The following is a 70,043-nucleotide window of genomic DNA, read 5'->3' on the forward strand; positions in this document are numbered from 1 at the left end:
AGATCGCGCAACACACGTAAAGTCACTAAAGAACGTTACGGCGATTACGACGGTTACGAATGGATCTAAAACACGCGATAATATGAAAATTTCGCGCGTAACTGTCCCGACACGCGAACCACGATGCACAACAGGCGGTACGGTCGTTATCTCCGTAAATTCGTTGCGAAACAGTTTTGACTCGAGTTCAGGCGTGAGCAGTAACTGTCGAACGATCCGTGTAAACGCTCGCGAATACGATTCGAGAAAACGAGTGCGAGTACAATGGCAGCCACTCGACAAATAATATTCAGTGATTACAGCGAAGGATGTTTCGGCCTCGGGAAATAACGTCAGCAACAGCAAACGTTGCAAAAGTAGATACGACGAGTGCGTACGATTGAAATCGTCTCGCACGATATCCTTCCCTCGCAAAATCTACCTAACGAATTACCCAACTCTACCGATTTCGGTATCACGTCAATACCAAATATTCATCGATGTCACACGCGTTTCGTGTCTCGAACGTTTCCTCCGCGTGGATCGACTCGCTACGCGACTTCGACTAGCTCGTATTCGCGCGTTCGAGCTCGACGCGCACTATCCGCGGCCAACTTCGCTCGCAACCCTTTCGAACGGTGCCATTCCGACTATGACCGAAAAGGGGCAAGAGAGCGGAAGAAAAATTGCCGCGAGAGAAGAAAGGGAAAAGATAGAGAGAAAGGGACGAAAAAAAAAAAAAAAAAAAAAAAAAAAAAAGGAGAGTAACGAATCCGTGGAACGGGTAAAAGGGATACTGTGCGTGCCCGTAAATCTCTTGGCGCCCGTTGTTCTCGCGGTCCAGGACTCGTTGGTTCCTTGTCCGTTCCGATCCGTTCCACCGTTCCGTGAAGCGAGTAAGCCGAAATTCGCCCCACCCCCACCACCTTCTCCGCCGCCGTCGTCGTCGTCGCCGCCGCCGCCGCCACCCCCACCCCCGCCCCCTTCGCGGCCGCCGACACAAAAAAGAAGGAACACCCACAGGAAAGGGAACCGGAGGAAAAAAGGAAGGAAACAGCGAGAATAGAGCGAGAGAGAGAGAGAGAGAGAGAGAGAGAGAGAGAGAGAGAGAGAAAGGGGAATTGATCGTATACTCGCGACGGCGGAATAGAGAGAGCCTCACTACTTCGGGCTACTTTGCATTCCTCTCGTTACGAAACGCGCCGTCAATTTTTGGATTTCGATCGATTTTGGCGTTTATTTCGTAGCCATGTTTACAGAGAGAAAGAGAAAGAGAGAGATTACAACGAATTGGAGCAACAGTGGGGAAAGGTGGAGATCGATTCTCTTCCGATCGTCTAACACAGGATTCCCGTGATCCGACGTGACTCTTAACGATCGCGCGTGTACGCGTCGATTTGTTATCGTCTTGCGTCAACTACAAATTGCACGTTATTACCGGGCTGCGTTCCTTTTTTTCCTTTTTTTTTTTTCTCTCTCTGTATCGTACACATGTCAGGGATAAATTCGATCCTCATGGTGTACTCGAGCCGTTGCCACACACATCCCACTTCCGACGCCACTGCTGGCCGTCGTTGCATGAAGGAAATTTTTGGCACGAGGGATCGAGATATCTCGAGGAACCGCGTGTGCCGCACCACACGGTTGGTTTGTCGCGTAGACGAGCACGATCGCGCGATCTTGAAACAGTCGGAGCACACGTTACGTCCGGCGTTGCATGTAAAAACCAAAATACACGATGCCAGGGAATGACACGGGAAATGCTAGCCGATTCCGGAACCCGGGACGACGTTTGGGGGGGGAGAAAAAAAATCTCAGTTCTAAATCTCTGTTTCTCGTTCTCTTTCTCTCTCTCGAATTTTTGTTCTACACCACAGCGGGCAAGCCGGCTCACCAAACTCCACACACCATCGACGAACAGCACACTCCGTGTGTAGTCGATAATGCTGTTTACCAAAGCGGCGTTTGTTCCCAGCCAGGCTAGGTTAGGTTCACGCGCAATTGAAGTGAAAAACAAAATAAAAGGACCTCTTTCTCTCTCTCTCTCTCTCTCTCTCTCTCACACACACACTCACTCTTTCTTTCGCTACGTGGGTATATATACGTGTACGGTATATAGAGATATGGTTGTGCGCGCGGGTTTTATATACAAGAGAATGAGTGTTTAAGAACCTGTTTCCCATACACTACGCGTGGCATCGACGAACCGTCGGAGCCGAGCCTCGAAAACACCGGGAATCTCGAAGGGATGCACTTTGGCCCGTCACCCGTCTGACGACGACACAACGTGTTTTTGCCTGACGCACCGCGCGAGACTCGTGAAACATTCGCAGCACGATGCGTGCACGCCGTGCTCGAGGACACTACCGTGCATCGCCGCCGGCTAGCAGGAGGCGTTGACGGCAATGGTAGTGGTGGCAGCGGTGGTAGTGGTGTTGCTGGTGGTGGTGGCGGTTGCGACGACGGTGGTGGTGGTGGTGGTGGTGGTGGTGGTGGTGGTGGTGGTGGTGCCGATGATGATGGTGGTAGAAGTAAAGGTGGTGGTGGTGGTGGTGGCGATGGTTGTAGTGGTGGTGGTGGTGGTAGTGATGGTGGTGGTGGTGGTGGTGGTGAGATTGTGGTAGAGGTGGTGCCGATGGTGATGGCGGTGGTGATGATCGGCGGACTTAGCAAAAAGGCCAGGACGACGGAAACGTGTCGCGGGTGTCAACTTCCGCATGGTTGTTCACAGGGAAGAAGGGGATCTGTGCATCGGGACACAGTTTGCTTTCATTGAACCGTGTCGTTGTACGTATATACTTGGCGCGTTCTCTCTCGGTGGCATGCACGTTCGGTCGGAGCATCCTCAATGTCAACAATAACACATAACGTACGCAATGTCACGACAACGACGACACGACGACGCAACGACGCAAGTCGACCAGCAGGAGGGACGAAGAAACTAAACACGATCGGAGCGCGTCGTTTCTATCGAAACGGGTTGGTATCGGGTCGTATCGATAGATCGACGGAAACGTGTAACTCAGCTCGCGTACTTACCCTTCTCCTTCTCCTTCTCCTCGGTTTCTTCGGTTGGACGAGTTGTTTCTCTCTTCGTCGCTCGGCCGGCACGCGCTCCAGCTCTGTCTTCCGCGCGACGCTTCTCTTCCTCCGGCGCTCGCTCGCTCTCTTTCTCGTATTCTCTCTCTCTCTCCGTTCTCCTGCTGGTCGACTGGCAGCAGCAGCAGCAGCCGCTGCGCGAGCAAGGGAGAAAGGAGAGAAGCAGAAAGAGAGGGAGGGAGAGAGGGACAGAGGAGAGAAGGAAAGATAGAGAGGGAGAGCCGAACGAAAGCGAGAGTGATCCTCCGCGCTCTCTCTCTCGCGCTGCACACTCCACCCGTCCGGTCGCCCTGTCGCCGTCGTTGTCGCTGCCGTTGCCGTCGCCGTTGCCGTTGTCGCTGTCGCTGTCACTGTCGCTGTCGTACTAGTCGTAGTCGCGGCGGACCCACTGCTACTGCCACTATCGTTGCCGTTCTTCTGTCCTGGCGACGTTCATTCTAAAATTCTCTTCGATCGGCCGCTGCTACATCCACCTCCAGAAGGCTCCAGAAACCGAAAAAACGGTCTCATCCACCGATCACCGATAATATCGACACGACACGACACCAGACGATGGAACTCTGGTCGCGGGAACCGTTTGACACACACTGTCTCTGCCGTTCTCGTTCTTCCTGCTAACCGTGTCCCTATCCTGGCCCCTTCGACTCGTTTTCACCACGAGCTCTACGTTCTTTCTCTCCACTGTTTCTCCACCGTTTCGTATACATATACCGTACACGCATACGTACGCTCGTCGATCACTTTGTTGTTCCTTTCTTTTATCGACAACACACTAAACGATTTTGGTACGACGAACCACGAGCGGGACATGCACGTGTTCCTACGTACACCCGTTCAAAGAGCAACCGTGTACGCTCGTTTGATAATAACAACAGCAACACCGTTCTTTTTTCATGCTTGTTCCACACCAGTCACACGAATCGTCGCGCGTCGATCGAGAAATCACCTACAGCCGGCGTCGTCTTTTAATATTCCTGCTCCGAACTCACGCACGCTCGCGTACGCGCACACAGCCATGCATGCACACCGCGCGTCTTCCTCCCTTTTCCCACTCTTTCTCTCTCTCTCTCTCTCTCTCTCTCTATTGACTCACTCTAGCTCACTCGCTTGCGCTTTCTTTCGCTTCCCCTCGCTCTCTCTCTCTCTCACTCTTTCTCTCTTTCTCGTTCGTACAACACACGTTCACGTTCGGAGCTTCGTGCACTACGTGCGCACTCCGTGGTATCCTGGACGAATAGCACCGAAGAGAAATACGCAACACATATACTATTTACGAGGCGAAACGTCAGCCGGCTTCTCTCGGACGACGCATCAAAACACTGTACCTTTGGTTCGACGGACTGCCCCGTGGTGAGTGTGCTCGCCGCGCGGTGACTGTATGCTCCAAGAGTATTCTTTGTCCGTACGGAGTCGCAGCTGCCCGCGTTTCGGCCGTCGGTCGCTATTCGGCCCTGTTCGGCAATTCTCGGGTGTCATCCCGTTCGTCATGGCGGGAACTCAGGATATACCCAGGACCAGCGATGGAAAGGGAAAGGGAAAAGGGAAAGGGGGAGCCGAGCGTACGTTCGTGGCACGTCTCTTATTCTCTCCCTCTCGCGTTCTCCGCGCCGCTCGCGCTGCCGTGTACACGAGAAAAAGCGAACGAGACGGCGACGGCGAGAGGAAGAAGAGGACCGACCGACGGAGAGAGAGACGAGAGAGCGAGTTAGTTGACCGAGTACGAGACGAAGTACGAAAGATTTCGATGCGTTCGTGGAGTGGTGGGGTAGGCGATCGTCAGGAGGGGCGGGGAGATTGGAGCGCACGCAGGCGCGATACGCCCGGGCTGCAACCCCTCGTGCGATGCCTAAGCAACAAGGGGATGCTGCGAACCTGCTTCGACCGAAAGCTAAGCTTTCGCCTTCTTCCACTTCCTTCTTTTTCCACCGCGCACTCCTAGTTACATTCTTCGCTACCCTCCGGATTGCTTGCAATTAACCAACGATTTTCTACCATCGTCGGGGAAGATCCAGCGAAAATTTCTCCCCGTTCTTTGCGTGGAAACGTTTCCTTCCAAACTTCCATCCAACGCGAGAGAGAAAGACGAGTTATTTAGATCGACGAGAGCTGATTTTCTCTCAAAATGATTAATTTAAAAAAAAAAAGATCGACCTTAGTCGTAGTAGAAGGTTCAGCTCCGTTTACTCAAACTCGGAGTGTTGTTAACTCGTTCAGAGGGCAACGGCATAGTGTCCGTTGCTTGCGCAGCAGGTCACAGGGAGTATGGTCGCGCGAAGGGTTAATCGTTGGGTTCGGTAACCCAAATTTCGGAACGAACACCCAGCCACAAAGCGGACGAAGAGGACACTGGGCGTTTGCCGCGTGTCGCACGCGCGACACCTTCTTTATTTCTGTGATTTCGAGTCGAATGCCCCGAGGGAAAGGGTTGTAACTTGGCCGTACGACCGAAAAGTCGTTGATACCGAGTCGGAGAGGCTCGTCGAAATAAATCGTTAGCGACTGCCAGGGGAGAAAGAACAGAGGAAGAACGTCGTACACCGCCGCTGGGATTGATCGTAGCAAGTTCCGGGACAGCGAGGCCACGTTTTACGAGCTGCTTTTTACGAGTCTCGGAAAAGAAATTCGGTTACCTCACAAATTGAAGTCTAATTCCGTGAGAAGTGTGTCGATCACGAAGTTTCTCCTCCCGATACAATGGGGGGGGGGGATATATATATATATATATATATATATATTTGCAAATTCGAAACATCTTCTCTTCTTTCTTTTTTAATTCTGTTGGAATTCTTGGACTGGACGAGCGTGTTAAGTGATTCATGAGGGTATTCGCTGTCCGTTATGATGCAGTTAGATGTTTATCCAAGGTGTTGGCACGGTATAGGCTGCATACATACGGGCTGACTTTTTTTTTTTTTTTTTTAACAAATATTCCCGTGACTCGAGTCGGGTGCGGGTACATTGAAGAATTTTTAAACGCGTTAGTTGAGAGAGACCGTCGTTCGATTCGAACGTACAATCCGTGTTGGTTAATCGCGATTCTCTTTACGAACTTTTTGTGACGAAAACGCTATCGAACTTTTCAACGAGATATTTAGGAGTCGGTCGAGCGTTTTTGTCTGTACGTTTCGTTTTAGTTTGCCATACTTCCATGAAAATTCTATTTATACCGTGTGTTTGAACGAGCACACTGTACCGGAAAAGGGTCTACATTGCGTCGGAGGTTGTTTTTTTTTTCCAATATACAAATTCACCCGACGGGGTCCGCTACGACCGAGCTTCCTGATGGATACTGTCACTCTAAACGGAAGGAATCCTCGAACACGCGCGTTTTCATAAAAATCCTATCAATCGATCCTGCAGAGAAATTTCATAAATCTCGTATTTCGTAAATCCTCCACGATATTGAAATCCATTTTTCTTCTCTTCTCTCTCTTTTTTTCTTACTCTCAATCGTCTTTCGTCAGACGCGACCATGTAATTACCTACGATACGTCTAATTACCTGGAGAGATCTTCCAGTTGAGACATCCGTCGAAACTCGAAATGGTTGAATTTTGTCGATCACGTGGACCAGCTTCCCTCGAAGGCCACGAGAGAAGACAAAGACAGTCGTTAGTCCTTTAACGTTGAACATTCCCAATGGAAGGTTATTCCTAACGATTTTCCCATGCGAGAATGTCTTTCGTGGTAAATGATGGCACGCATTTAATCGAGAGCACTTCAGGCACAAGACGCCACAATGTCTGTTCAAAGTGAATGAATGACGCTGGCACGCCGCGCGATTAACATAATAATGCTCGGCGTATGCAGATATAAATTAATGCGTATTCTTCTTGAAAGGGTCGACGACACGATGGCTTGTACGAGCTGACAGGAGATGCATCCTTCTGCCGGGTCCCGCGAGAATCTTCCGTTTTCTCAGGCAGCGCGTCAACGTTAACGCGCCAGCGTTGCGGCGCCTGCAAATGAGAACTTGCGTTATTACAATACGTCGCACGCGTCGAGTTTTTATAATTTTTTCATTGCAAATTTCGGCACGGCGACATTGAACTCTGCGCTCTCGATGAAATTTGAAACAAAATCTCAAAAAGAAAAGAGAGAGAGAGAGAGAGAGAGAGAGAGAGAGAGAGAGAGAAAGGGAGAACGATATTGTTAAAGCTATCTGCTTGATCTCGCGGCGAACGTACGTTTGTTAAATTTTATGACAGGGCGTCGAACTTCTATATATACGCGACACGGCCTCCACAAAGAAAGCATAATTTCTTTCCCAGTTATTTATGCAACCATAGAAAAAACGGTGGTGAATCGAGCCGATCGAGCGGAGATACTCGATCGACGATATCACGGTAAAAGAAACCGAACGGGACCACAAAAAGAAAAAAGAAAAAAGAAAAAAAGAAAAAGGCGAAACAAGACACGGAAGAGGCATGTGACGAACGGCGTATATTTCATCGAAGTGTGCGCGGAGGTTTCGGCAATGGCACCCGGGAATCATGGACTTCGGGCTCGGCTACGAAATTCGCTGGAACAGATGCGACTTCGGGCTCGATACAATGATGTCGAAATAAATCAGTTTATCGAAACCAGGTAGGTGGGAACGTTCGGCTGTATCTACAGTGGTCTACGAGGCATTGTGTGTTGCACCCGATCAGTGACTCTCAATCGTCGCGAGTGAATCGGAATCGAGCGAGGAGGAAATAAACGACAGAAAAGGGGGATGGAACTTTTAACGCACGATAAATGCACGGCTCATCTTAAAAGCGTCCCCTTTCTACGAGAGGAGGGGGGAGGGGAAGGGGAGAGGGGAGAGGAAAAGAAAAGAGCTTCTGTCTCTTCGATAGCGTGCTTTACGATCAAGAAGCTCCGCTCCAAAGAAACGGTATTCGTTTTTGTTTCCTGCGAGTGCTACTTTACGTGGAAAACCTCGGGGGTAAATGTTTCCTCTCCGCTCGGAGCAAGCTGATAATCGGACTCGCGGATTTTTTTCCTTTGAAGCTCAAAGACAGCCCCCTTGCGATATTTGAAGTTATTCGTTCGGTGGCTGTTTTGCCAGGAGGTGACAGGCAAATTGATACGTGTTTCGAACGCGACGTACGCAGAGAGAAACCCTGATGCCGAGACTCACTCTCTCGAACGTCTACCTGACATTTAGCTTCGGCTAGTCGGATATTCGCCGTATGACGAAATCCGACGGTCTGATCTTATCTGTCCCCCGGATTCTTTCCAATATCGATCCGAACGGGTCGTGAAGTAGCAGCTGCCGAGCTCGTCGCAAACTTCATTAAGATCGAGTATCATTTAATAAGTTAGAAAACGGCACAATAACCGGACCACGACGCGCAGTCCGGTTCCGTATCTCGATAACCAATATGATATCAATTTTATCAAAGATATATATAGTACATCTACGAGCAATCCAATACGAAAATTTCGTCTCAAAATCTTCTTCCGCGCTTCTATAACGGTTCGCCAGACTGTCTGCGTCAAAGTTCCTTGCAAGCACGATGTAACAGATGCCTATAAAAACACGTGTGTATTTCGATCGAAAATTATCCACAGAACGTGAATTTTAGACATCTCTTAAATGTTGACGCGTCACGGCAATCAAAGCAATCCGCGTTCAAACTATCTTCTTTAGTGAAACAGAGCTCGATTCTCCGCGAAATATACGATAGCTTTTAGATCGATGTTTGACATTTACGAGCAAATTTTCAAGCTTTTCCTGTGGAAAAAAATCTCGTCGGTTTTTAATTTGCTATAACCGAGACTGCTCGTTTCGGTCATAGACCCGCGTACCATGTGCACGATCGAATATAGTAGCGAAAGCAGCTGCAGGATTGTGACACGCGTCTATTGTCGGTGTTCCGTGGCATCGAGACATGAAAAATCGCCTCCCCACTCTGGGTGTCCTTGCCCTTTTCGGCTGACCCAGTCGAGCTCTCGTAGCGTTGGGGATGTTCACCTGGACCACAACGTAGAGAGACGCTTTTTGGGAAAATCGACGACGATTGCCAGGGGTAAAAGTGGAAACTTTTCTTATATTGTATTTCGTACATCCTGCCTGCGTCATCGTCTCTCGTGTGAACCGGTCTCGAATTCCCTGCCGATTTGTATTTCGTTTACGCAATCGTAGTGGATGCTGGCGTCTATCAATGATATCGCGTGCTTTCACGTTGCTAATGGTATCGTTCGATTTTACGTTTACTACAATATGTGTTACACGATATCTTGCGATTCACAAAGGGGCGCGTTCAGTCGTTCTTTAGTCCAAACCAAAAATTTTTTCCAAAAAAAAAAAAAAAAAAAGGAAACTTCTCTCGATCTCCCGTTATTCGAATCCATCTGTAGAAATAAATTGACCGCATCGCTGCAAGCATAACGGGAAGCAAGGGTATCAATCCGAACGAACAAACTAGTCGGGACTACGGCGGGCTGCTGCAGCTATGAAACAGGAACCGTGAAAGTGTGACAAGAGTTCGGTAACCGCGAGACGGTCCGCGCTCGTTTCACCTAACCCTCGGTTTGATTTTTCACCGCAAAGGGTGGTCAACGGCTCGCTGCTGGAAGAAAAGAGCATTTAACCCCTTTCCGATAGGGCACCGTGGCAATTCAGAGAAAGAGAGAGAGAGAGAGAGAGAGAGAGAGAGAGGCAAGCTACTTGAGTGAAGAGGGCACGCGCTAGCTATCCGGGTGCCGACGGGACCCCCGTTTCGGGCGGTACACCTAAAGCTAACCCCTGCACCCTCGCATTCGACAACGGGCACTCCGTCGACGAATTCACTGACTTTTCACCGGTCACGACACCCTCTTTCTTCACCCCTTGGCGCAAGGTGCCTGCACTCGATGTCGTTCCGACGGATTAACGAAGAATGTTGCAATTGTGCACGCTCGATTAACCTGCGGGTTCGGTTCGCAACGATGGAAGATCGGCCGAGTGAATATTCAAATTAATGAATTCCCCTGCGGGGGTAACCCCAGCATTGGATGTCTGTCCCATGGTGGTTTCGATTTTTTTTCCGAAGTCAAAAATTAGCGGACGGATTTTCTTGCGAAAATTCACGACAAGATGCGAGAAACGATCGTATGGGAAGAAACAACTCCGAGGAGATGTAGTAAACTCACAGTAACGACTGTGACTCTCGACTCCCAACTACCAAAAAAGCTCTTGTTCTTTTCTCACGAATGACGCGCCGTCATTCGTACACACCGGAGATGTACGCACAAAGAACCGCTCGAATCTGGCGTCGTCGCATTTCAGGTTACAATTAATGCCACCGGTCTGTAGTATCAGGATCAATATTTTCTCATACTTAGGCCGGCTCATCGTTCAACTGGGAACATCTGCCGTGCTCGTAGCCTACGGGGGCACATGCAGCACCCCGTCCGGTCGCGAGCTACACGAACAACTTCTCCGCATTGTTCCATCTTCGATTGATCTGTCCGTCTTTGCTTCCACACCTTCGTCTATCGACTTATCGCTCTTTATCCGCCTGAATGTCCAACAATGAAAAGAAAAAGAGAGAAAACGAGAAACGAATCGGAACGAGTTGGAGAGATGTAAACTACGCTCGTGTTGGCCCGGGTTGCTATACTCGATTTGCATGATCCTCTTTTGTACGTACACTGGTGGTAATCAGACCGTTTTATACGAATCTCATTTGTACGAGTGAAATTCTAGTTAGCGTTCAGCTAGATTAAGCGAACAGCTACGAAACGAAAATTCCAGATCGCGTGTCTATAGTTTTTTCGAAAGGCAAACAGCGTACGAGCGATGCCCTCTCATCCCCCTTCTTTCCCACGAACGAACTGCAACCTAGAAAAATTTCCAGCCATAAATTTCAATGAAACCTACATTCACCTGAAAGCGATTTCAAGCGGACGTAAATAATCACGATCAATTTAGAACGTGATTGTTTCACCGTGGCGAGAGAAGAATGGCTCGTCAGTGACAGTTTTGTCCGCGTTTCACACACCGCTGCTGCGGGCAGGTATCCCCTAAAATTAGCCGTCTAGAAGGCCGAGGTCGATCATTCTCTCTTTTCTTTTTTTCTCTTTTCTTTCCTAAAGTCCCCAGTGTGTCAACAGCTGTTCCAAATTTTCCCTCTTCCGTTGCCTTTTTGTCTAACTGTTTGATTTTTCCCGCCCGAAACGTCGCCCCCCACTCACGCGCCGATCGGGCACGCGTCCGATCCTGCAAAAACTGACCGACACAGACGAGATAATCCCCCGAAGGAACCTGGGATCATCGACCTTCCGGGCTTCGTGAGCCTCCTTTTCCTTTTTCCTTCCTCTCTCCTATCCGTTATACGGGGTGGAAACTAAGTTTCCTATTCGAGAAGAGAACGTGACATCTGGAGACTGTGCGTTTGGCCATTGGATCGTTCTGGATCGTTGGATCTGCGTTGGACGCGACGTGTCTTGTTTCGATAGGAGAGAGCGCAGATGCGAGGAGGAAGTTGTCGATGTGTGTTGAATTATTGGCTGGGAGAAAAACGTTGCTATTTGGATATCGGTTTTTCCAACGCGTTTCCTCTGTGTGTTCAGCCAGACGATAATCGCGGTTAATTGCCGATGCGACTGACGTATCGGTCGTCTTTTACGCGCGATGAATCGTCTTTCGATCTCAGGGAATTTCACAACGCGAGTAAAAATAAAAATGGAAATTGTTTGGTGTTTGATGTCGCGTGTGCGTGATTCTTCGGGCTGATTCGATTCCGCGAAATTCACGGGCTGGATGACTGAACGATACACGGTGGCCCAGTAAATCCTGCATGGGGTTGAAATCGACACAAGACTTTCCACCTCTGTTCACTCCCCTATCCCGTTCCCCCGTGAAATATAGATATTAACCTTTTGCGGTTCGATGAGCGTTTCCCTTTCCACGAAATCGGAATAAATTAATCGGCAAAAAACGACCGTACATCCCTCTGCTACACCCCCATGCGGCAAACTCATGCAATACTCACTGAGAACAATCTCTATCATCAACGTACGTACATCTGTCAACACACGAGTATATCTGCCTTTTAACGATACAAATTCCATTTAAGAAACTCGAATAAAATATTCGAAAGAAAAATCCCCGAAAATAATACCCTTATGTTACATAGTATATCGCTACAAAAAAAGACCATCAGAAAAGAGATCTAGTATCGCAATTATTCGAACAATCTTCACCTGCGTCTAAACTTAAAAATTCAACATTTTACTAGCACCGTGTCGAAAAATTCGTATTCGAGTGAAAGTAATTTCGGTAATTTTCTGTAGCAACAAAATATGCTCCATAAAGAAAAAAATCTCGTTAGGCGAAAAACAAGTGTCAGCCAAAAACCTGCGAAAAGAAAACCTACGGAGGAATAAATAGATGGATGGCGAACGAGGAAGAGGCGAAAGTTGGTTTGCACAGTAGCCAGCAGGCTAGGCGAGTCGCGCACATACATCATCCCCGAGCGCGTACCTCTTTCGTCCGTCCGTTCGTACGTGCGTGCGTGAGCGCGGGCGCGCGCGCGCGCACACGCCTGCCTGGCTACCTACGTCCCTTCTTCTCCGTCAGGAGGTTCGTCTCTACGCACTCGACTCGACGCACCGCCGAGCGGGAGTCTGCGATCAATGCGTGGCACTGGCACCGGTCGTCATGGTAACGGTGCGCGCCACGCACAGCGAACGAACGATCCGCCTCGATCGTGCGTAAGTGCGTGCTCGCGTAGCCTCGCTGGCCCCCGTGCGCTCGCGCGCTCGCGCTCAACCACCGTGCCTGCCAACCGCGTCAGGGGTGTACGCGCGCTCTCTCGCCCGTACGCTCGTGTACGTGCGAGTTGGTACGGCGAGAGGCGTACGGAGTCGCGCTCTGCCTACCGTCGTTTCGCTTTGTATGCGTAAGGATCCTGGGCTTTTTTTCGAAAACGCACTCGAGCCTTCTGGGAGCTGGCGGAAGCTTGCGAGAAACTCGCAACCTCGCAACCTGCCTGCGTTTTCGCGGATCGAACGGTTCGTTGCTTCTCCTCCCTTTTGTTTCGCAATCGCTGGAAATCTGAGTGTGCAGGTGTGACGGAAAATGGTCGAGAGTTTGGTAAAGATGTTTGGAGGATTTCTTCAGGGAAAGTAGAAATATAACTCTCCACGTGAGAATTTAACTCTCTTGCGTTGGAATGACGTGCTACACACGTTGAGAATATTTTCTCAGTTTGAAGTATATTTAAGTATAACACAGGCAAAAGAGATAATAAATTTATTACATCTTGATAATTTCTATCTAGTGATATCATACCGACGAGTTTTAAGAAGAAAGCGACAAATTATTATATACGGTTCTGTTGCTCGTTATGGTCCGCAATCAATTGCCAGCGCAAGTAGTTAACCTCTTGTACTGAAATGACGTGCCACGCACGTCGAGAGTTTTCTGTTCCAAAATTGCAATGTTTTCTCAGTTTGAAGTATATTTAGTGTAACACAGGCAAAAGAGATAATAAATTTATTACATCTCAATAATTTCTATCCGGTGATATACCGACGAGTTGAAAAAGAAAGCGACAAGTTATTGTGTATGGTTCGGTCGCTCGTTATGGTCCGCAATCAATTGCCAGCGCAAATGGTTAAGGGTTGTTACACGTACTGAGATGAGAATCTTCTTGCAAGATAATTCACAAATTTTTTGTAAGTTTCGTTTGGTTCATACGTGTTTCTGTCGTGGAATAGTATTTATTATTGATAAATACTTGTGCGAGAGGATACTAAGGATACTTTTATTTAATTTCTAGCATGATTCTTTGAGACTGTTGATATAAAAGAAAGGACTCCAGTAAGGTAATCTTCCACTGAATAAAAGATAAATGAGTATTATACAAAAGAATCGGTATTAAATTTTTCTTTAACAGTAGAAAGCTACTAATTATTACTAATCACGAGTACACTTTAAAGATCATGCGGAATTACAACTTTTTCTCTGCCAAGGAATAAAATGCATGCAGAAGCAGGTTACACGTAAAGATATATGTGTACATGTATTCTTATACTAGACCTTAGCAAACTACGACCACACGTTTGAAAGCAGATTTTGAAAATTTATTTTCACCGAAACAATCCTCCAGGTATATAATAAAATTGAAACCACGTATTTAAAAGAGTCATGTACCAAAATTCTCTATGATTATTACAAAAAGTATGGAAGGTAAGGCTGAAAGGTTAAAGATTATCATAAAAGATAATCATTTGACACAACTTTAACATTGCAACTATCTCTTTGAAAAGTTCTTCTCCTAAATTCACTCCAAAGTTCGAAAGAGATTATTTCTTAGAAACGAGAAAATTAACAAATTTGGTTAACATTGGTTAACAAACATTGGTTAACAAAAAAATAATCAAACCTTCCTCTGGAATTTCTCTTTGCCCCCCTCCCCTCCACGAAACAAGGAAAACCGCCAAATGACATCGCACGCTCGGCGATGCCCGATCCGAACGAAACGACGCGAATTTCCTTGCAAATTCGAAATCAAGAATCTAGGTCTACAGTCGGGACCCTGCCTTGACACGCCAGCTCGGCTAGCGGATTCTATAAATAAAAGAGAAAAAAATCCGCCACCCTTTTTCCTCTGCACGCGTGAAACGGCACAGCGACGCGCAACTCACACGCGCTCACCAGCGCGGAGAGGGTGCGTAAGCGCGGTAGGTGTAGGCGTGCACGTGCGTAAGCGCGGAGCGCAAGCGTACGGGGCACGCACACCACCGCGAGAGGGCTATCCTACGGGCCACGAGGAAAGTCGCATAGGACCGCGTGTACACGACGGGCCGAGGCAACGATCGATGTCCCGCAAACTTCGAGCGGCAACGAGCACGTGGCACTTGTGTACGTACTCTATATATATTGCTAAGCGTACACACCTCCACGCGGCCGAGGAAAAAACCAGGGAGAGAGAGAGAGAGAGAGAGAAAGATAGAGAGCAGGGGTACGGCTTAGCTTCCGGGTGCTGGATACTTCCATTGGGAACTGCGAATTTTTGCGGAAATTTCTTCTTCTTCCTCTTCTTCTTCCAGAGTATCGATATTTTCTATCGTCGACATTAACGTTCGCAAGTTGAAATTCGCGCGTTGGATTTCTAGAATTTTTGAATATTCCATTGCTGCGTTCTCGCGCGATGAATAATTTGAATTTTTTTTAAATTTCTTGCACACGTTTAGGTTTCAAGAAGGGACGAGTGCGGAAACGAGATGACTTGAGAGGAATCGCGCAAGTAGACGGAAAGCGAAAGAGAACATTTCATGGAAAGCTGGTGAAAACACGACAGAAGGATTCAGCAACTAGTTAATGGAAAATATATAATATTGCCTGTGCTGTAGCGAGCTCGCTATTCAAAATCCATCCCCTAGGTACAGGTAAAGGAAAGTTGGAAAATACGGAATATACTGCGTGACTTTTCATGGCTATGCAGGCGCAAACGGTATCGAGAGAGGAGTTGAAAGGGTCCAGGGACAGGTCGTACCGAAACGCTGGGTGCAGACGGCGTTTCACGGGGGTGAGAGCGAAATGGCATGCAACGGAAGGGTCTGTGTCGGAGGGCGAACGTCGCAGGCGAGGAACAAGAGGCGGAGAGGACCCTACCTAAAGCAAAACACAAGACCGCGGGATGTTTCGGCTAAGCGGAAAGGGTTTATGGAGAATTGGGGTATCTCGTAAACTTGACCTATCTGACCACGCGCTTAGGACATTGTGCACCGGCGTCCGACAAGCGGAAGTGGGTCAAATTAAATATTAACCAACCGCTACCATCCTGCTACCTGCGCACGTAAAACGACGAAATTTCTCTCGTCCCCACCCCTCGTGGAATCTGAACGTTCCGCGACGTATTTACGCGACGACAAACGCCGAATTGCGCAAGATAGAAAATTCTGATGAAGCGTAATTGCATGAATTTAGATACTTCCGTTTGTTTCCTCGCTTCATTGATGACTCAAGTATTATATAGAGTGTAACAAGCGTATCTGGAATCGCTAAATCGACGAGATGGTTCTCTAGGTATTTGCGTTTTCATACTCGTCGCAGGATTCTTGGAATATACGAGCATAAATTACGACCAGTGTCACAGGTTGCATGTGATCGCGATGAAAGGCAGTGAACAATCCAACGGATTATTCATCCTTACAGATTTATTGTAGATCTGAATAAATGAGACCGATGAGTGCACGTACAACGAAAATATTTTTTACTTTTACACGTTATGTCAACAAAACGTCTCCGCGTAAACTATAGTCTTTCTTCCACTACGTTCGTAACAATACGTTTGTACGAACAGAGTTTTCGATCGTGGCATCGATCGAAATCGACCTTCTCCCTGAAAGAAGGGGCAGAACAGAGGGAGTACGAATTCCGTTTCCGGAAAAATCCGGTTGAAGGTAATAAAGACCGCGCGTCGACGCGCCGGCAGAAGCGGCAATGGGCGAACGAGAAAGGGTTAGAGCTTCGAGATTAAAAGGAAGTCACCTCCCCCTCTCCGCCACCCATCCCCACCCACCCACCCCACGTCTCTCCATCAATCACAATTATATCCTCTCTCTCCCCCAGCTATCGTTCATAATTACTGCTCGTGACTTTATCCCGGCGCTCGACGTCGCTGGACCGGGGCCGATGCCGTCCGCTCCGTTCCGCTCCGCTCCGCTCCGGCCCGTTTGCTGGGGATAGGTGATAAGAGCGAGCGAAAGAAAGCCTCGGATCAGAAAGGGACGACCCGCCGAGTGTTCAACCGACAACCGCTGAAACCGTGCTTCGCGTTCTTTCGTTCATTTATACTTGTTTGGACGAATTTTTTGGTGAAATATCCGAGGACAGGGAACAATTTGGACAATCTCGATGCTTTTGATTTTTTTCTTTTTTTTTCTTTCTGTTTTCGAGATCGAAAATACCGGCGTGACACGAAAGAAGGATTGTTACTTGAGACGAAAGCGGAGAATTTTACGGGCGCCGAAGTAGCGTTGAAAGTAGCAGCGTTCGGCTGGGCACTTCGATCGAGAAGGTTCAGGATGTAAGGGGTGGTTCCGAGAGCTAAAGTTCTTACGAGTTTGACTAACTGGAAGCTCTTGCGCAGTGCCTCCGGTGTCTTGAACTCTGTTGAACCGAGTTCGAGAGACAGTATTCATTTACGAGTACTTCTCGGAAAGGTAATTTCAATTTTCCGTCAGTGTCCTAATTAAGAACGTCCTAATCATCTCCGACAGGGGGAATGTCGAATTATCCGGACGAAGTAACCGAGTTTACCTTACTGTTTCCGTTTACTAATAAACTTCGCAATGAAAACGACGTAAATCAAAATACAGTTTATAAACCTATCGATATTCTTCCTCCCTTTAACAAATAGATTTTCTAGGGCACTGGGAACAGCGTAGGAGACGATGATTCGCCGTTTTCGAGTCGGTGAAGAGCGTACGGTGGCCGTTCGATAAAAGCCGAACGCAACGAGCTCGCCGGATGTTCGGTTATAAAAATCGCCGGATAGAATTTCCGGCCTGGCACAGAGCTTGATGCAGCGCGGTTTATTCCTTCGCTCGTTTCGCTGAAAACAAGCGTGCGTCTTACTTTCATTGCGACGTAGCGGGTGCAATCGAGCCCGAATGGAAAAAGGATAAAAATCGAGCCGCGCCACGGAGAGTTTCCTCCTCGCTCCCTTTTTCTCCGATTGCGTAGCAACGAGCAAATCGTAGAAGGGAAAAAGAAAGTAGAACGGGGTAATTGAGGATTAACGACGAAGGTAGAAGCGGAGTCGAACAATTAGAAATTTTGTAATTAGTTTTGTACACAGTGTGCTTCTGGGAATTGGAATTAAATGAGAAATTCGGAGAAGGAAGAACGAGGAGGAGACTGAAAATTTCAAACGTAGATAATAATTAAAACAGTAATTAAGCGAATAAAAATATTATGTTGTACAAAAATGTGTAATTTACCGTGAAATTTAATAAAATAGCGTTTGCGCGATTACAAATATTACTTTTGTCTTTAATTTTCCAATTGTTTAATCCGGGAAAACCGAAAGAAACGGTAAACAAAAACGGAGACAGAAAACTGTAATGACCCTCGCAGGGAAAGAACCTGAAGCTACCCTCGAACGATAACCCCAAAAGAAGCGTCGAAACAGGTGTCCAACGCTATTTCTCACCTTTCACCCTTCTCCCACCTATAAAGTTAACAAACTTTATCTCCCAAATACGAACTATCTCGTAGAATCCTGCAGAACGTGTTCACAGATTCGCATTCCAAATACGAATTCCATGTTGCGTAATAAAACCAATACTACAACCTTTAGTTCGTGGTTCTAATCAAAATTCAAAGAATCTCAACGATCTCGACTAGAGATCCAGCTTAACGAGAATCGAAGTTACTTACAAGTTAATTACAAAAGTGAAGTCGATGCAAAATTAATTCGAAGAGGTCGGCAGTTCTCGTTCGTCTGGGACTGCAAGTCCCTTTCACGATCCGAACTGAAACCCGGCGAATCAAAAATCGAAGTTGAAATTAATTCGAGAAGCTTTTGCCGGAGGAACGGAAAGCGACGCAGGATAATTGCGTGCGCCGATACACGCTTGGCCTATTACCACCGTGAAGAGAAGAAAAGGGAAAAAGAGAGAGAGACAGCGAGACAGAGAGAGAGAGAGAGGGTGAATGTAATATATACTTTCCTCCGAGAGGCGACTTCAGCCCCCTTTGGTCTGTCCTGCTCGGTTGTCGGTCGTTTCGCTCGCCCTTCGGGGGCTGCGTGCGCGGACGCGCGCGCCCTTCCAGGCGGGGTGCGTGAGCGCATATAAATGGAAACCCTTCAAGTAGCCTCGGTGCCCGCGTTGCCATCTACCTCGTGTGCGTGTACCCCTCTCTCTACACGCGCTCCTGGATTACCGTGAGCAGTGGGGTGAACGGGGGTGGCGAGGACTGCCTCGGCGACGATAGTGCAACGGATAACTACGCTCATTCCCTTCCCTTTCCCTCTTATTTCCCATCTTTTCCACTATTTTTCGCGCGTCTACTACTTTGAGAGTAGTTTGAGAGGTTTGGAAAAATCGTAAATGTCGTTGCTACAACATCCTCGAGATGTAGACAGACAGTTCTTGTGAAATTTCTTTCAAGTGTGAAATAGGGCGATTCAACGGCACGAATATGTTATTGAGGATGAAGTAGGAAGATTTCAGAGGGAAACGAGGACAATTTCTACAATGTTTTTTTCGATAAAGCAAAATAAAATAAATGCTTCCTTTTACTTGGGGAATCTTTAAAAAAAATTTACGAAAGGGTTTTCGCAATCTTTTTGAAAATTTAGATAAAGTTAAGTACGTGAGAAGAGACTGGCGAGACAATTTCAGCAAAAATACTGGACGCAATGTAGAACGAATCTCTGAGAACCAAGGAGCATGCTAGCGACGAATATTTCTCTAGCATCGAACTCGCGGCTGGTGCATCCGCAGGAGGGATCCGAAGCGTCTTGAGGCCATCGCTAGGCGCAGGCGACGAGGGCGGGAAGCGCGTAGAGCACAAGTGCATGCAGATAGTCGATGTTAGGTGCGTTGCATGAGCGCTTACATGCCTAGAAATTCACCCCTTTTTTCCCTGCTCTCTCTCTCTCTTTCTCTCTCTCACTCTCTCGTCGGTGCAAGTTGGTTGGTTGGGCGAGGGTGGCCAAGGGGAAAGGGTGCTGCAGGCCTCGAGAGTGAATACGGCACACAGGAGCGGCACGCACAAGTACACGGTTTCGCAGAGAGCGGAACGAAATCTATAGCACGCACTTACGCGGTCGTATATGCGTGTACGCGTACGCGTACGCGCCTGCCGCACCCCGAGGACACCGCCACCGAGAGGCAGAGAAGCAAGGGGACAGGGAGAAGCTTTCAATTTTTCCTGCTGCCTTCGCGACCAGCCGGAAGCCGAGATTCTCGCGGAAGAATACGCGCCATCCATGGGCGTAGCCTGGCTTCAGCGCGACACACCACACCGTGTGTCAGAGGATATGTACCAGCCTCCATAGCCTTTTGTAATCGTTTGAAGGAATTTTTAATACAGTGGGGGAAATCGTAGACTTGGCTCGTCCGACGATTTTTATTATTTTCCTCCTTTCGAGCGTGAAAGCGCGCCGCCGAGGAACATCTTGCGCGTTGTCGTTGCTTTTGCTGTTAAGACGAATAAATAAATGTTACACGCGCAGATTGGACGAGCGAATTCTCTTCACTTCAACTTCAGGGTGAATTGAGAAGAGTATTTCTCAATTTCGACTACGACTATGTCCGATTTCTTCGTTCGATCGCTATTATGATTCAGTCATTATACCGAAAGCAGAAAAAGTTGGTCCTTATTTTTCATCAAACAATCGTAAACTTCTTTCAGTTTGAACTGAAAAATTCACTCCAACATCCTCGTTCGAGAACTCCATTTTTTTTTTTTTTTTTTTTTTTTTTTAAAATAAAAATTAANCCCCCTCCCTCGCAAAACGCCCCATCGTCTTTCTCCGTTTAGTCCTTTTTATCGCAGTCGACGCGAGTCGGGATACTTTTATTTCATGGCTGCAAGGTCGCATCCGCGTTTCGCAACGATCCACGCGGCTTAACCCATATCGCCCTCTGTCCTTGATAAACAGTTACGATCGGCCGTGAATCGCTTTTCACGCGATATTCCAACAACGCTCGTCGCTTGTAAATCGGAAATTTGAATGGGATTTCGCTCCGACACCGTCAAACGTGTCGATTGGCCGCGGACCGTGTTATTACCGTTATTACCGTAGAAGAGAGTCTTGGATGAAAATATAGAAATGTTTCTCTTACCATATTTTTCTCTAAATATTTGCCAGGATCTTTTACTATTCGCGAGCGTCGAGAATGTTGGCAGCTTGGAGCAGTCACGCGCGTTGCATTTCAAAAATAGTTTGCACCAGTTCGTCGTAAACGATGATCGATGGTCCACGAGACGACAAATAGGTCTATTTTACTGCACGAGATATGTCGATGACCGTATCAAGTGTGATAGAATGAGAAAAATGAAACAATGACACGCGCGGTTTTGTGCCCACTTCGTCCACTTGGAGCGAGGAAAATATAAATCTCGAGATAAGTGACGGCGTCTGTTGACGGGCAGGTAGTGACATCTATCGACGATTCCATGCACGTGTCTTGTACGAGTAAAATTTTAAAATTTAATTTCTTATTTCTTCCATGATTTTTATACGATTAATTCTCAAGATTTATTCCTGCAAATATTGTGATTATAAATTCACGGATATGTATCGATTAATTTATATGCACACATGTTCATCTACATTACCAACTATAGAAAAAAATCACAAAAAAATAAGTCTCTCGCAGAGATTTATAAATACTCGAACTACTTAGGTGTTGCTAAATTGTTCGTTTTTCTAAGACAAACTATTGAAATAAAATTAAAAAAAAAAATACAAAATATAAAAGTCGTGTAACTACGTTTGGAATTAATATTCCAAGTTCGGTTTTTCTTTCGTGCAAAATGAAGCTTTTTCAATCTCCTTCAAAATCGTTAATATATTCTATAAATTCTTTTCATTTTTTTTTTCTATTCCTTTCGTCGATTAGTTATCACGACGATTTTATGATCTTTCAATTTCAAAATCTATCGCGAAGGCAGCATCTTTCGTCAACAAGCACGAACAATCAGAGTTTGGCCGTAAATGGAATTTTTTTCAGACTATGTGATCCAGTCGGTACATTCTTTCAATAATTTGCGATAATTTCACAGGCACAACCATGAGGGAACCAGAAAACGTCCGTGTATAACTGGTTTCCGCTTCCTTCCAACGCTACCAATCGCTTTTGGACAAACTTTTGCTGACATCTACTGGTGTATCCCGCAGGAACGGAACAGATACCGTTGCATACATTCATCCTAAAAAAAAAATCAAAATATTATAAATGTTATAAAATATTTTTATTTATAAATATATTTATTATAAATATTACAAATATTATAAATATTACAAATACTGTAAACATTATAAATATTATAAACATCATAAATATTACAAATATTATAAATATTATATTACATAATTCTAGTAAATCGCAATAACTTTATTTATATTTGTCAATTATTTCACTTCAAATTCCACAAGCTAGAGTACACCATGTGGAATCACATTCAATTACTTTGTAGAAATTTTATAAATCTACTCACGTGCATTTCTCACTCTTCACTACCTGCGAATACTTCCGATTCTTATCTTGAAGATTCACCACGTACATCCAATTTCCTTGGTTGTTCAAAGCCGCCCTCGGAGTGATGTACTGCGTCTCGGTTGGACATAGTGGGATCGCATCGGGATTTGACTGCCTCTTATTGCGCTCCTTATTCGATTTACTGTATTTCAATAACGGATTTTCGTACAACGTGCGTGGTGGTGCTTTACTGCTTCTAACGTATCTGAATAAACACATAAATACAGATTCTGACTCTCGGTTACCTCTAACTCAATTCCGAACTCTTTATTATCATTCTAAGCTCCGCATTCATCTACTGTAATTACAGAATTGTACTAATATAAAACTGTATTATCATTCTAAGCTCCAGAATTGTACTATCTATTATAAAACTGTATTATCATTCTAAGCTCCGCATTCGTCTACTGTAATCACAGAATTAATTATTAACAGCACTAATTCGATCCAATTGCCTTTTTTTCCTCGTTACCAAAAAAAAAAAAAAAACTCAATATTACAAACGACCACCTGTTCGCCCACCACGTTTGATCCTGTCCAAAAGACATGTAAAAGGGACGATCGGACGTGACTCGTTGTTCCGTAGAATGAAGCTTGACTGGTATCGTTTCGTCGCTCAAAAACGGATCCCTCCGGGTTGGCGTCGTGTACTTGTAGCTACGAACGGATACGATGAAAAGCGGGCAATTCAGTTGACAATTTGGTTGGCTACGGAATTAGCATTAAAATTACCCATTCTGCTGAGTATCGTTCGACGGGGTACCATAAACGAGCGGCGGATGCCCTCGAACGGGATATTGTGTCGGCGGCAAGAATGGTAACGAGTGAAACTGACCCTCCCTCTGCGCCGGGTAATCATAACCCTCCGAGTAATCCGGCATCGACCTTGAACAGAAACACATTGTCCTTGATCCATTTCTACGGGAACGTTTCTCGAAAATTTAGAAGCAATTGATGACGATGATTGGTTTAGTGATTGATTTAGAACGTGAATGAGACTCTAAGTTAATTTTGTGACAATTTGGAGAAAACGATCAGCGTAGAGATTTTGAATGGGCGGCTTTAGTGAAGGCACTGATAACGTAGATTTCAAGATTACTGCGATCGAATGATATTAGAATATTTCAATGAATAAAAATGATTATGGAAAGAATGTTATATAAATACTGGCTCATGAATATTTTATTCGAAAGTTATAACTGGATCGTGGACGATTTAATTTATCGCATCACGAGTATCTTATTAATTTAATGAGCGCATTATGCGATTTTGACACAAATCTTTCGTAAATGATTGATGAATCTACGATATTACTGCATCGTCTTCTTGACAAAAACAAAAAAAAAAAAAAAACAAACAAACAGGACAACCTTATTTTCAAGATTATCTTTGCAAAGCTAGGCTAGTCTATAATTTCTATGTATAAAATAAAATAATTACAAGGCGTACCTGTAATCATTGAAGTCCTTTCTTGACTCGTCTCTTAGTGCGGAAATGAAGTCAAAGTTGCATTTGTCCACGAGAAATTTAATCAACTGTCTGCGACAAAGAGAGAGAGAGAGAAAGAAAATGAACTTACGCAATAACAAACGTGAAAGAAAAAGAAAGTAGAACAGTGTAGATTTTCAATTGCATCTTCCAAATGATCTTCGACCCGTAATCAGTCGATGCAAATGAAAGTTTATCGTAATACCAAATGTCGCATACGATTTCTCGACTCAACTTGAATAGAATCGTTTCATAAGTGAACAAAAAAAATTGGTTGTCTATCCCATGCATTATTCACGAGTTCGCGAAGGCCAGGTTCCACGACCTGTAGAAGTTCTTCATACATATCATAACCACTTCCGAACGGAATTTAAAAATTCAATAATTGAATAACGTGCTTCTACCACATCATCCTCGTTCATCTTGAAGATTTAAAATTTTAATTTCTACCTTCTCTGGAAGAAATTTACAGTCCAGAACTCCACTTATTCGAATCGAATTTCAGTCAATACTCGATCAAACGATCTCAGTCATTTGAACGTCCGAGTGTTCGTGCTTCGAACGAAAGTCATTAGTAGAGGGGAGAATGAGTGGAACTCTTGCAACTCCAGTTATATAAACTATTTGTCTCTCAACAAGTTCGTACATTAACATCTCTCAAGAAGCTACCGTACTCGAGAAGAGAAACAAATGAACACACTGTGCAGTTGAATCATTACGTATATATCGTTGCAACACGAAGCACGATAACGAAATATCGACGAATTGAAAAGTCCAACAATTGGAGTTTTCGGGGAAAAGAATCGAAAAATTCGACGCGTATCCGTGCAAACAGGCGCACGAATTTCATGCGTGATCGAACAACCCGCGAACTTTCTCCGACGGTGAAAGACTTATGACTAGAGGATATGTATATAAGAAGATGTTTAATTCATGGTTCACGCCTAAAAGCTGTTTTCTCGCGGGCTGCATCTCGATCAGTGTCTTCCACGGGCCTGGCCCAACTTTCGAATGAGCGTGATCCGTCAATGGACGACGGAAATCGGTGGAGACCAGAGATTGACCTCGAATCCCAATAGCACGTTTTAACTCACACAATTTCGATACCGTCGCCGTATTTGATCAACGTACTTTCGAACGTTCCTTCCTTGTCGTCCATCCGTCTTCCTCGAACGGCCAATCGACAGGAGAGATCGCTCTGACTTTCTGATTTTTTTATACTCCTAGCTTTTTTTTCTTCTTCTTTTTTTTTTTTTTTTTTTTTTGGTCTCCATACCAACGTTTAGCAAAGGTTTTGGTTCCCGCCTAATGTTCGACAAAAGTAGTAAGTATTTCTGTCTAAAAATGAACGTGTAAAGTATCGAGAGGAAAAAAACTGAACTGGATGGAAATCCGCCCGAGTTGACGAGAAATAGCGGACAATGCGAGGTATTATGCGTTTCCTGTTATGCAGACCGCGTTGCCACGCGTTCCGCTCACAATTGCACCGGCATGCCGTCGCGTCGCGTCGCGTCGCGTCGCCTAGAACTCGTTCATCAACGATAAACGCCAGCAATTATCGTTTCCTTAAGTCTCTCGTATTCTCTGACGAATGCGCGTAAACATCAATTCCCCGTAATTGATCGCGTTCATCTATCCAGATTCATGATTATACGGAATAGAGTATTCTAGTATGTGTTACATCGATACGCTGACATTATCCGGCGACAGTATCAATTAAGGATGATAGATGGTAGACGAGTAAAGAGGAAATTGCAAGAAACTGAGAACTCTTCTTTTCTTTTTTTTTTTTTTTTTTTTATATTCGTAAAACGCAGAAACCGAAATCTGTTTGGTAGACGGGACAAACTTTCTAGCTTGACAATTGCTCAACTTCCATGGGGAGTTCTGCAAATTACACAATGTCGTTTCAATAGAAAGTATTTAAAGTACACGGTTTTATATATTTGTTCAAACATGTCGGAAGTGTATATAGAATTCCTTTCACGTCGCGAGCAAGCATCCTCGATTTATTCGAGCTGATTAACACCTTGCAAAATGAGCCATTTGCATTTCGCGTAACCAACTGACCAACGTAACCAACAATTATTCTCTCTGCCACTTTCTTCATTTCATGACAGCTCTTTGACATTTTCTGTCGTTTCTCGAGAAATATAAAGATATTCCGTAACCTATCACCTTATGTCAATCGATGCTTCTTGTAATATAATGAATAAACGAATCTTCGCGGGAGCTGTTCCATTAAAAGAGATGCAAATAATAGACGTAATAGACATGGTGTATCGTATGAAAATCCATGGCGACCACTCGAAGCGATGAATCGCGTCGATAAATCTGTCACGTTTCCGCGAACAATCTTTACAAGTCACGGTGGAACGTCGAATTCAGTTGAATTCGTGACAGTTCCTATAATTATCTAGTAGAGCATGACCGCGTCAAGGCCACGGTCGCGCTACGCTGATCAAAGAATAAAACGTATCGAAATGACGTCCGTTTTTACGTAATCGTTTGTCGCTTTCGAATCGATCTGGCTCCGGTATAAAAAGAATGAGAGATCGCCAAGCACGATTAGAACGAATGCATTATAGACATACGATGCTTTTCGCTGTTTTAGCTCTAATTATTTCTTTTTTTTTCTTCTTCTTCTTTTTCTTCTTTCGGTGATTCTTGCAATTTCATTTTTCCTTGTTCGTTAATGGTGTTTTTCAAGTGTGAAAGAAACAAGAAATGAAAAATAAAAATAATTGACAAACATTGTACAGACGATCATTGATAAAAGAAACAGAGGATACTCTGATTGATCAGAAAATTTACATTCAACTGTCTCTGATAGATTTTTGATAGTGGAGCAATCATTCTGTGTCACGTATTTTCAGCATCGAATGAACCGTGCTTTTTTTTGGTCAGACACGAACGAAATAAAATAAAAGTCGAATGACGCAAGAACGGCGACGAACTAGCGGGATATTATCAGAGCAGTTTTAAGCAAGTTCACTATCCTGGAAACTTTCCCTTCCTGAAATTCGTCTCGCCACGCACGATCAGCTGATTTGTATGCAGGAACGGCAGCGCTCGTCACGTTGGGAATATTAATAACCAGACGGTGAACCATATTTTTACAAATTCCGCAGATGCGATACTTTTGGAAACTCGGGGAAATAGCTCGAGCCCCTTGTCGAATATCTTTCTTCTGTTACTTGATAACCCGATGTTGCACTACGTGATTTCGAAATCTAAGAATTTCACGGAAGCTCGTAAAAAATGTTAAATATTCAGGCATTTCAACCTGAATGATTTTTACAAAAAGTTGACTTGAGAAATTGCTGTCACTGCTCTGTTTATCATTGTTTATATTACCTTTTCAAACAATCCATTTCCCAAGTATATTATTTTTCAATCTTTAAACTTATTCTTAAACGAAGCAGAATGAGATTTAAAAAGCAAACAAGTTTCTTATCGTGCTTTTTGTCGACCATACATCAAGAAATCCAACCGTTCATTTTATGACTCTTTTGAAATCTCTTGTTAACTCGAGGAATCGGTCGAGCTTCTTAGCGAATCTCGATTTTTTATGCGCGACCAATGATCCAAATCTTTCGATCGTTTTGCGTAATTAATTGACCGAGGACGAACAAAAACCGACCGATACCTTGAAACGGTAGTGTCTGATACTGAGCGCAACAATATTAAGAGCGTAGCATTATCATGCAAATACGATAATAGGCCTGACATCACAGATCTGCCATGCGGTATCCCACGAGCATTGTAGTGTGTACGTAAGTAGCACACTACAACGAGACAACTCTTTTTCACCAGTCTTGCGAAAACTCATTCGACATCCGTGTAATGTCCATTTAACCTTTCATTCTTTTTTCTTTTTTTTTCTTTTTTAGATGTATTCCTCGCGATGGAAACGACGTCTTTACCATCTGCAAGTAGGTTGACAGATGCATAAACTTCAAGGATTATTTACAACGTGGAAAGAAAAAAAAAAAAAAAAAGAGGAATGATCGTATACTTCTTGGTTATTTAACTTAAAAAAAAAAAAAAAAAAAACTTCTTCGAAGACATATCTGTAGATGGTGTAATTTACATTCAGTACGTAGCCTTCGATAAGCGATCTTTTCAAATGCTGATCACTAAGATTTCTCAGCCTTTGGTAATTATTCAAAAACTAATAAAACGAGGACACGAATATTCAACTTCGTTCCTCAAGTCGACTGTAAGTTGAGAATAATAGTGAAAATTGAATCCCTCGGGCAGAAGGAATCCAAAATGAACGTTTCGGAAACGTAATTAAACAATTTAGCAAGTAAATATTAAATTCAAGGTGCGAAAACTTTTTGACCATGCTCGACGACGTTCTCGAGCCACACGATGTATTCAGTTTTCATCAACATTGAATTCTTCTTAGAATAGAAATTACATTTTCCTTTTGTCACTTCTTACCGAGGATAATGATCGAGACTTTCGCAGAACGTTTGTCCTGGCTTTGCGCAATTTGGAGTGTGCCCCGGAGGTGCGGGTACAAAAGGCTCGTACTGTGGTCGTCCTGGACATCCGTACTCGAGGCAAGGTTCGCCATGAGCGTTCACCAAGGATGCCTAGAACCAAATCGAGAATAACGTACCGAGAGCCTTGATGAGACAATTGAAACAGCAATTAAGCATAACATTAAGCGTATGAAACGCTCACTTACTAGAATTACTAACTTAGAAATATTGAATAATATAAATTAGCTACATGGAAAATTCTGATATGTTGACCATCGATCCTGACCACTAATTGTCTGACCAACAAAAATCATTTAGTACGAAGAGAAATGTCTTCGCGAATGCATTGCAAAACAGATAGAATCTGAATTTGATTTGGACGTAGAGGCGAGAACGAAAGCGATTGAAATATTTGCGATATTTAATGAGATCTGTTTAATAGAAACGAGTTCATTTATTAATGAGAATATCCTTTGACGAAACGAGATCGCCGAGATTAACATCACTAGAACGTTTGAGTCGTATAAAATTTCTATAAAGATTATTAGGAGAAATCTTCTGCTTCGTTATTGCGGAACCTTGATGAATCATGCTTCTCTGAAATGATTCCATTGGCTCGTGGCGCTATATAAGGAATATTAAATCTACGCTCGCCTACTTTTCACTAGAAATAAAAAATGAAACAAATATATGAACGGCGTATCTCGTTAGCGGCTGGTAATTGTGCAGGCTTGAAGTCGTTCGTTATGTTTGCGTAAAGAAAAAAACGACAGCGTTCATTCATGAGTTTGCTTTCATTGGCCTAAATCGGAGCCCGGAAACTTTAAAACTGTATTATCTAGTACCTCGATCAGTGAAACGGATTTAAATCTGATGTAACATCCTAGTGCAACGCCATTTAAGAGCTTTCTCAGGCTACTTTCTGTTAACTCATGACGCATGACATGGTCGGCGTTGCTTTTCATCGATCTCGAAATCACACATGATCTGAACGTTCGTATACTGCAAAGTTGAAAAATTTGGTACGATAAAATGGTCCAACCGTGGGTATTAATTAATTTAATTAAAGACTCTTTGTTGCCAGACAAAAAGAGAATTGTAAATGAAACGGCATCTAATGATAGTGGTAGAAAGTGACCCATTTTCATTTCGACCAAGCAAAATGAATCATCCTGTACGCTACGCCGGTATTACGATACAATTTTCAGACAGTTACAGCCGTTTTATGACCGTTTTATTCGTACACTTAATTGTTCCTTTATTTTCACCGAAGTGTGCATCCGGTATTACAGAAAGCTTGAATTCAACGGCAACTGACGCAATCTTACAAAATGTAGAGAGTCTTACGCCAGATATTACGATACGCGTCAGAGTTGAACCGTACATTTCACTAGCAGCTTTCACGGTCTAAGAAACTACTTGTCCCGCTGGATCGTACCTTACTGTCGATGTCTGACACGGTGGTCACGCGTGCGACCATAAAACTGCGGATTCACTTGTAAAATATTCGATTCGCCGTCCACTTTCATCTTCTCGTCGATCGACCAACATCGATTTTTTTAAAATCTTGAGATTCTTGAATCAGAAATTCTTTACGGATTTATTTATTTCTTGTTGTATTACGCTCGTAAATGTTCCACAATAACGAAGGCACGTTTTTAACAACGGAATGACATTTAGAACGACTCTCGATTCATCGGCGAGTGAAAAGGTTATTCCGTTATTCTTGCCGTTTCTAACTACGAATTGAGTTTGAACCACGTTCACGAAAATATTTTTGCCTCGAATCGGTGAGGTTAGAATACGATCGTTCTACATCTTTCAGAGTTGTTGATTCAAACAAGGAATAGCAGGAGCCGTCGCGCAAATCGATTCATTCGTTTCTCACTTCGATTATACGATATGATAACAGAGCGCATAAAATCACTTGTTATCACGACATCTGTAATTTACTACCTAAAGCATAGAAACTTGCTCGACCCTGCTTAATTCCTTCCGATGATAAAAATCATAAAATTACGTATCCACTTACGATCGTTAATAAGGACAAGAAGAATTTCATTTTCGGAGTGCGCCAATGCCAGTCGCCGTAATTGATTCAACTCGAAGACACTTCACAGTTTTCTTCTCCTCTGCCGACCTTAACCATACCGCGACACCTTTCGCGAAGACTGCTGCTCGATCGGAAGTCGAATCACATAATTACTGACATCACGCGAGCTGCGCGGAACGGGGTTACCGTGACACGATAAACGATTATCAGTGAAGCACGTGCCGGTATCTGCGGATGCGATTCGCGAGCTAGACGGATCGCGGAAACGCCGATGTGCAATCATGCGTGGCGCGAGTGTTGACAGGTATCGCTGACCGCGGAAAAAGTATATACCTTGCCGCGCGAGGTGACAATTTTTCGACCACTGTGGACCTCGCTTAGCAACTAAACTGGAGAGTAACTTCAATTGTGAAACGTGACTGAGCCGGCTCGAAGATTTGAAATCCGATTTAAATCCTCCAGTAATTGCGGCGTGCACGAGCGCGATGAGTGACAGACGAAGTTCACACGGGAGATCGATCACGAGCACCCACTATACGACGATACGATACTGGTCGAACCGCGAATGAACGAGTGCGACCGGCGATGCTTTAGTCACCGCCACTGTCACTCGTATATATGTGGTGTTAGGTCCAGATTCCGCAGGGGGTTTGTCCTGTGCGATTTTACGCGCGGCGATTTTACCTAGCAACGTGGGTAACACGGTGTATCGATACCCATTCTCGCGTTCGTATCCCTTCCTCTTGCACGCGTGCACGAGTTCCGATCGAGCAACCGGGTGGGGTGTACAGGCAGGCGCTATATATGTATAGTTACTCTTTGCTAACTCGGCACTCGGCTACATCTTTGTTTCAGATTGTTTCGAAAGTTAGAAAGGCGCTCAATTTTTTTACTTCTTCATCTTCCCTGACACTCGAGTCGACAGACTACGCCACAGACTAAATTGTCGATTCGTAATTTTTCAAAAAAAAAAAAACTTCTCGCCAGCTGAGCCAAATTCGGCTCGGATTTAAGGCCAGTTAGCAAGGCACTACTGTACTTTCACTAGTATCCGTGTTCTGCAGCGTACACCATTTGACCTTACACGTTAACAAATGTCGCTAGAATGCAATCAATAAAACTGCATAAAGATTAAGGTCAACTGCTTGATAATTTTACTTTTATTTCTACATTAACAAGCCTCGCGCATGATTTCTTTACATGACCAAGCTAAGGAATAGCGCTTTAATTCGAATGTATCTTTCAACTGACATACGTACGTACTGGATGATCGCAATTCGATCCCATTGGCACGAAGAGGACGCATTGACTCTTCCTGATCTTTTCGTATGTCCCGTATAAAATGCTTCTTATATTTTCTTCGAATTAATATGAATATTTAAAACATGAATAGATACTTGAACGTTGAAGATAGAACGTTTAATTTTAAAATTAAATATTCTGTCATGCGCACTTTTAAAACGTACGGTGGCGCCGTCTATGTACAAATCCAAGAACTTAATATTAATTTGATACACATTTCCATTAGTCGTGCCAGGTGAGATCTGAGTCATGATGAGATATACGAATAAATCAAGCATCTTTTGGGATTTTGTATCTCATCACAGACGAAGTGTATGAATAGACCTCGCATGCAATGTATTTTTTCGGCCCACGATTGGGGGATCTCAGGATCTCTTTACCATTTTCGTATCACATCCTGTCGTATTCCGATTCGAGCAACTTTGGCGCTTCCATCGACGAGGTTCGTCAATTTTTTTTAATACCTTTCAATAGATGTAAATAATCAAATATATAATATACTTTTCATCTCAATTTTCATCAATGGGCTGTTATAAATCATTATATTTCTTTATTGATGTAGTGAAGTACCCAACCACGTTCAATTCAGTAAGCAGATATGGCAGGTGTCCATATTTTTTGATTTGAATTCTCATCACTAGTAGTGCTGCAGTGCAAAACCTGGCTAAATCGGTACGACAGGATATGACACGAAAATGATAAAAGGGTCCTAGAATTGCAAAATCGTAGGAAAAAAAAAAAATTCATTGGATGTTTCGTTTACTCCTCGTCTGTGTGATGAGCTTCTTTGAATTCTTTCTTCGCGATGCGATTTTTTGATGTCAATATTTCATAATGTGAGACACAAAGTTCCATATAATGCTATATCTAATCTATTCTTTGTCAATGATTAATTCTCCTATTATTGAAGTATATTTTAGTATGATCGAAATTATTTCAATATCCATAAAAAAATTCCATTACAATCACAATTTCATCTATATTATACACTCCATGTATCAGAGTTATAATTTAGCGTTTCGAACGTCACACTATTCATTAATGAATAAACTGAATTTACATGAAACCGACGAATTCTGACAAGTGAATTAGAATTTGAACATGCAACGAAGAAAGTAGTCTTATCAAGATAATAAAAAATAGTTCAAAATATGACCACAAGATGACAGGGAAGTGGTTTGCATAAAATTCATTTTTGCTCATTATCATAAATTAGTATACATTATACATATAGAAGATCGAGGAAAGGTACGAAAGGGGTAAACATAATTCGACATACTTTTCGTATGGTTCAGTTGTTATGTATACATTTTACTGCGCGAGTCTGTTCTGTTTGTGCCGTTGAATTTGATGTGAAAGGAACCCGAACCTCTCGATGCTAAAGACCATACGCTCCTGTTACGGCATAGCGTAATCATAGCCATGGCGACTACTGCTTCGTCGCGGGTAGACGAACTCGTACAAACTGTTACCCTTCACAATCCTCGAAAATTGCTATTCACGGGCTACGTTTTACCCTCTGTGATACTACACGCTGTGTGGATTTATAGTTGGATTTTTGTCTACGGAATTGACGAATATTATGATGCGGGTTTAGTGGGTATCGCAGCTATTGGTGTATTACAAATTTTCATATGTTTATGTTGCCAGTGGTCAGTGCATATACATACTTTTCTTAATTGTAGCTCGGTGAGTTGACAATCGTTTACCGTAAGAACTAATTAAATAAATTGCACGTGTGAGCTATGTTGTTCAATATGTTCCGTTAACGTGGCAGCCATTCAAACCGGCCTTCTGTTCGTTTCACATGGCCGATTGGCGGGAAATTTTAAATTGAAATAGTTGAATGTTGAAACTTTTCCAGGCAAAAAATCCATATAAAGCGAAAATAGCGAAAGTAGTTCCTACTCCCAACAATGGAAGTTCAGAACTTGTTAAACTACATCATTCTGAACAGCAAGAACCGTGGTTCATATTTCAAAAAACTAAGTATCATTGGAATTCGCATAAAAAAAGTTTTGAAGGCCTTCAGTTTCCAATTAATCATTCTGTTAAGCATTATTGCGAATGGAGAGGATATTTAGATGAAAAAGATATTGCAGCAGCAGAGGAGAAATATGACAAGAATAAGTAAGCGTATCTTTTTGTTTGTACTATTAAATGATTGCGTAAACGATTTTTTATATCATTTTTACCACTTTTACACAGGCTGGATATGGTGGTGCCAGAATTTAGAGAACTATTCAAAGAAAGAGCAATTGCACCATTTTTTGTTTTTCAATTATTTTGTGTAGCATTATGGTGTTTTGATAAATATTGGTATTACAGTATCTTCACATTGATTATGCTTATTATGTTTGAGTGTACGCTTGTACAGCAACAACTTCGAAATATGGCTGAAATTAGAAAAATGGGAAATAAGCCATATACCATAATGGTTAGTAAACGTTAGAAATGTATAAAGTATATTTTAAATATTTTCAATGAAACTGCTTTTATTGAAGGTCTATAGGAACAGGCGGTGGCATTCCATGTTTACTGACCAACTAGTTCCTGGTGATATTGTATCTATAACAAGATCTCAAAATGATAATCTAGTGCCATGCGATATGTTGCTTTTAAGAGGACCTTGTGTTGTTGATGAGAGTATGCTAACAGGTAAGTAATTGTGAAGAATGTTAATTTGTTATTAATATATTACGGTTTTATATTGATCAATTATGAATGAATAGGAGAATCAGTTCCACAAATGAAAGAGCCCATAGAAGAAATTGATGGAAATAGACAATTAGACATAGAAACTGATAAGCTTCATATACTTTTTGGAGGCACAAAAGTTGTGCAACATACTCCACCAAGTAAAAGTGTATCTGGCCTTAAAGGTATCTAAATAGTAAATAATTTATCATATATATACATGTTCACATTTATATATGTTAAAAATTCTAGCTACTGACAATGGCTGTGTGGCCTATGTTTTGCGTACTGGATTTTCAACATCACAGGGAAAACTTCTGAGAACAATATTATTTGGAGTCAAACGTGTTACTGCTAACAATTTGGAAACATTTGGTTTTATTTTGTTTTTGCTAATTTTTGCAATTGCTGCAGCATCATATGTATGGATTAAAGGTATATAATACACCAAAAAGAATATTGGAAATTACACCCTTACGCTATTAATAATTTATTAATATATAGGAAGTGAGGATCCTACAAGAAATAGGTATAAATTGTTCTTGGAATGTACACTTATTCTCACATCAGTTGTTCCTCCAGAATTGCCTATTGAGTTATCATTAGCCGTTAATACTTCATTGTTGGCCTTATCAAAATTAGGTATTTGCAAAATATATGAAGATAATTATAACAAACGGTTATATGTTTTTTAGTATAGTAATTTTATAATTTTTATATAGGTGTATTTTGCACTGAGCCTTTCAGAATTCCATTTGCTGGAAAAGTTGAAATATGTTGCTTTGATAAAACTGGTACTTTAACTAGTGATAATTTAGTCGTCGAAGGTATAGCGGGGATTGAGTAAGAATCAAATAATTTTCGAAATACATTCAAACATCGATATTTACATTAAGAAAGTGTTCATCATTTTAGAGGTAAACCGGATGTTATTCAGCTTTCTGATGCACCTATAGAAAGTATTCAAGTACTCGCAACGTGCCATTCTCTTGTGCAATTAGATGATGGTATTGTTGGAGATCCTCTCGAGAAAGCTACGTTAAAAGCTATTAAATGGAATCTCACGAAAAGTACGCTTTTATTTATTGCTATTATACTTCATAGAATTTTTTCAACGATATTCTAACAATTTTAATTTATTTAAGCTGATTCTATGATACCTAAAAAAGGACAATCACCAGTCTTAAAAATCGTACAAAGACATCACTTTTCTTCCGCGTTAAAACGAATGTCAGTCGTAGCAGGATATACGATGCCAGGATCATCAGAAATCAATTACATGACCACCGTAAAAGGTGCTCCTGAAATTATTAAGAATATGGTGTGTAGTAAATTTCGAGTGATTTATTTCGCTCTTACAGTGGATTATAAATGTTTTAATTTTTTTTTCCAGTTATCATCTATTCCAGACAATTATGATTCGACGTATTTGTCACTTTCACGACGAGGAGCTAGAGTATTAGCTTTAGGCTATCGAAAACTTTCTGGACCTTTATCTTCGCAGGATTTAAGAGAACTGACGCGAGAAGACTTAGAAAAGAATCTTAATTTTGCTGGATTTGTAATCATAAGTTGCCCACTTAAACCTGATTCTAAAACTGTTATTAAAGAGATAGTGAATGCTTCACATTCGGTAATTCTGTCAACAATTCAATTTTATCTTTAATTAATCCGTTTATAAATTATACAGCAGCTTTATGTTGTGTTTACAGGTTGTTATGATTACTGGTGATAATCCTTTGACAGCATGTCATGTTAGCCGTGAATTGCATTTTACGAAAAAACCAGTTACGCTTATATTGACTGCAACTGATGGAGAGTGGATGTGGGAAAGTGTGGATAGAAAAATAATCTTTCCTTTGGAAATGAAAAATATTTCTCGAAATAAAGAAATATGGCGAGAATACGCTCTTTGCTTAACGGGAGAAGTAAGTTCCATAAAGATCTTAAATATATGTCAATATTCAGTGCATTTATAACATAATTTTTAGGGTTTAGCATATTTAAAAGATAACGAAAGAGAGCTACTTCGTAAATTGTTACCACATATTGTAATCTTTGCAAGATGCGAACCGAAACAGAAAGAATTTATAATTGTTTCGTTGCAAAATTTAGGATACACAACTCTCATGTGTGGAGATGGTACTAATGATGTTGGTGCTTTAAAACATGCTCAAGTGGGTTAGTATAAAATTATCAAATGTCATAGAAAATAAAAAATTACATAAATGTTACATAAAATAAATATGTTAATTTTTAACTCATTCAGGTGTCGCTATTTTATCGAGTTTACCTGAAAGAACATCTACTGAAAAACAAGGTAATGTGAAAAATGAACACATTTCAAATTCAGCAGTAACAAATGGCCCAAGAAATAATCCAAGAGTTTCTGCTAATACTAGAGCAAGAATACAAAAATTATTGGAAGAGCTTGAAGAACAGTCTGTTATAGTTAAGTTGGGAGATGCTTCAATTGCTGCACCTTTTACTAGTAAAATGTCATCAATTCAATGTAGTAGGTTTTTTTTTTTTATATGATTTATAACAGTTCCAACATAATAATATATTAATATTATATTATTTATTTCATTATAGTATGCCATGTTATTAAACAAGGACGATGCACTTTGGTTACTACCTTGCAGATGTTCAAAATTTTAGCACTTAATGCATTAGGACTTGCATACAGCCAATCTGTCCTTTATTTAGATGGAATAAAGTTCAGTGATGCACAAGCTACATTACAAGGTGTTCTTCTCGCTACTTGTTTCTTGTTCATATCAAGATCAAAACCATTAAAAACATTGTCTAAACAGAGGCCACTTCCAAATATTTTCAACTTGTATACAATTGCTACCGTACTACTTCAATTTGCAGTGCATTTTATCTCTCTTGTATATTTAGTTAAGGAAGCCACTTTACTATCCCCAAAGTAAGTAAAACAATCAAAAAGATTATGCATACATTGATATTTGAATAAGAAATATTAATTTCCTTTCTATTTATTCAGGAGTAAGAAATTAGCATCTATATTAGCTCCAAGTAATTTATCTAATGACAGTATGGCTTTGAATACGAATTTTATTGACGAAGAACCTTTTGAACCAAATCTATTAAACAGTACAGTTTATATTATTGCCATGGCGATACAAATTTCTACGTTTGCAATTAATTATCGGGTAAACTATTCTTAAACGAAGTATTTATTAATAAAGACTTTTTATGTATTTCACTTTAATTAAACATAATTCTGTTATATAGGGTCATCCATACATGGAAAGTTTATTACAGAATAAATCATTATTATATAGTCTTATAGGCAATGCTGCTGTTATATTGGGATTAGCATGTGGATTTTTACCTGAGTTAGCAGAACAATTTGAAATTGTGGATTTTCCAAGCGATGTAAGTGAATGCATTAATGCAAATTAAATGTTCTTCATATTTGTATATATCTTATATAATAATTTTTTAAATATTTTCTATTTTTAGTTCCGCAATATTTTAGTTCAAGTATTAATAGCAGACTTTGTCCTTGCATACATAGTTGATAGAGTCTGTTTATGGCTTTTTGGAGAAGGAAGACATCAAAAGCTGTGATTAGTACACAATTTCTATATTTTACTTTTAGCTCCAAAAGTGCGAAAAATTAAATATATAAGTTTATTTTCTTGTTTCACAAAGAATAAGTTTTAATTAATTATTTAATATAATTCTCACATTTTATAAATTTATTATGATTCATGCGTTAAATACAATGCTTTTAAAAGACTGACCAATATATAATTGAGAAGTCATTAACATTCACATTAAAATTAATCAATTAATTAATTTAAAATTAATTAATTTAAATTAATTATTGCTCCTTAAAAGATTTAGGAACAATTCTTTGTGAAACAAGAAAAAATTTGAGAAAAATTGAGATATATGCAGGATATTCTACGCAAAGTGACGCACAGTTTTCCAATTATTTACGGCCTCATAAAAGGAAGTTTTGAACAGAAATTTATCAGTATCGAGTGTACAGAAATAGTGATTAGAATTTTAAAAACAATTTATTTTCATGGTAAAATCGAGGTCAGATTAGATACTTTATCCATTGTATTGTAGGAGGTACTAAGATAAAATTCACACAGCATATAATTATATATATTTATTAACACAGTTTAAGTAACTATTTATATATTTGTATACGCGATAATGATAAATTCTTTTTTGTTAGATAATCGCAAATGACTGAAAAGCCATGCGTCGCGTTACATGGAAAATTCTATATATATATATGTACGTTTATGAGTATGTGGTACGTATGTTTTAATGAATGTGTTATTATATAATGTGAAATAGTAAAAAGAGCATGCAATATGAGTGTACAAATGATAAGTAAATAATACATAATGTCATAGTTATTACATACACCATGTTTAAAAACAATTTAAGTGTACCTTGAGAACCTGATGTATGAAAATTGATAAAACAATCTTCTCTGTTGTGTCACAACCAAAAAATTGATTTTGAATATTGTATACAAAAAAATTAGAAGTTCGAAAATTATAGTAAAATCTTATATGTAAAATGTTATAACTAGACTGCCAATCTTTATGCAATCACAGTTTCATGAATATAATTAAAACAATGATATCTATAAAATTGTTTTCGTTAAATTATAACAAGCATTCTATTCCGATATTTTATAGTTTTTTTTATTGTATATATTTTCTGCATCTTTGTACCTTTGAATTTTTCATAAATACATAAAGATCCGCAGTCTAATTATAATTGTTTGTTAGAGATTATTCTATTTTAGCAAAAACTATTATGTTGTAACTTTTCAATTTTGTATAATTAACATATCCATTTTCAACTAGTTTTTTTTCACTAACATCACAAAATATACATATGATTTATCAATGTTTAAATTAATGTAACAGTAAATGTAATTTATGTTATACTTAAATTTCTAGATCATATGTTTTGTTCACTTTTATATTATTTTCATGTATGTACAATAGAATCAAATTTAGAGTGATTACGAATAGAAAGTATAAAATTTTAATTGCAACATTCCAATTCTGTTCCAGTCTTATATTTAGGAATATAAATAGAACATAAATAAATGAAAATATATATGACTCTTTTCATTAAAAGTATTTGCGTTCCTATTTGATCGACAAATAATAATGTATGGACACCAAAGTATTAGGCGTGTTTAATAAAAGCGTATACCTTTGTTAATACTGCCACTCTTACAACAATTAACAACAAAATAGATCTTATGTTATAGAAAATATTCAAAATTCAACACGGTGTTGTATCTACCGAATTATGCATGATGCAAATTTTCACAGCATCATATTTTTAGATCGAAAGTCCTAAGTGAAAGCTGATTGTATATTGTTGCCTTATAAACGTTTGTAATTATCTATAATGATTATGATAAAGTAATTTGTTGTAAACATCAATTTCTTTTTTTAATTTTAATTTCCTTAAATCGTCTTAATTAAATTTATACATGTGTATATCCTATATCGTCAACCAATGATGAGCAGAAACATGTAGAAGCACCATGCGCATCAATTGAGAGAAAAAAGCAACAGGTACTTATGAATAACTTAAATTATATCTATCAAGGAAACAACTTGTTCATCCACATCCATGATTAAAATATGTATTATTATTTCAATTTCAAATTTAGTTACAATTATACTTGAAATAATAAAGATACATGACTAACAATAATTCGAATATTTTCACCGTTTTTAATAATCTTTTATTGATATAACGGACAATAGAATAAATTATACGTTTAAAATGTTGCCTATTATTTAGAAAAAGAGTTGGACGAATTAGGTCTAGATCAAGGAAACCGGTTATTCCGTGTCGAGTCTCGTCTCGAACTTCACAACAGTTGGTCTTTGATCACGGTAGACGATTGTTCGTTACGTTATTCTGTACGTTTAACTGCATTTGTTTGTATTTGTTTCTTTTTTTTTTTTTTTTTAATATTTCGATCGTGTGAATGTATTTGTTTGCGTTTAGGAATGGGAATATTCATATGAACACCACAGATCGCGTAGTCATAATTTCTCATAATTTTCGCGGTCTTGTTTAACGTTCTATATCGTTACTTGCGTGAAAGGAATGCGCTCAATTTCTTGATCGTAGTTTTCAAATTTTATTTTGATATGTGAGTTAAGAATAGATAAATCGGAATAAATATTTTTGTGTTGCTTTTTTTGTGCGACGATTTACTCATGGTCTATTAATTATTAATGTCATTTCAATTTCTACTATATTTAAATTGACAGTTTATATATATTCTGAATATTTAAAAGTATTATTTTTGGATGTTATGTTAATTTTATGTGCTGTTGTACGCTGAATTTTCATATTAATATAATCAAATTTCATTCAGTAGTCATCAATTTCAATAACTGCTTTGTATTTCAAACTTCATCCTTTTGTTGGATGTCGAATTAGTTGTACTGTTTCACGTATATTTTACTAAAATTGTATAAAATAAATGAGAACGATCAATTGGTTTCTCTCTAATCAATTTTGCTCTCTAGAAATACATTATTTCGAAAAAAGTATCTCTTGAATAACGAACCAAGAGAAAGACAGAAGATAGGGATCAATGTAGGTGAAAAAAAAAGAGTTTACGTCAAAATTGATTAATTTAAATAAGTTATTTGTTTTCTCTTACCGCTCACTGACCAACATCAAAGTGTTTACGTCAGAAACATATGTAGTTAACTTTTCCTGTGAACGTGATGTGTTCGTAGTACGTAGTGAATGTGCAGAAGATAGAAATTTAGTCGTGTAAAACGGATGCCAGTGAACCACAAATTGCTACTAAATATACACAAAACTATTTATAAAGTTGATTATGCAGTAAATATTTATCAACAATCGGTCTCATCCATCTTCATCGTCTACTTAGTCGTTCATTCAGTCGGTAATATCATTTAATCAGTCTTCACATACATATTGCTGTTTTAAACTAACAAAGTTGTACACATACATAGTAACAGGAAAAGCAATTATAAATCAAAATGCCATATGCAATCGAATATTTTTCCACTAGCACAATTCACAGTAAATCAATGCAATGAAAAAAGATGGGGCATGAGTTTTAAACACATTATGTAAAAAAAAAATTTTGTCGATGTAATTGTTAATGTGATCGAGGACGATGTCATCACCATGGAATAAAACTTACGAAACATATAGATTTTCGTCTCGAAAAAGATACACAAACTTACATTGTTGAGATATACGTTTATAGTGTATACGTTAGCTCATATTTGCTATATATTATTATTATTCGCATTCCTGAAATGGTGTTTCATGATTTTTCATTTTGTTCACCAATGATCTACTAACCCATGACTATTTGTATTACCCGATAATATGATACACAGTCTACTTTCTCGAATTGAAATTGATTTCTGTATAGTTCTGACATCTGTCGCTAATTAGAGGGTACTAATACGGAGAGCGCCAAATTCAAATGATATTCCACAATTGTCAAACATCTTAGTAAATGTAATTACAATAATTTCATAAATGTTTTTATCGAATGAAGATCATTTTCGTGTTATATCGAGATTCTGTTATTGCTTCAATTTTCAGTCGATAAAAAAATATATTTAAGAATATATCAATAGAAAATTGATTCGTTTATTGATCGAACAAAAACATGGAAAACCGAGTGGTTTGCTGTGCTCAGAAAGTGCAATGTTTAGCAAGTTAACAAGCTTTATTGAAACACAGCTGCGAGGCGCATTAAGGTCACGTGTCAATTACCAATTAGGGAAAATATACGCACTACATATATACTAGTATAGGAATTCCATAAACTCATTGTGAACTAATGGATCTCTTTATGTTTGCTACATCAGTTTTTTTTTTTCAAGACCACGTTATACGTATTTGGCTCCATTCTGATAACAATCGTTCAGTATCTCTTCAGAACTTCAACAAAAGACACAACTTATTTAGATTTACTACTAGGTAAGTAAAAATGAAATTTTTGTGTTTTTGTTCGGATATTGTATAGAAATGGCGGGAACTAAATCCCCGTCAAAGATTCATTATGCATACGATTATAATATGATAATGGCAAGAACCATTAAGCTTTCATACGTGACTTCCATTACGGTTATTATCAGTGTTATCAAGTAAATCTGGCTTCATAAATCAGGTTTTCGTTTCCAGCTTCCCAGAGCCAGAATGCTAGAAACAGAGGAGAGAGGATACTTTCATTGGGCAGATTGGCTGGTGTTCGCGCTGATGCTCGGTGTATCTGCCGCCGCAGGATTATGGCATTACAAGGGAACACAGAAGTCGAGCACGGAAGATTATCTCTTAGGAGGAAAGAGTATGGCCCTCTTTCCCGTGTCCGCTTCCCTCGTAGCCAGGTAGTCCCATTTCTCTTTCGAATCTTTTTAATTGCCAGTAAAGTAAATCATCAAAAATTTCACGCTTGATCTATAAAAACATAAGTATAGGAAAGAGAATTTTTATTTCTTCTAGCTTCATATCTGGCGTGACAATTCTCGGAACACCCGCAGAGATATACAATTTTGGAACTCAATATTGGATTACCATTATTTCGATATTCTTTTCGGGCCTGGTCGTGGCTCTTGTTTATGCACCGGTCTTCGTTTCACTTGGATTGAATTCCGTTTACGAGGTATATCAATTGCTGACTTAGGTGAATTCCTAACGAATGTGTTAATTCCTAACGAATGTGTTCATTATCTTTATTACAGTATTTAGAAATGAGATTTAATCGTGGCGTAAGAATCCTCATATCGGCGATCTTCGTCGTTGACGTGGTAAGTGATAATTTTAAACATGATTTATCTCAATAGATTTCACGCGATCTGAAATTTGACATGTACAATTGAAAAGTACATTTGAAACTTTGAAACATGGATTTGATCATTGATCTTAATTCAACGGAGGATTATTTGCAATCGAGTTACATTACGTTATGTTACGAAAGCACGAAACTTTAATTTGCTACTCTTTGAGAATAACTAATGGTACGGTCGATCCAACGTTTCATTAATAATATCGTTATAAACCAATTCTAGGTCCTTTACCAATCGATCGTGGTATACGTTCCAGCGTTAGCGCTAAATCAAGGTATTACATGCTCATATCATTTATAATAGAATATTAACCGAATATTACTAAAATCTTCTCGATTAATTACAGTCAGCGGCATTGATGTACATTTGATCGGGATCATTGTATGCCTTGTATGCGTGTTCTACACTGTTCTGGTAAGTTCACGTTTTGAAAATTCATTGTAATATGCCTAATCTACTAGTAAATCTACTGCGAATAAAACAAAATAATTCTTTACAAACAGAAGAATTTTTATCTTTGTCGCTTAAATAATTTTTCATTGAAGATGTATCGTGGACGATACTCGTTTATTTTAACTTTTTTTTGAAATTCAGTAACTCGTTCATCTCAGGAATTCGTATAAATATTAAACATGTAGAAACTGTGTGCGCTGTCACACAAAAATTCTTAGGTCACCTATCCGAAGTTAAAAATACTTAGGCAGCATGAGGCAAGGACACGTAGCTTCTACGAGCTATAAAACTTGCATACCTCCACGGTGTTCCGTAGGAATGTTTTTTACCACGTTTCTTTTCCCTCAATAATAGTTTCATGAAGCTTGATCCTCGCTTTGCTTCTAAATATATACGAAAAAACTAAATTGAACAGTTTAGTTTTAATCTGTTAAAGACAGTGTATCTTTAAAAGACGATTAACACATTTTTCTAGATATTTGTCTCTCGATAAATCTCTTAACAAAAGCTCGTGCAAAAAATAAGAAATACGTTATAAATATCTGGCGAATTTTACTAAAATGCAAGAATGTAATAACGTAATTTAGTAGACACGCATCGGAGTTTGAAATCGTTGGACGTATTAATTAGGAGGACGTGATCGCGTTGAATGATCGTGACGAAGCGGATTCATCGTGGACCCTCGAGGAGTTAACAAGACGTATCACGGTGACGAAACACACGTAAAACGAGCGTAAGGCAGACAGAAATCGAGTCTCGATCCGATGGTTCTAGGTAGAGCTAATTTTCCAAGGACGCTGGTTCGGCGAATTCTCTCAGGGATAGCTGAAGTTCCTCGGACGGGAGGATGCTGGTAGCTGGTAGGAAACAATTTTCGGTGGACAATGCCGCGAAGAATCTCTCACGCGGACCCGGCTACTGGAAATGTTTATGGACGGAAACTGAAAGCTCGACAATGGCCCGGCGGAAACAATGGCGCGGAGCACGTCGAGTGCTCGTTCCCCGTGGTAGCAGATCACAAAGCCAGCGCCGAAGTGATTAATCGCATGCTCGCGCGCGCTTGTAATTATTCAAGCAATTTGTTGTAGCCCGCGAATTAATGAAAATTTATCGCGGTCCGGTGACTCTTTGGAAATTTGTTTATTACCGCCGTGGCCGCTTTCGTACGTTTATAAGCTTGTCCTTCGCTTAACGATCACGTCTACTAAAACTGCGGTCCGCTTTTTCACTCGGGTCTCTCAAGAAGTGTAAGTAAAGTTTGATGGTTCTCGTTGTTGCGGCAGAGAAACTTTGTGCAATGATGCTTCACAGGCTGTACGAGGCATACGCTATTTTTTTGTAGCTTTAAGTGTAACGATAGATGATGAGACGGAATTCAATGAAAGGGTAGTTAGTCACGATTGTTCGTGGCTATCGATAGATACGTAGATGAAAGGTGGGTTAATTGGAGAATGTGATTACCAGGGTGGTATCAGGGCAGTAGTTTGGACGGACGCGCTTCAGGTCGGAGTCATGGTTGCTGCTGTGCTGACTGTTAGTATACTGGGCACTTACCATATTGGCGCCGCTGAAATATGGAAGGCGTCATTGGATACCAACCGAATTGAATTCTTAAAGTAAGAAGTATTTAACGTTACGGTGAAATAAATTTGCGAGCCCATCCTTTCATGAGGATTTCTTTTCTTTTCACAGTTTCGATCCATCTCCTTATATAAGACACACAGTATGGACTGTGTTGATTGGTTCGTGGCTTTATAGCACCGCTTACATTGCCGTGAATCAAACTATGGTACAACGGTATAGATTATTGAAAGATCTGAAAACATCCAAACTGTAAGTGAGTACACCACAAATTATTCGTATTTTAGGAATAAAATTATTTAATACGTTATTTATATATCATTGTATATTGCGTATAAATAATAATTGTAATATTATTATAATTGCAATAAATAATATATATGATTTCAGGTCATTAGCGATATTTACTATCAGTATTATGTTATTTATTTCATTGTGCTGCTGGTGCGGTCTCGTTCTCGTAGCTTGGTGGTCTCCACCTAAGTGCGATCCTAGAGCTATTGGTTTGATCACTGCTGATGATCAATTATTACCTGCTTTCGTAATGGAAATTGCAAATCATTTACCTGGAATACCAGGCCTTTTTATTTCTGGAATTTTTGGAGCAGCTCTTAGGTATACATTCACCATGAATTTATCTTTAAATTTGAATTTATCTGTAAATTGTAACTTCTGTTGGTTACATTTCATTTTCTTTTAGTACCCTTTCTGTAGGCTTTAATTCAACGGCCGTAGTAATTTTGGAAGATTTCGTGAAGGGTTGGTGCGGCATGAAACCAACCGACCGATGTTCCACCATTTTTGTAAAGTGTGTGATTGTCTTGCTTGGTTCTATAGCTCTGGGTTTACTCTTTTTGGTTGAGAAATTAGGAGGAGTTTTAGCTGTGAATATTTCCTTCAGTTATTTTCTTCACACACGATGTACCTTGAAATAAAAATTCATTGCTTTTTTATTTCATTGCAGATAACCGGAAGTTTAGCAGCTATTGCTGCAGGTACTTCTTTCGGAGTGTTCACGCTAGGTATATTCTTCCCGTGGACAAATTCTAAGGTGAATGATTACTTGCATGTTCAAATTTGACATAAATGCATAAAAACCAGTAGCATGTTCATCAGCATCACAATTGAGTAAGTATAAAAATTTCAACATTTCTTGTTCTGCTGATTAGGGCGCGTTTATAGGTGCTATCGTAGGATTCGTTATTGCTGGTTGGGCGAGTTTAGGTGCAAATTGGTCTATCGGTGCCGGGTTGCTAGTCCCTAAGAAACTTCCAGTGCCCCTTTCTCATTGCGCGGGCAATATCTCCGAAAGTTTCCTGAAGCAGTTTGATCATCCGAAGTAAGTCAACCTTAGCCTAGGCTGTAATTATTGTCTTTCATAATCAATTAAATTCTGAGTGGTCATTGCATTGCCATTTAAAGATCAAGGTTTCGCAATCAGAGTTAAATTGTTCTGTCATTATATCTACTTGAAATTGAAAACGAGTTTTTCTTATCCTTGAATGGAATTCTCTTTTTTCAGCGAAGACGAAGTATTTCCTTTGTATCGATTATCGTACCATTGGTTCACCGGTTTAGGCACATTAATTGTCATCGTTGTGGGTAATCTTATCAGTTGGTGGACCGGCCCTACAAATCCTTCTTCTATCGATAAAAAACTGCTCTCACCGCTAATTCATTCGCAAGTTAAAAATATTATTTGTTTACTACGCGTTTGTCATAAAATTTTTACAAACTTTTGTACTTTTTAGATTGTTGCCGAAACCTAAACACGAGAATGTTGTTCCTACTGAAAGTAGCGCTGGTACTAGCGATTTAGCGACAACAGCAAGTCTCTTATTGTACGATTTAAGAAAGAAAAGGGTAAATATCAAAAGATAAATACTAAAAATATTCTCTGTTTAAACATGTTTCTGTTTTCATTACAGGGAAATCAAAATTTTTCTAATGGCGTCATAACATAGTTCAAACGTCAGATTCCAATAGTTTATTAGACGTCAACAAACTGAAACTAAACTACTACCGTTGGAAACATCGATAGTACCGAAAACAAAATTTTCAGACCGAGCAAACGTGAAGTTTAATTCTCTTCCAATATTCATTTAGGTTTAAACATCATTGTAGACAATAATGTTCGTTACAAGTCGTAGATCGACTCAATCCCACAAAGAGAAGTTTATTTTGAGATGCAGTTACTAGAGACATTTATGAATTGTTTTATAACTCTTAGAATTTATATATTTAGAATAAATTTTTCAATTTTATGAACCGTATGTTTCATGCGTATCTTTGAAACTTATTTACTCTTTAGTCAATTTTGTAGGAGATCATTTTGCAGAAAATCACACCGTAAGTGTCACTGTTTCAATCATTGCAATTATCTCTATTAAATGATCATCCAGGATGACACAAAGTCAGTCGATAAACGTGGCAAGCTGCGTAAGAGAATCGGGGATGCGGAGAAGGATGAATTTTGCCAGCAGGTCCGGTTGCTCCTCACACCGAGTTCTCTAACTGAGTTTGTTCGGTTTTCAAGCTTTGGTGATTCCCGACGGTGTCCGTCGTGCGGAAGGTGAGTGAGTCGATGGAGGAACGGAGACGAAGGAGCAGAGAGAAGGACAGAGAGGGTAAACCAAGGGGAGTTAAGGCCCCAGGATATTAGCCGGCTTGTTAAGGGAAAGCCAACGCCGTCAAACGTCCTTATTAAGGCCACGCAAATAGCTGCTACGCTTCTCCATGCTTATCTCTTGACTCGGCTTCCTGGAAATTCAATTTTCGCCTGGTTGAAATGCGCCCGGTCAAAAGCGGCGTCCTTCTCCAATTCGATATTGTCGATCATCAAGATCGATATTCGCCGTGTTGTTACGCTTGTGTTTTGCGATTGGTCGCTCTTGTTTGAATACTTGGACAGAATGACCGGTGATTCGAAATGGATTCGTTGGAAAAAGAAACGTCAGAGAGGAAACATTTTCATAAGAGAATTTTGTTATCTGAATGTTATTGCTTTGAATCGTTTCAATGCTTGGCTAATTAAAAACACAAGTGAAGTAGAAATTTCTAAAAATTAGAAGACTCATTTAAATAATAGAAATGAGACAAGGTATAATCATTTCTTATTCTTTCATTTTGTTTACGTTGCACAAAGTTTATCAAGTAATAGAATTTCCGTGATTTAGTGTAAAATTGTTATCCCACGGAACTTACGAGTGGATCTCTTTCTATAAGGGAGTTGAAATCGTTCTCGTTCTCTTGTCTGGGCTGAGGCTTAACGATCCCGAGTGCGTTCTTTTTCTAGCGGTATCGCGGGACGAAGATGCGTGTTGAATGGGAGCGTAGCCGCGAATTGCGCACGGTGCATGCGAAGGTTTCATTAAGAGGAGCGTGCGACACGTAGCGTCGAAAAGAAAATTGCGAGTTGCGGGCCGCGTGCAGGGCTTTATTAAGCGCGCTTCATGCGCGATTTGCATTCGTCTGGGTCGCTGATAGATTTGAAATTCCCACGTAGAACGTGCCACGGTTATATAGGGTCGAGAATTCGAATCGGGACGAATACCCGGTGACGCCTAGTGGAACGTACCTACGTAACCACGCGTGATTGTGTAGACGAATGAAGCGAGTCGAACAGAGACCGAGAGTAAAGATAAGGTATGACGGACGAACGGATTGAAAGAGGAGAGAGAGTTGCCAGTGGTCCGAAAGGACAGAAAGAGAGAGAGAACAAAGATGAGAGAAAACATAGATTTGAGAAGGGAGAAGGGGAGAAAATGAAGCAGAACTGTATAAAGAAAAGAACGCGAAAATCAAGCGAGAGAGGAGCGGTAACGATGAAGTGAGAAAGAAAGCGCATATGGGAGCGAGGGGATCACGTTTCTAAGAGAAACAGCTAGAGGCGAGAGTGTATGAATTTGCAAAATAGAAAATGGATTAGACGAGATGCATGATTTAACGAATGAAAAGAACGTAGAAGGGAGTGCAGATAACGAAACGGAGGGTATCACCTTTGGAAGTGGAACATCTTTGATGAGAGTTGAATAGAGGGAGCGGGATAAAAGATGTCAAACGAGAGGCAAAACATTCGATTAGCAAGGCAAGATAGAAAAGAGGTAAGATTAGGACCCTGTACGTGTGGAGCGAGTATTAGGAAGGATAAAGCGAAGAAAATAGCAGATTACGTGTACGGCGAGAGAACCGGTGGTAAATTAGAGAGGGATACAGGACGTGTAGAAGAAACGTGCGGCAAGAAATATGTCGAATTCGAACGACGAATGAGGATGGAGTTTTCGCAGAGCAGGAGGGAAAATCGCCGAGTGAAGTCGGTGCAAACGAGACGCGAGTTGCGAGCAACGGAGAGGCGAAGTTTGGGGATGAACGAGACGCACGGGCACAGAGGGATGGCGGTGAATGAGGGTTGGACCGAGCGAGACACAGAGATCGGGCTAGCAGATAGAGACGGATAGAGAGAGGTCGTGGCGGTTTGAATGGGGCTAGTTTGAGATAGTTAGCGGGCCTTCAGAGGCACAATCGGCCGCGATTGGCGGGCCTACAATCACACGTCGCATTATATGTCCATCAGCGCAGCGGATCTTGCAAATACGTTAGCGCGTGAGCCAACGAGTTATCGTCCGCAAAAATCTTCAATTCAAACCGTCGTCGATGCGGATACGAGGTCTCTCGTGGTCAGACACGAAGGATTCTTAGAAACGTTGCAATTCACGTGGGATGTCGACGTGATTTTTCGACGTGATCTGTTAGAAAAAATATGGAACGTCAGAGCTGTGAAGAAATAAATTCAATGGTAATGGTACGATTTTACCGGATTGTCTTAGATTTTTGTTATCCCTGTGTACAGCCAAGTTGCAGACTTTCATTGCAAGGGAAGACAAATAGCAAGCGATATTAGGTGAAGGCGCATCTGCGAGGCAATACGCGATTAGACGCAGAAGCACCGGAGCAAATATTGTCTTTACTAATCTGCCGTTAGAGTCGCACTATCTTAGAATTACCATGGGATAGGATCGAATTCTTAGAGAGTTAATTGGGTCCTGGCTAGGGATTTCGCGCGAAGATTCTCCGGATGCAAAGACAAACGAGAATGGTCATAACCCTTAGTCTTGTTTACCCAAGGGTAGAGTTACATTCAAAGGATGTACTCTGGAACTGTTATCCGATGATAAACGGGGTAGCTACGCCTTCTATTAAAGCTTTTCTAAATAATTTATAACCCTGTATAATCTCTGACATTTGACGTGTATCAGATTACACATTGTAAAACAAAATAATTTCCAATTATTCGTGTCTGAAATTGAGAAAAAAATAGAAGTAACAAAATAGTATTGTCGAATACTGTTCTAGCCATCCTGTACATCTAGATGGCTGAACATCGGGGAAGCTCCAAAGGTCTTCAATATAAATAGGCATGATTATTCGAAACCTCAAATCAAACGTACCTGGAGAAACAGCAGCAGACGACTGACGGAATAACTAATTTATCAATTCTTCGCTTCGGTTGGCTTCGATACCTATATTTGCGAACGCGTGTAAACAGTTAAACCTCTGAACTCTCAAGGTACATATGTTGTCGCGTTGTATTTGGCTATGGAAGATTTCCAGAAAGCTCCGGGTTCCGATGTTAACCTGCGAAATTACATACACTTGCGTTTATTCGTTAAAATTATTTCGCAACGCGTTAATCTATGAATCAAGTTGTATCGTATAAGGGAAAAAGCTATAGATACTACATTTTTAAATGAGAATCAAAATTGTCAGGATTTAAGCGGCAGCAGCACGATCATTAATAGAAAAAAAAAAAACAAAAAAAAACAGAAAACAAGGGAGAGATAGGACGAATAATTAGTTGGGATTATTGTTATTTTTATACGCGCATGGATTAAAATTTCCATATTTTTGATAGAAAATATTTTTAATGCTTGAAAAAACAGAGTTTTAAGAAACACCACTCGAGGCATAAAAAGCGCAAAACAAGCGTGCACGGTGTAATGCGAAACGAGAGATGGGAAATCGGTTTATCCCAAAAAATGGGCAGCGCGCAGTAATGATGCCAATTAATCCAGATCGAGTAGCACCGTCATGGATTGTGGCGGGCTCGCGTTCCGAAATATTGTTCGCGATACGGCAAATCGTTAGAATAAAAATTTCGCGCGCAGACGTGACGTATTAGCCGGGCGAACGAGTCATAAAGGCGCATAATTACCAGTAGAACGTTCGATAAATTGTAACGAAGATAGAGTGATATACTCGTGAAAGGAACGTGTTTAAAGGGAGCCGTTTCGCTAATTGAAGAAAATTGCACACACGAAAAGGCTTTTAATTAAATTGACCGATTCAGCGAACGAGTTGTATTTATCTACCGTTTTATTGAAATTAAAAAGAATCGGTATTGTCGGGAGAGCCTATTAACAATTGTCAATGCTGCTTGTTATTTTTTTCTTCTTTCTTTTTTTTTTTTTTTTGGCGAATACGCGTGTGAAACGAATCGATCAAATTTCTTTGTCTCGTAATTCTTTAAAGGATTTAAAACTAGACGTCCGTTCTTTTTCAGTTACACGGCGACGTTTTTTTATATAAAATTCGTTTTTTTATATAAAGTTGCTTTTCGTAGTAATGGTTGCTGGCTTATTAAACCAGTTTTCATTTAACCTATCGAACAAATACGACGCGCGCGTTAAAAATTATAATCCCCCGGCGTATATTATTTTGCAGCGTTGCTCGTGCGAATTTTAAAAGGTCTCGATGCTCAATTCGAAATTTTTTAACACGTAACACGCGAACAGTGTTGAACGTGACTATTATTAATAGGGGTAGGAAAAAACCAATCGAATCGAGTGCGGTTGTAGCGGCGATTTTATCGTTCGTCAAGATGAAATTTATAACAGCCGTTGCGCTTAATTTGTTTCAAGTGATCGCGAACGGCATTCGAATATTTTTTTCCGCACGCGTAATGGCTCCATTTACGCCGTAGCCGTTTAGCAAGTTGCAACACACAATCCCTTATTTACTTATCATTTATATATGTTAGCGTGCACACATATCCGCAGGTCTCCCATTTCATTTCACTAACGATGATTGATGTTATTCGTTTATTAACGCACAATAATCCAATGATGAAAAGAGCTTTCCAATAAGGCACGTGAATTTATCTATTAACCGCTAATGACCTGAATCTATCTGCCAACCGCGAGAATCGAGCTAACGACGCCTGCCATCTATGTACGTTTCTATCCGGCAGTTATGTAACGTCGCGATTCAAAACGGCGGCAACCGCGGAGTCGGACGCGTATTTTCTCGTGTCGCAACGTTTAAATTATTCGGTTACAGTTTTCTTTGTACTCTTTCGAACAATTTGACGAAAACGTATTGATCGAAACGTAAAAGAATGTGGGATAAATGAGTGAAAAGTGTATATGGAGGGGAAACTCGACGATGGAGGGCAGGTTGGTTGCAGCTTAGGCAAGTGCCACTACAATTTTTCAATTTTGTAATTCATACAATTTATTTATATACTGATATGTATCTATTTTGCAATGTTATACATATTGATATTCGAATATATATTAGTTATCAAATTAATATATATTAACTGAGAAAGTGATTTGAATGAAATCGTCTAGCGCAATAAATAAATTTAAATTAATTTTGCTGTACAAAAAGCGGCTGAGGGTATTTATTATTATTAAAGAGGATACACGTTCTGACAAAAGTTGTCATTCTAACGAATAAAGTATCCAAAGACTGAAATAAAATACGTATACTCGTGAAAATCGTATATACGCATTTGTGACGTCATTTTCGTCAGAACGACAGTTTCTCAAAAGACGTATTCGCTGCACCGTAGTCTACGGAGCTACGCGAAGTACAGAGGGCGCTCTATTCAAATAGATATAATTCTCATATACGCATTTCAAATAATCGTTTACAATGTCATTCGAAATATAATTCATAAAAATCAATTGAAACGATAAACTAGATAATATTTTCTATGGTTATGGACATTGTTTCGAAAAAAATGTGCACCGTGCAATCAAAGAATCAGACAACCATGGTTAATGGTATCGATAAATGTTACACCGAACAGCCATTTTCTTTTTTTTTTTTTTTACATAAACCTGTTAACTATTTATTTGTCGGTTAAATATAATCCGTTCTCTGGACAGATTTGACATTTCCATCTTGTAAACGGTCGTTTTTATTGGCCGTATATATTGCCAATTTCAGGGTTAATTTATATATGATTTCGGTTTGAAACGTCCATTGTAAACAACCACAGGCGTAATTAGAACGGCTATGCGACTGAAAACGCGTGTTTTGTTGATATTTAATTTACGCTAGGTCGATCAAACGAACGCGTTATATCGATGCATTTTGACTTCATATTCCGGGTGAGAAGGAAACGCTTCGAACCTGAAATTCAATTGCGGGTTTTTCATTTCCAAGACAATTGACAAAACGATCATTTTATCGATTATCTTTCCAATTTATTTTATTTCATTTTTTTTTTTTTTAAATTCATATCTTTTCCTCTGAATTTGAATCCGTTTTATATACACAGATATAAAGTTCATTTCTATCACATTAGTGACAAAGATTTTTCATCGTATGTGTAAATGATCTGACAATTCGAGCTATAACCTAACGTGAGATATGAATGATTATCCTCTAAGAGAACTTACCTTCGAATCAAATTCTCCGATTGCTCGCACCTGTTTAATACGCGTATTTCAACAGGCCTTTCCTGCAATCGCAGTTGCAACATTATCATTTCCTACACTCGCTGGAAACTTTCACGTTTTCATTCGGCGTGCCAGTCCCCGAGCGTGCGGCTCAGTGATCGGCAAGACAGATCGTGGACGAGGCAATTAATCACAATAACGTCATAATTACTTAACGCGTGACGCAACAAACACTCGCACGTCGTTCGGCAAAGCGAGGAGCTGAACAAAAGGTTAAGCGGCTTGAAAAGGCGCGGCTAGATGATTTCGCGGTAATTTTTTCATACGTCCGCGAGTCCTCCGGGACATTCGGGGACAGAGAGGTTCGCGTCATATCGAGATTACGCGAGGAAACGCTGCCTATCGAGCATCCGCCAATCTCTGGCCGCGAGTTTCAATGAAGGCCCGCTGGGATCCCGCGACTTCGTGTCCGACGTAATGACGCTGAATATTTTTCCGTGGCATCCGAATTGTCCTAGGGTTTCACCGTGTCACCCTTTCAACAAGAAACATTCAGTTTCATCCGGCCACGGCCGGTTCGTTTTTTTTTTTTCTCTTTTTTTCTTTTCCTCTCTTTCCGTGACGCTCCTTTCACCGCTTTAAATACGCGTCGACGGTATTGCAATTTACCCTATGAATTTCCGCGATTGGTAAAGATGTTCGTTAATTTCGCGCGGTTCGTTTTTTGAGCACGTGAATCGGCACATTTAGTTTAGGCGCCGGGGAATATGGATTTGCAAATGAACGTTTGAAATTTACGGGATCGGAAATTGGAGCACGCGATTCAATCCCGGGGAATTTTTCTTTAAATGTGTTTAAAAGTCGGAGGATCCACGGGGAGAGGGGAAAGGAAGGATTAACCGTGGATATTTTGCTGCTGTGGAGATTTCTGTCTGGAAGAATTTAAAAAAATTCGTTTCCACTTGTCGGATGTTGTAACGAATGTTCCAAGTTCTGTCCGAATCTAATTTTGATTTTGTCGCGAATTTTTATTAGAATAACAGGCGCGAGCCTGTTTCATGACGCGAGCAGCCCGATCCTTATTCCTACGAAACTGAATAGACGGTATCAATTAATCTTACAATTATTCACATGGTCCAATAAAACAAACGAGCGTGGAACGTCGTCCCAAGGATCAAACGGCGTGTAGTTGTGTACGAGCGTCTAGCCACGGTCTGCTTTGTTAGGTGAAAGCACCGAGACTCCTCTCATTGAGGGTGCCTGCGTGGAGGTTCGTGCTACGTGGTCGTAGCCACGGTCGTGGTCGTGGTCGTGGTCGTGGTCGGTAATATCTCACGGTAACGGTATTTAGCGGAACCGTCGCGACTGTCATCCGCGATGAAACGGTGGAGGCAGGGAAGACATTAAACGTAATGAATTACCAGCCGGGAGGAGTAATGTGTCTTAATTACGGGCCCGCGGCACAATAATTATGTAATTAGGCATTGTTTGCCGACCAGCCCCTAATCACAATCCCGATGTCGCAGCCTCGTCACGGCTCGAGGTGCTGCATCGCGTTATCGACCGGCTCCGTTTCAACGTCGTTCGTCCGCGTCTAGACGCCGACGCTCGCCTCCTGTGTGACCGGCTTTGTACCGCCAACTTACTCCCCTTCGAACGAACTTCTTCCATAAATGGCTGTAACATTCTCGTCCGTTTCCTTCTGTTTTTTTTTTTTTTTTTTTTTTTTTTTCGAACGCAATTTTGAGTTGTGAGTTGCGAGTTGCACGGTTCTTTGGGGATAAAAAAAAAAAAGAAAAAATGCAACAACTTGTATTTGAATAATTTGTCATCTGATATTTAGCAGATGTGAGTCAGCGTATTGAGAAATTGAAGATTTATACGCGAAGGAATTACTTTGCGATTCGAGCGATATGTTAATTCGCCTTCTTTGGTTGGGGATAGGGGAAGTTAATTGCCATTTGTTCTTTTTCATGAATATTTATATTATAGAACGAGATACCATTGTGCCTTCTTGAAATTACACTTCAATTAAGAAAGAGTTAGTTTCACCCGAGATAATAAAACGACGTGGCAATATATTTTCTTTTAAGTAGTCATGATACACTTAACGAACTGCAGGTGAAATTGTGCGACAGGAGATTATTATTATAACTATCATATTCCAGTAAAAAAGGTGATTGGAATTTTCTCTTTTTTATCGTTTTCCGTTGGCACGCCAATTAGAAAAGGTGAAAAATACTGCAAGTTTTAATATCCGAGTCGACGAAAGACACGTAATATCCGGGATTTTTTTAGATTCTCGCGATACGATACACGTTGATTATATGCCTGCTCCTTTTTTTTTTCGCTTACGCTTGTCAGAACCGTATTTACCGTAGTTAGAAATAATAATGTCGGGTTCAGTTGTCCTTTGTCAACCTAGTTACCTTCAGATTCAGTCAGTCTGCACAAGTCATTTCTTGGACTGCCATCGTAACCAACGGTTTCACTAAGGTTGCTCTTTGTTTCACTCCCATTATCGATTCGAGCGAATCGAAATGAATAATCTCCTAGAATAATATATCCTTTGATAAGTAAATTTAGCAACCAAGATAAGCTAATTTATCGCTTAGATTGCTGACTGATTGGACTGAAATGAGAAATATCTCTTTTGCCTCTATTCAGAGAATTAACAAAAAAGAAAACGTGCTTCTCAACTTTTTAGATTTTAATGGTCGAAAAAAGAAAGAAAAGGAAAAAAAAAAACTGCTCGGTTAAATGTCGTCCTCGCGATCGAACGACGAAATATAATCGAGAATAATTGGCAAAATATTGAATCGGACTTTTCGAAAGCCTTGGTCGATACGGTTGCGCAGTTAGTCTATCGGCATTTACGGCGCGCAGAGGCCAGGTTGATCACGGTGCATTAATATTTATGCGCGAAATCAAATCCGTAAGCCGTGAGGTCTCGACCTGGTGGAAACGTAAGCACAGGAATCGAGTCACCTAAAACGCAAGACAAACACGATGGTATGTCATGGGCTCCGCAGATTTCCTGCAGGTATTTGGGATACCTTCTCCCGTCGTTGACGTCGTTCTCCTCCTCATCGTCTAGAGCGCAAACCGTGCCATTCGAAAATTTACATCGTTCGCCGTGCTCGCGCTTCCGACACCGGGTGTCGTCGGGATTCAGAACAGTCGGATTAAATCTTCGGCTTTGTATCGAGCGGTGCGTAAGATGCGTGCAAAGTACCTAATGTTTGCCTATCCGTGAAATAACACCGGTTTAGCTGGTGATATCTGCTTAGTCTTCGGAATCTTTGACTTGGTTCGGAACAAATGACATTTCTGTTGGGTTAGGCCGATAAGTCGGAAATTTGGAGGAAATTTAACGGTACTGTATTTTCCTACACCGTTACCAGATTATGTATATTTCTACCATTCACTGAGCAATCGTAATCAGTTTCTAAAGATGAAACCTCACAGATATGCTTGAAATTTTCTCCTTGGGAGAAAATGTTTGTGTAAATGTTCAGAATGTGATTGTCACAAAATAATGGAACATTCGCGAGACACTGCTATCGTCTTTAATAAATCGAACGATGGTTTGTTTCTCTGTTTCTTCAAATAATCGACGAGCTAGTTTGGTTCTTTAATCACGTAATAGATTTGCGTAACAGCGAGCGTAAAAATAAGAAGAACGGCTGTAATTCGTATCGGTCGAGGGAATAAAGAAAGAGAGAACAAAAAAAGAAAAAGAAAAGAAAAAAGGAAAGGTTGGCAAGGGGAACTCGGCGGAACGATAGTTAAATGAGGGACATTCTGTTTTCTAATTTATTTCCTTATCTCATTTGGTGTAAACCGAGGCCTACACGCTCAATTATTCCTCTTGGAATAACCGCGTAAACTGGTTTGCAGAGTTAAGGCTACAGGAGAGGCAGCCTGTACAAACCAGTTTGTGCAGTTCAGTACGCACGGGGAACACGGCGTATTTAGACGGTTCTACATGCTCGGCCTAATCCGTACAAACCAGTTTGCGCAGTTAAATACGCGCGAGCAACACAGCTCCAAATTCTTGATTATGTTTTCCAACAATGCCCGCTGTACTTTTGACACGCTATCAGCTTTAACGGCATCCAGAGAGAGAAAGAGAGAGAGAGAGAGAAAGAAGAACGGAAGTCTCGTTCTTTTGTCAGAAGTGCACAATACTGTTCGAACAAATCCCGTTGACGTGATAAGGCTTCGTGATTGCGGGTAAAACGTAGTTGCGTAGAACGTAGAGGGAAAGTGCAGAGAGGGTATCGGTACGCTTTAACGGCGGAATTTCTTCTCGGTATACGTAACTTGCCAGTTACTCTGTACTGTCGCGAATAAATCAACCGAAGAATTTCGGAGCCATTAATTCGGCAAAGAGCTTATTGCAGCTCGGGATCGGAACTTTTGTAACGTTTCGCCTCCTTATGGCTGATTCATGAAGTCCGTTACTACTGCCATGAATCTATTACGATTGCCTGTTATTCAACCGGCGCGGCCGGTCATTCGAACGGCAACAAAAGATCATTCGCGAGCCTTAGATGGTCGTTACGCGCGATCTATTTTGCCGGCGGTTTCGGCCTTCACGGCTCTCGATCGAGCCCGATACCGAGCCATCATAAATCGTCCAAACGTCGATGAATAATCGACGACGTGGAATCGGCAGCGGTCGTAGGATGTTCGGCCAGCCATGTATGGGAAATGTATGTACGTACTTAGACGCGTTTCACGTGAAAGCCAACGAATTAATCTTGAACGAACGAATTCTTGCGTTTCTTCAAAGTCGTCCGTGTCGATGGTTCATCTTCCGGTCGAAGGTTATCGTACAAGGATATTTTCATCGAACATATAAGCTCTTGTTTACTCCTCTATCTACGATGGGGCGTTCGCCGATGATTCACCGAATACACGCCTAACCGAATTGAACGTACCGAATGAATGTACCGTAATGAGACGCGAATCCTCGATGACATCTTCAGTTTCCTAATACTTGAACGACTTGTATCGTTCTGTCGGGAGGGATAGAGAACAGGCTTTGCCGGGGGCTCGTCGCGAACCTGAAACGGAAGGTACGGCACCGTCGCGGAATGACACAATGGCACGGAATTATTCATAATTTTAGCAAGTTAGTTTAATAAACTTAAAGCGAAGGTGGGCATTCATCAGGACGCGGTGAGAAGCGTAGCTCGAGAGGAAGGAAGGAAGGAAGGAAGGAGTTATAAATACGTCGCGAAGGCACTCTTTAGCCGACGGAGAAGGAAGAATGAAGAAGATAGGGAGAACGGGTTAGTTACATACACCTCTCTCGGTCTTGATTTGCATGTCTAAAGCTTGAATTTAACATCCACGGAGTGTCGCGGTCTCTGGCCGGGAACAGCTCATTTAAACGTAAAAAGGAGAAAAGAACGCCGGAGGTGAAAAGAAAGGGAAGATCGACGGAGATTGAGCGTTTTACGCTTTATGGCGTTAGAATGCTTCCAACTGCCAACACCTGAACGACTGCCGATACGTTGGATGGAATTGAATATGAGAGAACGGAGAGAACTAATTAGAATTATTAAATTAGTAAATAGTTTAAGCTCGTGTGGACTGGATTAAATTTCGAATAACAGAGTCGACGATATTTTTCGTTGCTTAAACGTAGGACGGCTTTGGCGCTTTTAGACTAGAGCCGAGTAAATACGGAGAAAAAGGGACTTTTGACGTGTGAGACTGTTAGTGGCGCTTTCGGTTCAGATTCGGGATAGTATTCTTTATCTGCAATTAGGGTTAGCAGAGGAAGTTCTGGAATATTTTAAGAGCAGAGTTTCTAAAATTGATGTCTCCAGCTGCATTTCTAACGTCAGAATCTACTGTGAATTGGAGTAATTTATGTTCAAATTACTAAACGAAGATTATTACTGTCGATCTAATCAATGACTCTTGATGCACGATAACGAGTGTCACTTTACTCTCGCAACGTCAACACTTACCATAGGAAATTCATTACAAGTACGAGGAATTTTTCTTTCCTTCGGTCTAATGTCCAAGTTGTATCGGTTCCATCGAATATGCATAGTGGTGATCCCGGCTGAAACGAAAATAGAGATTTCGTGGGATAAAGTGGTATTGATTTATGAAGGTTTCCAAGCATCTGTCAGGGTGAAGCAGGTATCGTGAATCGTAAGCTGCGGAATAGCCTGCGATATGAAAACGATATTTTTTCCACTTATATCCCACCTTTTGTTTTGCCCGGATACCCGTTGCACTGGCGATCGAGGAAAAAAACCACGCTTTTCACCCAACTATCCTGTAAAACTACATTTGAAAATCCTTCTCTCTCTCTCTCTCTCTCTCTCTCTCTCTCCCTCTGTGCCCGCGCGCATTAGAATCAGTTCTTGAAACCGCGAACACATTGAAAATAACTTTCTCTGCTTCTTATGCGTAACGCGGTCTAGAACCGTAGGTAGATTACTTGATGAAACGAAATTCACTCCGTAGAACAGCTTGGCAACTTCTGCATCGGATTCTGCGTTCCGGTGCAAATGGATGTTAGGGAGTGGCGTCACTCTCTCACTCTCTCTCGTTCGGGACTTTTCCAAACTTTTCCATCCTTCGAGCCCGAACTTTTGTCTCCATAATGTATTAACGCAAACGTTTCAACGCGATCGAAGACAGAGAGAAGACACACCGCGGTGATGTGTATCTTTCTGGATCGTTCCCGATTCGTATATCGAGGCTCCTCTTTAAAAGTGGAGCCTCCGCCGACTCCGCTCCGGAGTCGATCTCGGGAGGTGCTGCCGGTGTTGGGGTGGAACGAAAATTCTAATGGGACGCGATAAGGAACTTGCGCGATAAGGAATTCACTCAAGTTAGTCTAGTGCGATGTGTAATGGTCTCGTAAGTGTACGCTACCGTGAGCGGAAAATCATATAACGTTCATAAATAAGGCAGTGTCACGGCTCGATGTAATGCATCGCAATAAATCTGCGCGCGGAGGAAGTGGAAGTGGAAGTGGTGCGGGCGTAGGAGGGGCGAAGGGGGTGGAATAAATTCAGATCTGCCTAAGGCCGGTACGTAAGGACGCATCGCGTGGAACCGACACGCGGTGTAATATCATCGATGTAATTGTATGGAAATAAAAAGCGCGCCTTATCGTTTCGCATCTACATACGTGGGTCGAACTTGCGTTGAGGGTTAAACATGCAGGTCGACGGAACGGGGGAGGGGGAAGAAAGACGAGAACAGGGAGGAAAGACAAGGCCTGATAGTGGTGTTGGTGGAGGCCGATGTAACGGGACGACGAGGGTGTAGGAAGGAAGAGGGGGGTGGGAAGGGACGCCGCGGATTTATGTCTCGAGTAATGCTACTCTTAACCGTAGCTTATTATGGAAATTTCCTTAAATTGTCGGTTGCCTCCGCGGCAGAACAATGCAAACAGAAAATGGATAATTATTGGACTGTAAATTGTGGCGGGTATTCGGTAATTTATGTTAATACCGATAGTAAAGTAAATTCCAGTGTAGCGCAAGTGACGCGCGCGTGGTACCTTGTAAATCTGCGAAGGTACAAAGCCGTTCGACGAGCCGCATCTCTTTTTTTTTTTCTTTTTTTTTCTTTTAGGAACGTTGTGCATGTTTCGCTGGCAGAACCGAAAGAGAGGTCCGACAGAGAGGTAAATCGCGGCCCTTCCATTAGCTAGCCCGAAACGCAGCCAAGCTTTGCCGCTTCGTTTACCGATCTAACGATGCGTTTTCATTACGACCGAAAATCTCCATAATTACGAACCGTATCTTTCTTTTTCTCTCCTTTTTTCTTTATCTTTCTCTTTCTTCTTTTCGTACCAAGTTTTTACAATACGCCGGAACACGTCGCTCTTTGTAAATAACAATAATACAGAGACGACGGGCAGAAAATATGCCACTTTAACCAACAAATATCGTCGAAACGTGCTTGGTTTGGAGCAAAGGAAAGAAAAAAAAAAAGGAAATATCCGAAGCGATCTCCGCGAACCGCGCTTTTAACCTCCCTTTTCGCCTCGACGCGGGCGTAGAAATTGCGAACGCTGGTCATCTCTTCGCGGTGAAAGGACGGACACCGGTTACGTCGATTCCAGCCGACAATCGCAATTATCCGGTAGATAACGATTCCCGGAGGGCCGTCGCTAATTAATATAACCGACGACGATTCGTTCGCGATTGACAGGAAAACGCGTGGAGGCCGGCATCGTGGCCACTGGCTGCTGCCTCGTGGACACCGTTCGTCCGTTGGTTCGTTCGTTCGTTCGTTCGTTCGTTCGTTCGTTCGTTCGTTCGTCGATTCCGCTCGCTTCCGTTCGTGCGCGTCGATCGTGTCGCGGCGCGGCGACCTGTCGCCGGCGTAGAGGGAGTTCGTCACCGAGTGCGCGAGGCCGTGGGGCGAGTAGGGGTTGGGGAGGTTGGGGAGGGGGCCTCGCAATTTGTCAGGTGACAGCCGAGAGGCTGGAATAAATGGACAATTACACAAATACAATGTTTGACGTCATTTCAATGACGCGAGAGACACCTGTGATTGATTGTTAATTGCCTCGGTTTGTTACCCCGACTGGCGATGCTGGTCGGCGGAGAGGGAGGGTGGCGTTGCCAGGAGGAGGATGGGAAGGTGGCGCGCGGGGGCGGCTCGGCAGCGCGGGGGTGGCTTGCCAGGGGGAGGCGAGAGAGGTAACACGCGGGGTGGGCGCGAATAATTTAATTGAACCGATCGATGCGCGGCTTGTTTTCACCGCTTTTTCCGCTACTTTGCCGCGTTCTTTTTATTCAAATCCTCGAGCCGAGGCTCGCTCGTTCGTTCATTTGGTTCTCGTCTTTATCCGCGCCCGCGCTCCCGACTCGTCGCTATCGTTTCCATTATCGGTCCCGAACGGGGACAAACCCGACCGGCTCGGTCGTTAGACACAGCTTCTCCAAGCGTGTTCTTGACACGTGCCACCGGCTTGTATCTCCGGTTCTTGATACCGACTCTCCAGCGTCGTTTCGCGGCGTTGCGCCCACTTTCTTATTTCTCCGCCGATCTCCTTCCTTTATTCTTACGGTTACGAGCGCAAGAGAAGAGGCGCCACCGACGTTTCGGTGGACGTTCGGCTGAATGTTTCAAAGCGGCATAACTTGCTGGCTGCGAGGGGGTGAATAATGGAGAGGCAGTAAAGTGCGCGCGGGCAGGAGGTTAAAAGATACTGCGAAAATTGTATCGTCTGCCCCTTGGCGCGCTCGTTTCCACGTAGCAATACCACATAGTATAAACGTACGCGCGCAAGCCGCCGCCAATCGAAATACGGCGAAACAAATGTTTAATTTCCGAAACTAAGTTATTAATGCCCGTGTTTTCAATAGGAGCGAAATTTATTAGCGGTGTCTTTGTTTGCTTCTCCGTAACTTCGCGTGTATGAAAGTTTCGGTTGCACGTAATTACGAGGTTACCAAATAAATTACGCGGTTATTGTTTCTAGCTCGGATTTTCACTGGGAAATGTGCCGCCCGTCAACCGTTGTTACCGCCTCGCGCGCATTCCAACGTCCGAAAATCGTATGGAACGATCGCGTCAGATCGCTGATGATTTGTATCCGTCGATTTTGCCCGATTGACCTGTAACCTTTTATGCTCGTTTTACAGAAGCACGCAAGATTTGAAAATCGCACCCGATTCGATTTTTAAACTTGGACACGAGTTTTGAGAAACACGAGCAAAGTGGTTTCCCTTGTTTCTTTTATTGCAATTTTTCCGTCAACTTTGATACCGGCGGCACCGAGCTCTTTTCCTCTCCACCCCTCTCCCGGGACCGTTTGACCGTTAAGATTCGAGATACGAACGAATCCGGTAAATTAATTCGTCGGACGCACCGCATCAGAGCGCATACTCGCCGGACTAACTTCGTTAAGAATGCATCGACTCGCTCTATCGTTCGCATCAGAGCCGTGCAGCTGCTCGTTTGAAATTGCCAAACACACGTTGCTACCACGAGCTATCTTTTCCTCCTGCCCCCTCCCCAGCCACCGCGCGATGTTGATATCAGATGCTTATAACCACGCAAATTAAAAGTTTTCATTGCGCGATGGAAACTTTTCCCCGCCTTTCTAACCAACCACGCACGCAACGTGCACCGCAACGTTATTGCGATCGCAATCTGCCTACTTCCACGGATTTTCGACTCGCCTGTTTACCATTTCGTTTATTCTTTCCGCTCGTACACTGCCAGCAGTTTCGATTTTCATTTTCGTCGGATATTAGAGATTATTGCTCGGTGTTTGCTATTAATCGGTCGAGCCAAGTTTCACGTTTCGCAGGGATGAAGAGAGAAAAGAATTCATATCGCGGGGACTGTTGTTTCTTCGTCGGAATTTTTAGAATCTCGACTCGCAGGGGCTGGTTTACGGCGTATAAGCGTATAAGCGCGATGCTCGCGATCGGCTCGGTGTTTGGAGCGTAAACGAAGTGAGGACGAGTGCGGACGGTCTGGGCTAACGGAAGGAGATAGGGTGTTAGAGGGAGGGCGAGAAGGGGGAGGGGGAGGGGGAGGAAAGCGTAGGCTCGCGTACATCGCAGATTCCTAGGCACGCTGGCAAACACAGATAGTGCGTCAGCGTGTTAATGGAGCTATCAGTCAACATACACGTTTGAGCGACGTCTCAATCAAACACCGATGCACTCCTGACCCGCGTTATATCAACGGCCCTGTTTTCGCATTGTGTTCGATTCACCGTCGGTCAGATTCTCGCTACTACCTCTTACCTCATTATGCCCGGTGATTAGGCCTCCCACGGCCGGTTAATTAACGCCGGATTTTCCTAACTTTTAATTGGCTGATCTATACTTTAACACACAGAGGGAAGCGGAGAGAAAGAAAGGGAGGGTAACGACCCAAGTTCAAACACGCGTTTGAAACGATCTCGGATACTTCGGGGTATATCATTGTCGACTTTCAATTCGATTTTCAACGATTAAATTGAGATTCCAGGAAGTTGCACGACGAGCAGAGGATTTCCATTTGCTGAGAATTGACGATTCGTTTTCAATTTTAGATAAATTGCTCGCAAATTGTCAAGGCTGTTGATCGTTTGTCGAAATCAAATTAATAACGTCCGGTTTGATGTATGTACGTACACACGTAACACACAGCCTTAATTCGCGACGTTGTCAAAACTGATCTGCGATCAAACATCAGATGTGTTTGGGAGACTAGATTTGAACGAACGCGAGGCGATTATCGAGACGAACGGTACAAAAATCGACGTATCCATCGTGAACAGGCGAGACTGTACGAAAAAGGCGCGAGAGCGAGCGCGGGGACAGGAGGAAATTAATTTTCCGCTGTCTGTATTTTACAGCAGACGCTCCACATCGGGAAATCCCATTTAATCGGTCGTATTTCAACGCCACCTTTATCATCCGATTTTATAAATCGTCCTAGAGTTTTCTCTGTAAAATTAATTAATATACACGTACACGCGTGCAAGTCTCGTCGCGCGTACGAACGTGTATCCTTGATTTCGAGAGTCAGAGACGAAACGAGAAGGAACCACCCCCCCCCCCCAATCCAGGTTCCCTTTTAACCCGTCTCTCGACAATTTTCTTTCCACGTTTTCCGCCAATGATTTCGACCGGTCCGCCATCTATCCGTGGTAGAAAATTCTCTCTGTCTCTCTTTCTCTCTCTCTGTCTCTCTCTCTCTCTCTCCCTGACAGAGAGGACATCTGTCCGGGGACGAGTTGTCCCGTATGCAAATTCGTTTTATTGTCGCGGCACAGAGAGTCGACCGACCAGACGTGGACCCGTGTAAACGGCCATCTTCGCTACCCGCCTTAATTTCATTCATGCCCTCTGCACCGACCCCGTCCGCCCCCGGCCACCTCTGCCTCCTCCCCGCTTTAATTACTGCCAATTGCCCTTGCCGCACGCGAATTATGTCATTTCCACATGAGCAGCACTTTAGCGAAATTTTCGCCAGGTAGTCAGAAACGAGACGACTTGCACACATACGCGCGATATGTATGTACGAACGTATTCGCGTACTCGCGTTTTCGCGTACACGCACACACACACACACACACACATACACATACACGTGTACATGGTAGCCGCTTTTCTAGCCTCCTCTCTACTTTTCCAGAGAGACCCTTCGACCCCTTACCTCCGCAACTCCCTACCCCCTTCCCAACCGACCTAAACCATCCCTCCGCCCCTTGTGTGCCCTCTCGTAATAAGGGAATAATTAATTAACTGCACTTTCGTGCTTCGTTTTTGCGCCGGTGAGCCTTGCCAGGAATAAAATTTATGTGTATCCGGGACCTTAATTAAATGGTACAATTTGACGGAACTGGCTGCATGGAAGTTTATGTTAATTTGCGAACGTACTTGCACCGCCGTGACCCGTCGCCCGACCCCGTAGCCCGCCACGGGTGTCGCTACTCTAAATTGTCCCTTATCCTATGCTTTTAATTAACGCGCGGATCGCATCTCAAGCTGCCGAGCGACCGCGCTCAGTCATCGGACTCAGGGTCTGCCCGATTTTTCCAGATTTCCAGTTCTCGAGATTAGCCTTGTTCCTCACGACGAAACGACGAAACGACGAAACGACGAAACGACGAAACGTGTTCCTCCCCCGGAGGGGCGTTCTCAGACACGTTCGTTCGCATTTGCTTTATGTCCGCGTTTCTATTGAAACGTATTTCACGGGGTGCGCGACGCTAATACAGCCGCGTTTCGAAGCTGCGCGCCAGATGAAATAAGGCGCGGCGACTGGTGGTTTTTTCTTCTCTCTTTTTTCCTTTTTTTTTTTTTTTTTTGGTTTATTCGCGCGTTGGCTACAAATCAGCAGAGCGAGCCGTGTACTGCTCGCAGCGCGTAGTCGCGGAACGTTCGCGCGCGCTCGCGACGCGGCGAACAACACCGCTAATGGAGAAAAATCACCCAGGTATGATAACATGCCTCCGTACTAATGCAACGCACGATGCTACAAGCGGGCGTCCCCGTCGGCCGACGCCAAAAATTTGTCCTGCACGCCTCTTGTTTTCCGGAGGGGAGGGGAAAAAAACGCGGCGCGCATACGTGTACGCGTTGCGCTGGTTCCTCGTGAAAAAAAGTCGGGGCGAAATTTCGGCCGGCAACGGTGTAACTCGCCGTTCGATTTTTCCGCCGAGATCTACGCGCCGCGAGAAACTGAAAACTTCAAACTGAAACTGAAACTGCTGGCTTCCATCACCGACAACGGTCCAAATACGTTCCTCGAAAAATGGCGACATGGATCGCGCGCGATCGTTTTCAGGATTCAGCGCAACAAAGATCCGAGTGTTCGGAAAGTTTGAAACTTCAAACGAAATTTGGATATTTACGTATTACTCGGTAACTTCAATATTTGGGAAATATCGAGAATTTGCAAATTTCCTTCGTACGTTTTTTTTCTTTTTCTTTTTTTTTTTTTTTTTTTTNTTTTTTTTTTTTTTTTTTCTTAGACGACTTTAGACGAGAAAGTTCACGAAGAATAAAACGACAGAGTTTGAATAATCCGGCGCGATAATTTGTCTCTTCGGCGAGCGGCGCTTGTCGGAAGTTGTTAAGTATCGGAGAGGTACGGATAGATTTTGACAAGCGTTACATCATTCGCGCGCGGCCCGTTTATCCTTCTTCTGCTTCTCGCAGAGAAACGGAGGTTAATACGATTGATTTATCTGGAATGGCGAGTGCGTGGTAACCATCCATCTGGGAATGGGGTGGATCGGATGACCTAATTTTCCGCGAAATTAGCTACGAATTCACTTTCGAAATTGTCGAACGGGTCGCCGGCGAATCGGACAGCCGTGAATCTCTCGACGTGCGCTCCGATTGGCGTGTGTTTTTTTCGTATATCCCGTGAACCGGTGAAATCGACTGGTTCCCTTTGCCGATTAAACGTACGCGACGTGTAGGTACGGAGGGAGGGGATTAAACAGGGTCGAATCGGGACCGTAGTTTAGAGAACCGACGGCGGATCTTTCCGAATTGGCCCGAAATCGAGAGACGTGAAACTTTTATAGGATCTCCCTTCGGGCTCGTTGGAAACGTCGAAACGTCCGACGACTGCTGACCGACCCCGTTCGCTCGGGCGGTTCACCCCTCTGCGCCATCCCTGCGCGTTTAATAACTTCAACTCGAAGGGGTAACTGGTGGCCGGTAGCCGCGTATGCCGGTAACAAGGGATAATTGCATCAACGCGAGTCTTCCAGTTTTTGTAGATTAAACCCTCGAGTCTATTTTTCCTCGTCGGGCGCGTTACCCTTGTCGTTAATATCTTGGAATTTACCGGCACGTCGGTCACCACCGGGGGTACGCTGGAAGAGGTAGGGGAAATTTATTCGAGACGGAAAACAGGAAATTAAAGGATTACGGGAAAAATGGCAGGGCCACGTTCCCGTTTAATTTGCATCGAATCGGCCCAGTTGCCGAGCAAAGCACGGCGCGGATAAGAAAGGATTTGGCCATGGCCGCCATTAATTCTCATCTTCGTACCCTACCGATTGCTCCGCCGGGCCTCCCTTCTTTTCGGTAGGCGGCAGTTTAGTCGTCACTTAGTTAGTTACTCGCTTACTTACGTTCCTCAGACCACTTACTTTAATCGGGCGCTCGTTCCGCTCGTGCCGCTTCAACCCGATTTCCACTTGTTTTTACGCCTTATCCCTTAAGGCTAATTCATTAATTAATTCCGTTAGTCTCCGTACCATCGCTTCTTCGTGTTCCACGCCCGCCCGCCTCCTCCCGCGTTGGAACTGCCGCGAACCTCTTCTCCAGCGAGCACGGTTCGCTGCTCACTAATTAAAGTAATTACTAAATAAATTGCAATTACACTAATGGATCGGGTACGACGACGAATACAGTCATCAGGAACTGTCGTCGAACTTTTCCAGGGTTATGTTGCCGATTTACACGCCTCCTGTTCCAACCCCACCTCCATCCTTTCGCCGATTCTCTTCCCAATTCCACGATATTTGCATTTAAACGAGATTTGTTCGGTTTTATTGGACGATACGCTCGTTGTCTTACATTCGCGTCTATAGCCGATTATAATTACACGGAGATTATAGATTTTTCTCGTTAAATCGGTATTTGAATAGCAATTGACAAATGCTACTTTCATCGATGATGATTCGTTCACATATGTGTGTGTGTGTGTGTGTGTGTGTGTGTGTGTGTGTGTGTGTGTGTGTGTGTATAGAGGCTTATGTTCGTAAGTATCAGCGTATATAAATGGCGTTACGAAATGAAATCGAATTGAAATTGAAACGGGCGAACCTATCAGTGTTAGACTAATTTTGAAGGACAATTTGCCTAGCGATTTATATATCGTCTGGCGTCCAAATGACCGTAAAAAATGAGCCCAAATACGGGCTTGATTAACGAAAGAGATTCGACGGACGGTGATTGACTGAAAAGCAACCGGGAAGGACATTTGGATATTTCATTACAGGGGCCGGCTGACGTCAATTATTCAAATTATGGGCGTATCGCGAAGGTTCGACGGAAAAGGCTGAAAAATTTATTTATGAGCATCATTTGGAATGGAGTTTTTGTCAGTTAGTCGCGTTATTCTTCGCCGTTTTTTAAGTTCCATTTCTTGATCTTCGACGATTCGTCGTACGTTTCTCACATGTCTCCCGAAGACGCATGATTTTTACTCATATGTAAAATTGACGTTCGGCTACGTTTTTCCACCTACGGTGATTAGATTCTTAATCACGAACCGGGGGACGAAGCAGCAACGCTTCTGTCGAAATGACAGAGCGTGAATACAACAACAACAACAACGAAAAAAAAAGAAAAAAAAAACACACACAGTGTCGTCGGTTTCGAATGGAATTACAGTTGTTGGTCATCGAATAAACGTTCTCACTGGTAACGTGATACAGACTTCAATCGCCGTCCCTTATCCTGTCTACAATTTTCGAAATGGAACGGCACCGCTTAATGAATTGACAGGTGAAACTCTATTATCGGGCCAACCAAATATTTCAGTTTGAACGCGAAGATTAAAGGCAATCCATTTTAAAAACATTGCGTATCGCGCAGGCTCTCTCTCTCTCTCTCTCTCTTTTTTTTTTTTTGTTTCGGCTCCGTTCAAATCTCTCGAAT

General features: G+C 42.0%; 4 protein-coding genes and 2 long non-coding RNA genes across 13 annotated transcripts in view; 2 read left to right on the forward strand and 4 right to left on the reverse strand.

Annotated features, from left to right (window-relative positions):
• The window catches only part of LOC122538498 (DNA N6-methyl adenine demethylase-like), a gene marked incomplete at its 3' end in the record, with an annotated part of 22,522 nt that extends 15,563 nt beyond the window's left edge, over positions 1-6,959 (reverse strand). The window contains exon 1 of the mRNA XM_043672637.1: positions 6,580-6,959. The remainder of the gene's footprint in view (positions 1-6,579) is intronic.
• A 14,585-nt stretch (positions 6,960-21,544) lies between these two features.
• Positions 21,545-31,009, reverse strand: LOC122538513 (protein spaetzle 5). Its single transcript, XM_043672674.1, has 7 exons — positions 30,294-31,009; positions 28,218-28,372; positions 23,730-23,819; positions 23,013-23,165; positions 22,791-22,937; positions 22,240-22,485; positions 21,545-21,951 (listed from the first exon to the last, which is right to left on the reverse strand). The coding sequence occupies exons 1-7, from the start codon at positions 30,321-30,323 to the stop codon at positions 21,780-21,782; spliced, it is 993 nt and encodes a 330-aa protein (XP_043528609.1). The 5' UTR covers positions 30,324-31,009; the 3' UTR covers positions 21,545-21,779.
• A 1,883-nt stretch (positions 31,010-32,892) lies between these two features.
• LOC122538514 lies at positions 32,893-33,417 on the reverse strand. Its single transcript, XR_006308861.1, has 2 exons — positions 33,287-33,417; positions 32,893-33,178 (listed from the first exon to the last, which is right to left on the reverse strand). It is a non-coding gene; the product is annotated as an uncharacterized LOC122538514 (long non-coding RNA).
• Positions 33,039-38,210, forward strand: LOC122538511 (endoplasmic reticulum transmembrane helix translocase). The gene is made up of 18 exons (XM_043672665.1): positions 33,039-33,305; positions 33,481-33,746; positions 33,825-34,053; positions 34,121-34,274; positions 34,349-34,498; positions 34,566-34,748; positions 34,818-34,955; positions 35,036-35,156; positions 35,229-35,383; positions 35,459-35,634; positions 35,707-35,946; positions 36,026-36,241; positions 36,305-36,494; positions 36,583-36,828; positions 36,909-37,245; positions 37,324-37,492; positions 37,575-37,718; positions 37,806-38,210. Exons 1-18 carry the CDS (start codon positions 33,039-33,041, stop codon positions 37,911-37,913), a joined length of 3,489 nt encoding a protein of 1,162 aa, XP_043528600.1. The 3' UTR covers positions 37,914-38,210.
• Positions 38,211-40,194: 1,984 nt separating this feature from the next.
• LOC122538512 (sodium-coupled monocarboxylate transporter 1-like) lies at positions 40,195-47,502 on the forward strand. Of its 8 annotated transcripts, none has more exons than XM_043672671.1 (16): positions 40,195-40,264; positions 42,233-42,329; positions 42,534-42,736; positions 42,852-43,011; positions 43,091-43,156; positions 43,418-43,469; positions 43,542-43,609; positions 45,113-45,264; positions 45,341-45,481; positions 45,620-45,844; positions 45,930-46,113; positions 46,194-46,280; positions 46,399-46,568; positions 46,752-46,910; positions 46,981-47,092; positions 47,158-47,502. In XM_043672671.1, the coding sequence occupies exons 3-16, from the start codon at positions 42,549-42,551 to the stop codon at positions 47,191-47,193; spliced, it is 1,800 nt and encodes a 599-aa protein (XP_043528606.1). In that variant the 5' UTR covers positions 40,195-40,264; positions 42,233-42,329; positions 42,534-42,548; the 3' UTR covers positions 47,194-47,502. The 8 variants fall into 8 exon arrangements, with proteins under 8 accessions (XP_043528606.1, XP_043528602.1, XP_043528608.1 ...); XM_043672667.1 differs by lacking the exon at positions 42,233-42,329 and adding an exon at positions 41,042-41,207 and having other exon boundaries at positions 40,212-40,264; XM_043672666.1 differs by lacking the exon at positions 42,233-42,329 and adding an exon at positions 41,042-41,207 and having other exon boundaries at positions 40,223-40,500.
• Positions 46,094-52,381, reverse strand: LOC122538515. Its single transcript, XR_006308862.1, has 3 exons — positions 52,246-52,381; positions 50,677-50,863; positions 46,094-46,154 (listed from the first exon to the last, which is right to left on the reverse strand). It is a non-coding gene; the product is annotated as an uncharacterized LOC122538515 (long non-coding RNA).
• Positions 52,382-70,043: the final 17,662 nt, after the last annotated feature.

This window comes from Frieseomelitta varia, unplaced genomic scaffold (genome assembly GCF_011392965.1).
Source record: "Frieseomelitta varia isolate USP_RPSP 00005682 unplaced genomic scaffold, Fvar_1.2 scaffold_165, whole genome shotgun sequence".
In the NCBI taxonomy this organism is placed as follows: domain Eukaryota; kingdom Metazoa; phylum Arthropoda; class Insecta; order Hymenoptera; family Apidae; genus Frieseomelitta; species Frieseomelitta varia.

What these genes read in the sequence shown, in the direction of transcription:
- LOC122538513 (XM_043672674.1), bottom strand. Translation starts at nt 30,323, where the DNA reads ATGAAATTCTTCTTGTCCTTATTAACGATC. An exon ending in TCTTGTCCTTATTAACGATC is followed by an intron (nt 28,373 to 30,293) that starts GTAAGTGGATAC and finishes ATTTGGTTCTAG; the next exon opens with GCATCCTTGGTGAACGCTCA. An exon ending in CAAACGTGGTGGGCGAACAG is followed by an intron (nt 22,486 to 22,790) that starts GTGGTCGTTTGT and finishes GTGTTTATTCAG; the next exon opens with ATACGTTAGAAGCAGTAAAG.
- LOC122538511 (XM_043672665.1), top strand. Translation starts at nt 33,039, where the DNA reads ATGGCGACTACTGCTTCGTCGCGGGTAGACGAACTCGTACAAACTGTT. An exon ending in GAGAAATATGACAAGAATAA is followed by an intron (nt 33,747 to 33,824) that starts GTAAGCGTATCT and finishes ACTTTTACACAG; the next exon opens with GCTGGATATGGTGGTGCCAG. An exon ending in GTTGGCCTTATCAAAATTAG is followed by an intron (nt 34,956 to 35,035) that starts GTATTTGCAAAA and finishes ATTTTTATATAG; the next exon opens with GTGTATTTTGCACTGAGCCT.
- LOC122538512 (XM_043672667.1), top strand. Translation starts at nt 41,145, where the DNA reads ATGCCAGTGAACCACAAATTGCTACTAAATATACACAAAACTATTTAT. An exon ending in TTTATAAAGTTGATTATGCA is followed by an intron (nt 41,208 to 42,533) that starts GTAAATATTTAT and finishes TTTCGTTTCCAG; the next exon opens with CTTCCCAGAGCCAGAATGCT. An exon ending in GATTGAATTCCGTTTACGAG is followed by an intron (nt 43,012 to 43,090) that starts GTATATCAATTG and finishes TCTTTATTACAG; the next exon opens with TATTTAGAAATGAGATTTAA.